The sequence below is a fragment of the Mchenga conophoros genome, linkage group LG7, assembly GCF_057382185.1.
Source record: "Mchenga conophoros isolate Kocher_MC1m ecotype Shallow Benthic linkage group LG7, M_conophoros_male_GT1.1, whole genome shotgun sequence".
Lineage (NCBI taxonomy): Eukaryota > Metazoa > Chordata > Actinopteri > Cichliformes > Cichlidae > Mchenga > Mchenga conophoros.
In genome coordinates this window covers 38,618,705-38,690,793 of record NC_140532.1, presented here as the reverse complement: position 1 = coordinate 38,690,793, position 72,089 = coordinate 38,618,705, and positions in this window count along the sequence as shown.

Below are 72,089 nucleotides of genomic sequence, written 5' to 3'. Positions count from 1 at the left end.
TTTCAAGATGAGAGCCAGGCGCCAGGACTGCCAAAATGAAATAAATAAATATATCATTAAATAATTAATTAAATGTGTCAATAATTAATTAAATGTGTCAAAACTATTTGTTTAATTAATTCCAATTTTAATTATTGCCACATTTAATTAATTATTTAATGGTGTATTTAATTAATTCATTATGGCAGTCCTGGCGTTCCATAGGAAGGCACTTTATATGAAATTATGACTATCCCAGATGACAGTGTGAGCTGTAGTGAGAGTAGGAAGCTGGTGTGAGAGAGCCTGGAGGACTTGAGATATACACTGGCAACAAGCTGAATGAAAGTGATTAGAACCAAGACAGATTACATTTACAGTGGGGCAAAAAAGTATTTAGTCAGCCACCGATTGTGCAAGTTACCCACCTAAAATGATGATAGAGGTCAGTAATTTGCACCAGAGGTACACTTCAACTGTGAGAGACAGAATGTGAAAAAAAAAAATCCATGAATCCACATGGTAGGATTTGTAAAGAATTTATTCGTAAATCAGGGTGGAAAATAAGTATTTGGTCAATAACAAAAATACAACTCAATACTTTGTAACATAACCTTTGTTGGCAATAACAGAGGTCAAATGTTTACTATAGGTCTTTACCAGGTTTGCACACACAGTAGCTGGTATTTTGGCCCATTCCTCCATGCAGATCTTCTCGAGAGCAGTGATGTTTTGGGGCTGTCACCGAGCAACACGGACTTTCAACTCCCGCCACAGATTTTCTATGGGGTCGAGGTCTGGAGACTGGCTAGGCCACTCCAGGACTTTCAAATGCTTCTTACGGAGCCACTCCTTTGTTGCCCGGGCGGTGTGTTTTGGATCATTGTCATGTTGGAAGACCCAGCCTCGTTTCATCTTCAAAGTTCTCACTGATGGAAGGAGGTTTTGGCTCAAAATCTCACGATACATGGCCCCATTCATTCTGTCCTTAACACGGATCAGTCGTCCTGTCCCCTTGGCAGAAAAACAGCCCCATAGCATGATGTTTCCACCCCCATGCTTCACAGTAGGTATGGTGTTCTTGGGATGCAACTCAGTATTCTTCTTCCTCCAAACACGACGAGTTGAGTTTATACCAAAAAGTTCTACTTTGGTTTCATCTGACCACATGACATTCTCCCAATCCTCTGCTGTATCATCCATGTGCTCTCTGGCAAACTTCAGACGGGCCTGGACATGCACTGGCTTCAGCAGCGGAACACGTCTGGCACTGCGGGATTTGATTCCCTGCCGTTGTAGTGTGTTACTGATGGTGACCTTTGTTACTTTGGTCCCAGCTCTCTGCAGGTCATTCACCAGGTCCCCCCGTGTGGTTCTGGGATCTTTGCTCACCGTTCTCATGATCATTTTGACCCCACGGGATGAGATCTTGCGTGGAGCCCCAGATCGAGGGAGATTATCAGTGGTCTTGTATGTCTTCCATTTTCTGATGATTGCTCCCACAGTTGATTTTTTCACACCAAGCTGCTTGCCTATTGTAGATTCACTCTTCCCAGTCTGGTGCAGGTCTACAATACTTTTCCTGGTGTCCTTCGAAAGCTCTTTGGTCTTGGCCATGGCAGAGTTTGGAGTCTGACTGTTTGAGGCTGTGGACAGGTGTCTTTTATACAGATGATGAGTTCAAACAGGTGCCATTTATACAGGTAACGAGTGGGGGACAGAAAAGCTTCTTACAGAAGACGTTACAGGTCTGTGAGAGCCAGAGATTTTCCTTGTTTGAGGTGACCAAATACTTATTTTCCACCCTAATTTACAAATAAATTCTTTACAAATCCTACCATGTGAATTCATGGATTTTTTTTCACATTCTGTCTCTCACAGTTGAAGTGTACCTCTGGTGCAAATTACTGACCTCTGTCATCATTTTAAGTCGGGGAACTTGCACAATCGGTGGCTGACTAAATACCTTTTTGCCCCACTGTGTGTGTGTGTGTGTGTGTGTGTGTGTGTGTGTGTGTGTGTGTGTGTGTGTGTGTGTGTGTGTGTGTGTATATATATATATATATATATATATATATATGTTCTTCCTCTACAGCCCCCCCTATTTTTGCACATGTCGAGGAGTGTGTCAGGCTACATTTCCTTGTGTGTTATACTTGTATAACTATGCATGTGACAAATAAAGAACCTTGAACCTTGAAGGTAAATGAGTGTAAACACCTGGGGTCAACCATCCAAAGCAATAGTGCACAAGAGAGGTGAAGAGGAGAGTGCAAGCAGGGTGGAGTAGGTGGAGATGAGTGTCAGGGATGATTTGTGACAGAAGGATGGCAGCAAGAGTGAGCATGAAGGTTTAAAAGATGCTAGTGAGACTTTCTATGATGCATGGTTTGCAGAAGGCGGATCTGACAAAACACAGGAGGCAGAGGTGGCAGAATGGAAGATGATAAAAGTTTTATTGGGAGTGACCAGAACGGATAAGAACAGTAGTGAGTATATCAGAAGGACAGCTCAGGTTGAGTAGTTTGGAGAAGCAAAGTTGAGATGGCATTTGGGCAAGTGAAGCAGCAGGATAGGCTCTGCGGTAGAGTATCACTTCCTGTTCCTGCTCAAACACAGTGGTGTTTCTGAGTAGCTTATTTGCTTAGCAATTTAATTAACAACTTTTAATTACATCCTTTTTTCATAGTATAATCTTCACGTGCTTCATCCGAAGCACACTTTCTGTGTACTCACTACCTAATTTATAGCCAAAGTATTCACTCACTGTCTCTGTACTGTTTCGCTAGCTTAGCTTAGCTCGTAGCCGACTCGTTAGCACCATGGCTACTTCACCTGTCCCTCCTGCACTTTCTTGCTCATTGTGTCAGATGTTTAGTTACTCCTCGGCCTCCTTTAGCAGTAACGATATCTGTAACAAATGTAGCATATTTGCAGCTCTGGAGGCCAGGATTACTGAATTGGAGTCTCGGCTTCGCACCCTTCATTCACCCGTAGCTAGCCAGGCCCCTGTAGCTGGTGCAGCCGAAGATAGCGTAGGCCCCGCTAGCTGTTCCCCGGCAGACCCCAAGCAGCTGGGGAAAGAGGGCGGCTGGGTGATGGTGAGGAGGAAGCATAGTCCTAAACAGAAGCCCCAGGTACACCACCAACCCGTTCATGTGTCTAACCGTTTTTCCCCACTCGGCGACATACCCGCCGGGGGTCAAACTCTGGTAATTGGTGATTCTGTTCTCAGACATGTGAAGCTAGAGACACCGGCAACCATAGTCAATTGTCTTCCAGGGGCCAGAGCAGGCGACATTGAAGGAAATTTAAAACTGCTGGCTTTGTATATTTTATTTATATTTGTCTCTGTATTTATATATGTATGTGTGTGTGTGTGTGTGTGTGTGTGTGTGTGTGTGTATATATATATATATATATATATATATATATATATATATATATACACACACAACAATTCTGTAACTGTAACTTCGGTCGTTGCTGTGCTTTTTGGAAGTCGAATTTCCCAGAGGAACCCACCCGAGGGATTAATAAAGTTCTATCTTATCTTATCTTAAGGGTAAACGTAAATTCAGTAAAATCATAATTCACGTCGGCAGTAATGACACCCGGTTACGCCAATCGGAGGTCACTAAAATCAATATTGAATCGGTGTGCAACTTTGCCAAAACAATGTCGGACTCTGTAGTTTTCTCTGGTCCCCTCCCCAATCAGACCAGGAGTGACATGTTTAGCCGCATGTTCTCCTTAAATTGCTGGCTGTCTGAGTGGTGTCCCAGAAACGATGTGGGCTTCATAGATAATTGGCAAACCTTCTGGAGGAAACCTGGTCTTGTTAGGAGAGACGGCATCCATCCCACTTTGGATGGAGCAGCTCTCATTTCTAGAAATATGGACAAATTTATTAAACTCCCCAAAATATGACTATCCAGAGTTGGGACCAGGAAGCAGAGTTGCAGTCTTACACGCCTCTCTGCAGCTTCTCTCCTCCTGCTACCCCCCCCAAAAACCCATCTCCATAGAGACTGTGTCAGCTTCCAAAAAGACAAAAAACAAATTAAAAACCAGCAACAAACAACTTAAACACAAACAATTACAAAGAAAGAACAATAAAGTATCCACATCTGAACCAAAGAGTAAAACAGTGAAATGTGGATTATTAAATATTAGGTCTCTCTCCTCCAAGTCTCTGTTAGTACATGACTTAATAATTGATCAACAAATTGATTTACTCTGCCTTACAGAAACCTGGTTGCAGCAAGATGATTATGTTAGTTTAAATGAATCAACACCCCCGAGTCATTCTAACTACCTGAAATCTCGAAGCACAGGCCGAGGAGGCGGTGTGGCAGCAATTTTTCACACCAGCCTATTAATTAATGAAAGACCAAGACAGACTTTTAATTCATTTGAAAGCCTGATGCTTAACATTGTCCACCCCAGCTGTGAAACTCAGAAACCAGTCTTACTTGTTATCATCTATCGTCCACCTGGGCCTTACACAGAGTTTCTCTCTGATTTCTCAGACTTTATATCGAATTTAGTTCTGAGCTCAGATAAAATAATTATTGTGGGTGATTTTAACATCCATGTAGATGCTAAAAATGACAGCCTCAACATGGCATTTAATCTGTTATTAGACTCAAAATGTGTCTCTCAAAATGTAAAAGAACCCACCCACCACTTTAATCACACTCTAGATCTTGTTTTAACATATGGCATAGAAACTGAACATTTAACAGTGTTTCCTGAAAACCCTCTCCTGTCTGATCATTTCCTGATAACATTTACTTTTACAATAATTGATTACACAGCGGTGGAGAGTAGACTTTATCAAAGTAGATGTCTTTCTGAAAGCGCTGTAACTAAGTTTAAGAATATAATCCACCCACTGTTATCATCTTCAATGCCCTGTACCAACATAGAGCAGAGCAGCTACCTGAACGCTACCCCAACAGAGGTCGATTATCTTGTTAATAATTTCACCTTCTCACTACGTACGACTCTGGATACTGTAGCTCCTGTGAAAACTAAGGTCTCTAATCAGAAGTACCTGACTCCGTGGTATAATTCTCAAACACGTACCCTAAAGCAGATGACTTGTAATCTGGAGAGGAAATAGCGTGTCACAAATTTAGAGGATCATCATTTAGCCTGGAGAAATAGTTTGCTGCTTTATAAGAAAGCCCTCCGCAAAGCCAGAACATCTTACTATTCATCACTGATTGAAGAAAATAAGAACAACCCCAGGTTTCTCTTCAGCACTGTAGCCAGGCTGACAAAAAGTCAGAGCTCTTTTGATCCAACCATCCCTTTAACGTTAACTAGTAATGACTTCATGAACTTCTTCACAAATAAAATTTTTATCATTAGAGAAAAAATTACCAATAATCATCCCACGGATGTAATATTATCTACAGCTACTCTTAGTACCATTGATGTTAAGTTAGACTCTTTTTCTCCAATTGATCTTTCTGAGTTAACTTCAATAATTACTTCCTCCAAGCCATCAACGTGTCTTTTAGACCCCATTCCTACAAAACTGCTCAAAGAAGTCCTGCCATTAATTAATTCTTCGATCTTAAATATGATCAACCTATCTCTAATGATCGGCTATGTACCACAGGCCTTCAAGCTAGCTGTAGTTAAACCTTTACTCAAAAAGCCATCTCTAGACCCAGCAGTCTTAGCTAATTATAGGCCAATCTCCAACCTTCCTTTCATATCAAAAATCCTTGAAAGAGTAGTTGTCAAACAGCTAACAGATCATCTGCAGAGGAATGGTTTATTTGAAGAGTTTCAGTCAGGTTTCAGAGTTCATCACAGCACAGAAACAGCTTTAGTGAAGGTTACAAATGATCTTCTTATGGCCTCTGACAGTGGACTCATCTCTGTGCTTGTCCTGCTAGACCCTAGTGCAGCGTTTGATACTGTCGACCATAATATCCTATTAGAGCGATTAGAACATGCTGTAGGTATTACAGGTACTGCACTGCAGTGGTTTGTATCATATCTATCTAATAGACTCCAATTTGTGCATGTAAATGGAGAGTCCTCTTCACACACTGAGGTTAATTATGGAGTTCCACAGGGTTCAGTGCTAGGACCAATTCTGTTTACATTATACATGCTTCCCTTAGGCAGCATCATTAGAAGACATAATATACATTTTCACTGCTATGCAGATGACACCCAGCTCTATCTATCTATTAAGCCAGATAACACACACCAATTAGTTAAACTGCAGGAATGTCTTAAAGACATAAAGACCTGGATGGCCGCTAACTTTCTGCTTCTTAATTCAGACAAAACTGAGGTTATTGTACTCAGCCCTGAAAATCTTAGAAATATGGTATCTAACCAGATTCTTACTCTGGATGGCATTACCTTGGCCTCCAGTAACACTGTGAGGAACCTTGGAGTCATTTTTGACCAGGATATGTCCTTCAACGCACATATTAAACAAATATGTAAGCCTGCGTTCTTCCATTTGCGCAACATCTCTAAAATTAGAAATATCCTGTCTCAGAGTGACGCTGAAAAACTAGTTCATGCATTTATTACTTCCAAGCTGGACTACTGTAATTCATTATTATCAGGATGTCCAAAAAACTCACTGAAAAGCCTTCAGCTAATCCAAAATGCTGCAGCAAGAGTACTGACAGGGACTAGAAAGAGAGAGCATATTTCTCCTGTTTTGGCTTCCCTTCATTGGCTTCCTGTTAAATCCAGAATTGAATTCAAAACCCTGCTCCTCACATACAAGGTCTTAAATAATCAGGCTCCATCTTATCTTAATGGCCTTGTAGTACCATATCACCCTATTAGAGCACTTCGCTCTTGCTCTGCAGGCCTACTTGTTGTTCCTAGAGTATTTAAAAGTAGAATGGGAGGGAGAGCCTTCAGTTTTCAGGCCCCTCTTCTGTGGAACCAGCTTCCAGTTTGGATTCGGGAGACAGACACTATCTCTACTTTCAAGATTAGGCTTAAAACTTTCCTTTTTGCTAAAGCATATAGTTAGGGCTGGACCAGGTGACCCTGAATCCTCCCTTAGTTATGCTGCAATAGACGTAGTCTGCCGGGGGATTCCCATGATGCATTGAGTTTTTCCTTTCCAGTCACCTTTCTCACTCACTATGTATTAATAGACCTCTCTGCATTGAATCATATCTGTTATTAACCTCTGTCTCTCTTCCACAGCACGTCTTCCTTCTCTCACCCCAACCGGTCGCAGCAGATGGCCGCCCCTCCCTGAGCCTGGTTCTGCCGGAGGTTTCTTCCTGTTAAAAGGGAGTTTTTCCTTCCCACTGTCGCCAAAGTGCTTGCTCATAGGGGGTCATATGATTGTTGGGTTTTTCTCTGTATCTATGAAGCACCTTAAGGCGACTTTTGTTGTGATTTGGCGCTATATAAATAAAATTGAATTGAATTGAATTGATAGCGGATAGGTTGGATCAGAAGAAAAGAAGAAAATCACAGAGATAGATGTAGTAAAGGATAACATGTAGAGAATTTATTTGACAGATGAAGAAGAAGAAAAGGTTTAAAGATTTAAAATCTTTAGCTGACTCAAGATAAATGCCTAATCAAGAGAGACTGAAGTCAAATAAAAAGTTGCTATAGCATTGTCATGCCAACTCCATTTTGACATAGGTTATTGATATTAGTACACAAATGTATATGGATATGTATGTACGGTAAAGCTTAAGCATACAGCAAAGGTCTTTTTTTTCACCCACACAGGTAATTCTGTTTTATTATGTATTGTTTCCCTTTTAAATCTTTAATAACATATCACTGATTTCTTGCTTTTGTTCTTTGCTGGAAGCACACTTGTTTTGTATAGCTGTCATTTTAGAAGAGCGCAGAGTGTGACATGCACTGTGCATTATCGGCTACATAAGTTCAAAGTGGTGGAAATACAGGTCATTCAGAATTGGCTGTTTATATCAGTTAGCCTAATTATCATAAGGTGTTTAAATGCTAAACGTGTTTCAGAATGAGATTTAACAAGCTGATGAGGACTTGACCTCAGTATTACAATTTATCAGGAATAGATTAGCGTGGTATCTCTCGCTCTCTCTCTCTGTGTGTGTGTGTGTGTGTGTGTGTGTGTGTGTGTGTGTGTGTGTGTGTGTGTGTGTGTGTGTGTGAGTGAATGCTTGAAAAGATGCAGTTTTAAAGCAGTAAATGCAATGAATGTGGTGGTGAGCCAAAAACAAAGCTCAGAACACCATGGTCCTTTCGCTTTTGTAATCTGTCTCTGGCTACCTTTTATGTGTGCACTGATATGGGCATATAGAGGTCTTATGTTTAAGGTTTGCCAAATATGTGGTTGACAAAAATAGACAAATGTTGTTTAAAATTCAGAGCACTAATATCAACATTTTCTTTTGTTATGGGTTTGCAAATACTGCATAGCACATGGGTCATTTATTTATTCTATAATTTTTATTATATGCGTATGCAGACAGCTGGAGTCTAATAATATTTATAATATTTATTTTATAATAATATTTTTTTTAGATGTTTTGTTGTTATGTCTGGAAGTCAGTACTATCTGAAATAGGCACCTAACCTTAATTCAAAATCCACTAAATGTCTTGTCAATTTTCTGTCCTCGCCTATTGCTACATACACACTGGAAGCAACATGGTGACCAAAGATCATATCTAGTTTATTCTGTAATTTAAAGTGATTACAGGCAAAATAACTGCTGGCAATAGAGCCCAGCTTCCAGCGCTGCAAGTGATTACCAATACGAGTGAATACCATATGTCCTGGTAGTAAATATATTAGAGGGTTACCTAGATAACTGGAGTGTGAAACAACTGCAAGCAACCAACTACCAGGTTCAAAGTGATATGTGACAAGGGAATCATTTCCAGTGTGTACATAGCTTCAGGTCAAAGGCAGCCAGCAAAGGAGCTCTTCAAAGCACATTAGAGATGTAATTATATGCTTTTTAAAAATAAGTTATGTTTAAAACAAGTGAAATTGTTTTAAACACAACACAAAGTGTTCACATAAATAAATGATAAATACCGTTCTCTATTGAGCTTGAGTATATACCTAGTACATAAATAAACAGTTTAAGTTTATAATCTTGACTTTTGTTATGTTTAGTTTTAATAATAATAATGTTGAAAAGTAACCCTCAAAGTTGTATGCCTTTGACTCCTTTTATGATGTCAGACTGCCAGTTGAATTTTTGTAGGCTTTAGATAAAGCTTATATTGCCACCTGACAGTGAGTGTTTTTTTGTGCTTTTTCAAAACAAGCATGGATAAAAATCCTTTAAAAATACCCTTTTCTTTATGGACTTAGCCTAAGTGAAGTGTACAGGTACCAGCTGGTGAATAGTTAAGCTACTCACGGCTTGTTGGTAATTGACTCCTGGCTGCTGACAGTTCACTAAACAAGATGTCCCAAGACCACTACATTTTGCTGTACTGCTACTTTCTTCTTTCTTTTGCTACTTTTCTTATACTCCATTCTTGACATAGGCATATACATAATATATATGTATATATGTATATTATTATATTATATATTCTGAGAAAAAAGTCAGAATTCTGACTTTAATCTCAGAATTCTGACGTTTTCATCAGAATGAATTTTTTTCAGAATTTTGACTTTAATCTCAGAATTCTGGAAAAGAAGAAAAAAAAGACGGCCCACTTTTTTTTTTCGGTGGCGCTAATCCTCTTCCGTACTAAAGTGATAAAAATACCAAGAATCGTTTCTATGCAATACATTATTATTTACATTGTTATTGTAAATAATAAAACATTATTTCCTGTTATTACATTCTTATTTTTGCAAAGTTGCAATTAGTTTGCATATTTAGTAAAAATCTAAAATTGCCAGTTTTCTTTAATACAACCTGCAGCTTTTAACAATTTAAAACATTAAATAAAAGCTGTAAAATGACTAACATTATCTTACAGCTTTTCTTTTTTTTTTTGCTGTCACTGCTGTCACTCAATGATATTTCCTGTGTTTACATAATAAAACCAGTAGGGGGTTATTTTTTTATACCAATATACATGAAATTAGCACACAACCAACTGGCCCAATGATGGAATGTCTCCAATGTGTCTTCTGCACTGGGACCTCCAATAGATGCCCAAAATACCTTGCCTTTAAGATGCCCAGAAGGCAGAGAGGTCAGATGTCCAAATCACATCAACTAATTCCTTTCAGGGTGAAGGAGTAACATTTCTACTCTCACCCCCAAATCCTCACACATCTCTAACACTGAGTCCAGACACAATTCGGAAGAAGTTTCTGCCACTTGCGTCCATGATTTTATTCTTTGAGTGAGTACACAGAGCTCCTGACAGAGCTCTTCGTCAGGGAGGGTAGAAACATTGATCAGCTGGTAAACTGACAGATTCACTTTGACGCTCAGCTCTCTTTTCACCACAAGAGGCTGGTGCAATGTCTACATCACTACCAAGACTGGGCCAGAACACAGCAGCTTGGCTGCACATATCACCCATATTCTTTCTTCTCTTCAGTGGCTTCCAAAGAAATTTGGAATTAATTTAATTTAATGGCTCACCCTCCCCAAACTTGGTTTTGCCCACTGGAGGTTTTTCCCCACAGTTGCGAACTGCGTGAGGATACAGGGTCATGTGATTGTTAGGGTTTCTTTCCACTATTCTTTCTAATATGCTCTTTACTTAACAATATGAAGTGCCTTGAAACAACTGCTGTGAATTGATGCAATACAGATTTTTTTTTTAAAGTTTGTATAAGAGTTTGTATATAGGAATGGATGAAAAACTTTGACTGTTTTCACCTTTGAATATGTACACTTGTCTTTAATGTGTATCTAAACTATGAAGTACTTTGTAACTGTGCTACATGAACAAAGTTACTGTGATTATTAATTTTCCTCTCCACTTGTGGACAAACACGAAGATACTTAAACCATCCACTTGGGGGAGCTACTTTTATTAACCCAGAATGGGCATTCCATCCTTTTCTGGCTGACAACCCCATGGCCTTAGTGCTAGTTCTCATCCCAACCACTTCACACTCAGCTGTCAACTGTATGCTCATTGGACACCATGGTTCTAATCTGGCAACATCTACAACTATATAAAAAACATCTATACGATATGACGAAAAACATACCTCTGCAGTCTGCACAGCAGGAGAGTAGAAAGTGCTTTTTCTTGCATGATTGTGTCATGGTCGTTTAATCTGGTCAAGTGGATTTTTACCAGAAGTAGATAATTCCACATATAAAGATAACACAATACATTGTTAGCCTATAACCTCCTGAGAACAGAGTTTGATATGTATATGAGTTAATTAAATATATGTTTTCCACTTCTGAGTCCAACTTGAGACTCTTAAAATGTTTACCTTGTAATGTCTCAAATTTCACAGACTAGACTTTCTAGCTCAGTTGCAATTAATTCACAAAACAAACTAAATATATCTTGCCTTTGGGTGCCTCTTGAAAATATCAGAATTAGAAATTTAATTGAGACATTTCATGTGTCTATGCTTTAGTGGATGAATAAAATCGTTCTGCTGCCTGTTGCAGTAAAAGCAATTTGGCACAATGCAAATTAAATTGGCCCTCGTCTCAAAAATGTTGCGAGGATGTTATGCTAAATTTACTTTTAGGTTCATACTAAAGCAAATAATGAATAATATTTCCCATTCCAGCCAGAGAGATAAATGGCAATTCCGGTGAATAGCTGACAGTAGACTCAAGATTGCTCATTTTTATGCTTTAAACTTTGTAGTCCCAGTTAATTGATAATCTACTACATGTAATTTATGTAAATTAGTTACATAAGATGAAACAGACAGCTTTTAAGGTGTGAAATATAGAAAACTAAGAACATTTTAAAGGGGTTTATTCAATTAAACATCATCTCCCTCCCTCTCAGGGTTCAGTGTTTTGTGAATCCAAGCTTGTATAAATGGAAATAAAAGATTTTAAATGCACTTTGACAAGTTTTCCCTGCTGAGGAAGAGGACATTTCACCAAAAGGGCGGTTTGTTAATAAGCAGTGTCTTGGTGCTCTGGATATGACTAGGATTCAAAATACACCTGTTGGGCTTTGGTGAGTACTTTAGATGAAAGCAGCATACACACATAGTCTCAAAAAGGATGAATACTGATGTCAAATAGAAATGTTAACACCCAGAAAAACACTGCCATCACACACACACACACACACACACGCACGCACGCACGCACGCACGCACACACACACACACACACACAGGTACCCATCAATCTGCTGCAAGGCAAAATCGACACATTTGCTGGGTCTATAATTACAATTATAAACACTAGACATTAAGTTTCCTTAGATTTCTTATGTTGTGATTGGATGCTATATAAACACAACTGAATTGCACCCTGAGTGGAAGGGTGTTCATCACCAAAATTGCCTAAAAGGTTTGTCATTTATTGAACTTGTGTTGTAGCAGTTCTTCCCTATTTGTTGTTTATTTTACTTTGAAGTGGGTATAGATCAGGGGTGTCAAACTCAAATACACAGTGGGCCAAAATTCAAAACTAGAACAAGGTCGCGGGCTAACATTAATATTTATTGAAAAATATCTTCCTCCAGATTTAAGAATGAATCTCTTCTTATGGACTCAAACAAGTTTTGCTGAAAAACTGAATGTGGAACAAGCAAAGCTTAATACTAAACAATATATATATTAGCTGTATAATACCAGTAGGCCAGCTCTAATAATAATATGGTATGGCTTCGCGGGCCAAATGTAATTAGGCTGCGGGCCAAACTTGGCCCGCGGGCCAGAGTTTGACACCTATGGTATAGATTAATTCTGTTGGATTGGTCAGTAGATCCTGGTTTTTTATGTGTTGACATGTTGTTTCAAGTATAAAGCTAAAGATTTTAAAACTTGTGAATGTTGGGGTTGTAGACTTTTATTGCCAACGTCACCACAATATAGTAATAAGATGAACAAGAAAAGTCTTGTTCTTAGTAAAGTCTTCATTCCCTCACCACCAACTGGTTGAGATATATGGCTGCCCCTCTCTGAGTCTGTTTCTTCCTGTTAAAAAGGAGTTTTTTCTTCCCACTGTTGCAAAGAGCTTACTCGAAAGTGGTTGTTTCATTGTTGTGGTTTTCTCTGAATCATTGTATGGTGTTTAATGTATTATCTAAAACCCCTTGAGACAACTGTTGTGATGCATTAAAATTTAACTGAACTGATTTAATGTCAAATGCAGCAGTGCTTTTTTTAACAGTGTAAATGGCATAGTTTTCTCACAGAACTTGCCATGAAAATGTATGCTAGTAACAAAGGAATCACCTTTATGAGAGTGAAAAGCCACTGTTGGGAATATCCCACTGGGAGTTGATAAGTCAAGAAAAAAAAGAAATAAAAGCATTAATATAAATACAACATCAGAATAATATTTTTAACTGTAAAATATTTATAAATAGCTTTCAAATTGTTCCCTTCAACACATCTGCCTTTTTCTGTCTTAATTTCCCTCTATGATAACGGCCTCTTCCCTTTTTATGAATCTGTTTGCTTATCTTAATCTTTTACAGCATAATTTTGAATCTTTGCTTTTATTTATCTATTTGATGCTTTCAGCTCTTTTTACTTCATTTTATATTTGCTTTTTTTCTCTTCCAGCACTATACTGCACATAAAAATGAAGTCAACAGATAATTTAAACCTTCAACTTCAAACAGCGTATCACTCCGTTCAACTTAATTAAAGCAAACCTCAGTTATAAAACTTTTTAATGACATTCTTTTTTTTCTTTCATTTTTACTGCTATTCCAGATAAAATTCACTTACAATATCGCAAAACATTCAGCTTTTGTGAGAATGGGTTTCCTGGAAAGAAATGTTTATAAGCTGTGGTAACAATACCTTAAAGAGTAAATGATGTCAAAGGGAAAAAAACAAGCACTCATATTGTCTTTATTAAAGTTTCTGTTGTAAAATGACGCCTCATCTCTCACAGCTGAAATCTACAGGGGCAGCCTTATCTCAGGAGGGAGGATAATAAATATATAATATGCATTATCTGAATTGCTATGATCATCATCAGATAACTGGTAATATGGAGTCTGCAACTTCACTGCCAGGTTTAACTACTTTATTTAACTACTTCGGGGAGTTGAGCATTGTTTTAGGATTATACAGCTTATGTCAGTTAAGCTCCCAAGTGAGAATAAAAATACCTGTAACGTTCTGTTTTCTGCCCCACAGATTCGCCTGTTTACTGCGTCTCTTTTCAGTTGTCTGTTATGAAATTATATTTGCTCATCATTTTAAAAGATTTTGATCCATTTTTAAATTCTGATGATCTCCTCAATTATTTGGGGACAAAAGGCTTTTACCACTAGAATGTTTTATCAAGATTTTATCATCTGGAAAATATATCTTCCTTGAGATCTGTGTAGTATAGTCACTCAAATCCTTGTCACATTTTGTATTCTGCTGTCAGAGAAAATCTAGACTGAAAACAACTGCACCATTAGGACTGTAAACAATACAATATCTGCATGCTTGATAGAAAACAGTGAGTCTTGTGGTTTGGCTGGTTTGTAAAAAGACAAACAAGCTGTTAAACATGAAATTATGTGAACAGCATAGGGATTTCTCAAGTAATTAAACACATCACAATATGTATTTTTTGGCTTTGCTTTTGTTTCTTGCATTAAATTTTACACGATGGCTTACATTGTTCAGAGCACACTGACCTTGATCCCACCAATGTGGCAAACCATTTTGTTTAGATGTTTTCCAACAGTATTTGTGAAATTCCTTGGTGAAAGCACAGTCTTTGTCTCAGTCCATAAATTCTACATGCCTTTCACAGACAGTGCTGTCAGTAAAATGTATTTTGTAAGATGTCACCTGCTTCTCACAAATTAACTTTGTTTTACCTCAGGTGGAGTAGTGGGTTGTTGATTAATTGAAGGACTGGTGGTTTGATACCAAAGCCAAAAAAAAAAAAAAAAAAAAAAAATACTGTTGACCATAGATCCAAAAACGACAGCTCTTTGAATAACCAATTGTAGGAAGATCCAAAACTAATGGATGCTTACTTACACCCTCATTGATACAATAATCCTAGGGGCACTTAGGGTTAGAATCAAAGATGCATGTAGAGGCCACCCACGGAGAAGAAGCCAAAATAACGAGAATAGATAGTGAGTTTACTGAGGTGCAGAAGGGCATCATGAGAGACAGGTCCAGGATGAAAAAAAATATTCGTAACTGAAGCTCAAGAAACTGCCAAACAAAGGCTCACAGCTCTGGCCACTAGGCTGAAGAATATACTAGAGAGGCAGAGGCCAAGAGAATGTGCTGTTTACCAAAAATACCACCCGGGGTGTTCTCTCAGCTACAAGGGAATAAAAGGCAGATCTACTCAGAGCTGAAATTGAACAATACGTGAAGAACATCTGGGAGAAAGAGGCTGGTGGGCATAAAAGCAGACTGCTGCTACATAAACATCACAAAGGAAGACATCCAACAACGAGTCTCCGGAATGAAGAGCTAGACAGCACCAGGGCCTGGCATGATTTATGCTAACAGGCTGACAAAGCTAACTGCACTCAGTGAGTTCCTGCCAGTACAAATAAGGGGGCTGCTAACGGCAGGTACTTACTGAACATTCTAACTCAGGGCAGAATAATCCTGATCATTAAGGATACCCACAATTTTACGACTAACTATGCACTGGTATATTACTTTCCTTTCCACAACATGGAAACTCCTCTAAGGCATAGCAACCAAGTTGAGTAGGCATATGATATATATAAGTGCAGCTTAGAAACTGGAAATAACACTAACTAGCACTATCTCCTGGCTGATAGAGCAGTACACTAGGACTCTGAAACAGCCTGGATTAACTACAAGTCTGTGACTCAATACTGCACAGATGGATACGGGAATGCTTGCCACTGTGTAAGGCTAATAGAGCGCTAATAACTTTCATCAGGAGCTCAGTGGGACTGTAGAAGACAACACTGGAGGCCAACTTGAAGGCAATCGCATAAGTCAGCCTCAAGTATGAAATACACCAAGGCAGTGTGCCGCCCCCGCACATCTTTCCATTATCTAAAGAAACAGCTGTCATAATTCACTCCAGTGAAAAAGTTATCCACAAATGGAGAAAACTTGAATATAGTGGTGGACCTTCCCAGAAGTGGCTGGCCTACCAAAATTACTCCAACACTGCACGAGTTTTTATGAATACTTTTTTGAGTTTTACCTTACCTCTAACTTTGGATTCTTTGGACTGGATATAAGAACATATCAAATTTTAATCTGCATATATATGAGTTTTAATTTGTATCACATTTGCTACACAAGCGATATTTTTGCAATTAAGTCATTAAAAATGTGTCATGCCATTTATATAATTTTTTGAGGGTAAAAAAAAGTCGCACTGATGATGTAGAAGACTCAAAAACCCACAAAAACACATGTATAGGATATGATACGCTGGGCTTTAAAGCGCTAATAACTGCATGCAACAAAATGACCTTAATGATTTTATAAGTATATTTGGGGCTTGATGCAACTTCACAGATTTGAACTGGTTGGTTTTCCAGTGTGGTAAATGCTGCAGTGGCCTGCCAGTAAGAGACCATTATCCCACTAGAAATCTGTGATGTGGGAGAAAATTATACCCAGCCACACTTCTCTTATTGCCAAACAACATTACAATAAATGGCATTTTTAATATGCAGAAAATTATATGCTGAGAAACTTTTATCCCACTGATATCTGTGGGACTCATATTTGTGGGTGGGCCACAACTGCCAATAAGCCACAGTCTGTCTGCATGTTTATCCACAACACTACTGTATTATGATGAGTTTCCCACATTGACTCCATCCAGTTTGTGTCTGGGACATCTGGTCTATTCTTTTGGCATATTTCCTCCTGTCTTCTTGTTCCCTTTCTTTTCTTTTTCCTTGTTATCCCTTGTACCTTTAGCCTCCTTGTGTAATTGTTTCTGTCAGCCACTTGTGTAGTCTTGCGGACAATTACGCTTCAGCCTGTCTGTCTATGAGATTAAATCAAATCTAATTTCAAAAGTAGAAGTTAAAACTTCTCAAGTTATTTGATGGCAGGGTTAAAAATGTATAGTCACTAAATTCAAATTCAAATTTTATTTGTCACATACACAGTCATACACAGTACGATATGCAGTGAAATGCTTACACAACTGTTCGTGACCTAAAGAAAAAAGAAAAGACTATGAATAAGATAGGAAATAAATATGAAAATTAAAAAGGGTAAATTTAACTAGGAAGGAATAAAATAAAATATAAAAATTAAAGTTAAAAATGAAATAACTGGACCCAGGACACGCTGGAGAGATTATATCTCTCGGCTGGCCTGGGAACGCCTTGGTATTCCCCCCGGATAAGCTGGAGGAGGTGGCTGGGGAGAGGGAGGTCTGGGCCTCTTTGCTTAGGCTGCTGCCCCCGCGACCCGGCCCCGGATAAAGCGGATGAAGATGGATGGATGGATGGATGGATGGATGAAATAACTGTACAACAACAAATTAGAATGAAGGGTAAATTTAACTGGGAAAGAATAAGATAAAATATATAAGTTAAAGTTAAAATAAAATAACTGTACAACAAAATACACAGTATAGAAATATATAAGAATGTATGAAGAAATATAAATGTATATATATATATACACAATAACAGCAGCTGTACAAGTATTAAATGGAAATGAAGAAATCCAGTGTCCAGTGTTGTGCAATCCACATTTGTAAGTGTCTTGTGCAGTGCAAATATGCTTAAAGTGCTAAAAGACTTAAATCTCCCCCCCCCCCCCCCCCAATAAAAAAAAAAAAAACTACTTAACTAGGTTGTTAACTTTTCTCTCAGTGAAAATAATATGTTACCATAAGCATTCGAACATTCGAATTTAATTTAATGGAAATAACTGACCATTGGGGGCAATGAATTAAGCAAGGACTTGCATTTAAAAATGCACCCTTGGAGGTGGGGTGCCCCCGGCCTCTCGGCCTAGGGCTCGGTCACTCAGGCGCAGCTGGGGGCCGGCGGAGCTCACGGGCGCGTCACTGCAACTCCCCCTGACTTCTGCTCCGCGGCTGCTGGGCGAGCCCTCATCTGGGACTCTCCTCAGCTCTTACTGGGACAGTGGCGCGGCTGCCCCTCTGTTGGTCTTCCATGGTTTCTTGTGTTCTGGGGGCCTCTGGATGTCTGGAGTTTTGATCTCCTCCATACCCGCTTCACACCCTGGAGGACGGGGCTGTGGCCCCCCCACACTCCCTAGCAGATCATTACATGGAGAAACCTTTGGAATGCAAGCATGCTGATCCACACAGGTATGCACACATGGGTATTCACAGACGCGGACTAAAGCTTTCTTGGCTGCTGCCTCAAAGCACACTGTGCGCTGTCTATCTTGCGTGCTGCACAATATCGTTTATTACTTAGTAAATACTGATATCTATGACTAGCTAGTTTATTGTGATGGTGCTTTGTTTTCTCTATTATTATGTTGCTCTTTGTTGTTTGCTGTCTCCTCTGTTTGTTTTTGTTTGTTTGTTTTTTTTTTTTTTCTCCATACAGGTGACCCAGGAGTTTTTTTTTTTTCTCTCTCTTCCCCCCCTTCTCACCGTCTCTTCTCCCCTTTGGGTTTTCTTTCTTTCTCTCCCCCTCTTTCTCTCATTCATTCCCCCTGTCCTATTTATTTAAAAAAAAAAAAAAAAAAAAAAAAAAAATGACAAAGGATGAACTGAAGCTCTGCCATCACGTAATGTCGCATACTGCTGTTTCTGATGTCATTTAGGAAAAAAAAAAAATGCACCCTTGAAATTCCAAGCAATTATTTAGTTCATCTGCACTAAACTCACTGATTAAAACAAACAAACAAACAAACAAACAAACAACCAACAACAACAAAAAATATCACAAAACACATCCAAAAGCAGTGCAGCAACCAAGGATAAGCATTAACTTTACTGTGACAAAAATACACATTAAGTCTTGACTATGATAAGTCACTTCACTGCTTAAGTCTGTAGTGGCCATCCATTTTGCTGCTCTACACTTAGACGTCAGAACAGATTGCTCATTTACACTCCTGTTGTTAAGGTGAAAGAGAGATGTTAAAGAGGACCTTTGAGCTTCAGTGAGCAGTAAATTTAAATCACACTGTGAGCATAGGATATGCAGTCTGTGCTGCACTCATTGATAGTTTAGGCACAGATTAAATGCTGGAAGCTTAACACTAACACATAATAACATAATGTATTAACATTATTAGTAAAAGTGTAGTAAAAGATATGATTAATTAATAATTACTGTGCGCAGTAGTCATGCAAATTCACATTTCTAATTATTAAAGGAGAAGTCTAAGCCTATGGATTAATCTGTGAGTGTGCTCCTCCAGCACTTTTTAATCTGACAACTGTCGATGCATTTCTAGCTTCTGACAAACAAAACAAAAATAAAACTTTAATATTTGAAGAGATCTACTGTTTGACTTGAGGGTTCTCTCAGATGTCTTTCTAAAAGAAGGTTGTACCACTTGGCAGCCAAATTGGCAAGTCCTCATCTTAATAAAGAACAAACAATAGTGAGCAATGAATAATTTTCATACAAAAAAAATAAATAGAAACTGCATGATTGCAATCACCATCTGATGAATAGAGAAGACTGAAAACAATGAGATGATTTTGTCCAAAGTTACTTTTTTCATTATAATTTGGCTTTATTACTGCTCAATCCAAAGACTCAATTCAGTGCCACCAAATGCAATGACTAAATGCCATCCAATTCAGATTACAGATCCAAATAGCCAAGAAATACAAGCATTTTACTACAAAACCATTGTGCACTTGTACTACATCATAATAGGTTTGTATTAGAGATGGACCGATCCGATATTACGTATCGGTATCGGTCCGATACTGACGTAAATTATTGGATCGGATATAGAAATAAAAAAATGTAATCCGATCCATTAAATATAAAAAAAGCACCTCACAAAACTTGCGACACAGCGTAACTCGGCTCATAACCGTAGCATTTCGGAGCAGTGTGCTCACGTGATCGAGCGGCTGTGTGTATTTGAAGCCTGCTACCAAACCAGCATTTCATCTCTGAGAAAGTTATCCCAGAGAGAAGTAAAGCAAGTGTGTAAGTTCATCTCTGAATGTTTGTAAAGCATTCCCACGTTAAGCTTAACAACCAATACCTGGAGCGACTGCCTCTTCTTGCTGCTACTTCAATCGTGAAACTGCTTAATGATCAGCTGATTGGCTTTTCTGTCGCGACTACGTCTCTCTTGTTTGTTTATTGCCCACTTCGCGCCAGAAAGAGGAAACCAGCGGCTGAACAACAGCAGCACATTTAAGCTTGATAAGCTGTTGTTAGAATTTATTTAATATTACTTTGTACACCAGGATCCTTTTCTACGCAGCTGACGGCTGGTAACTGTGCAGGGGCGGATCTAGCAAAGTTTAGCCAGGGGGCCGATAGGGCATGAACAGGGGAAAGGGGGCACAAAGACATACTTTTCTTTCTTATTCCCATTTAAAATGTCTAGCTTTTAATAATTAATTATCTGAATCTTACACCCAAAGTCCATTACTGTATATAGTAACTGTTAAGTCTAATATACCCTAGTAAGCTATATTACTTTTTCCTTTGGGAAGATAACATCTGTGCAGTCTGCAGTTCTGTTGAAGGAAGATGTTGAATCTATTTAATTATTCTTGAAAAATAATTTATTTCTGTGCATTTTTTTTCCACACTGCATCAAATTAAAGTTGATTACGTCGATTAAGCATCATGAGGTGGGGGGTGGTTCCCTATTTTTTTTTTTTTTTTTTTTGCTGGGAGTTTGCAACCCTATTAGTTAGCAGAAATCTTAAGCAACCTAAGTACTCTTTAAAATACCAGAATAGGAAGGATGGAGTAGGTTTAAGTTTATTAGATTGATCAGTATTGCTGAACTATGAAATATTTTGGGTGCAGTGTATTTTTTACATATAGGTATAACAGAATAGCTTTAGTGTAGTTGTTGTTTTAAACTTGAGTATGAACTTATACAAAATGCAGCAAGATATTAAAAAAACAGTTTTATTGATTAAAAAACACTATATCGGATTCATATCGGTTTCGGCAGATATCCAAATTTACGATATCGGTATCGGACATAAAAAAGTGTTCTCTTTCAAACATTCATTTCGGTGTCTCACTATGGGGAACGCTCTCTCAGCGTTGTCCTCAGAAGCCTCTATATCATTACTCCAGCCAGTATTGGCTGGCAGTCGTGACGCTTGCGTCAGGGAGGGGCCACCCTCCTCCCTATAAAAGGGTGTGACGCAGCGTCACCCGTCATTCAATTTCCTCTTCTCGCTTCTTAGAAACCTCATCTCTCCTGACTGTGAACGTGAGTGCTAGCTTAACTGTCCACACGAGCAAGCTAACACCTTGGTCACCGGGCGCTAGCACGGCTCGCGTTTCGAGTCGCCTGCTCTTCACCACAGAGCCAGGTCGGAGAGTGTGTTAGCTGCCACCACGCATCTAGCACAATAGTTAGCTGACCAAGCTAACTGTCTTTGCTACACACGGTCACCAAGCCAAGTAGCACAAGCGCTAGCCACCACACTAGCCAGGTCACACTAGCTCACCATAGCTACCCGACCGAGAGAAAAAAATAAAAAAATTTAAAAAAAGATCAGCGTTAGCCGTCCAGCCATTCCAAGCTAGCTACACCAAGCTTCCTTAATATGGCAGACTGCAAACCGCTGCCCAGAATTTGCCCCTGCGGTTGCAAAATCTCAGGTTCAGATACACATGACGTGTGTGTGATGTGCCTCGGGCTGCAACACGCCCAAGCGGCTATTTCCACACCGGGTATATGCGAACACTGCGCTCGCTTCACCCTAAAAAGCCTTCGCCGAAGGCTAGCCCGCCAGGCTAGCCTGTCGAAGGAGGACCCAATGCTGTCTCCAATCGGCCCACCGATGGAGCACACTGAGTCCGCCACACCAGGCACCAGCTGGGGTGACGACATGGATATCGTCCTCCCGCTGGTGGATGATGCCGAGGTAAGCTGCGAAGCTATGCTTGATTCCCTCGAGGCTAATGACGAGCTACTCAGCGAATCCTCTGAGGGAGCGTCGGAACATCTCGTCTCGGACAAGGATGACGACGTTTTCTTTGCCCCCTCTGGTCGGAATTCTGCGACACAAGGGGCCGATTGTGATAACCCCGGCACACAGTCCCGCGGCATGGAGCTATTTGACGTTGCAAAACGGGCAGCTGAAAAGCTGGCAATCCCATGGCCCGCGGTGACAACGGAGACCTCCACCTCACGATATGAGGGTAAAAGGCTCCCCAAAGCAAAGCGCACTACTAAGCAGGTACTGCCGCTTTTCCCCGAATGCGTGGACGAGGTCACACGCTGCTGGGCAAAGCCATTTTCGTCACCCAACCCCGTGCAGGGAGCGGCGGCGTTTGACTGCGCTGGAATGAAAGAGAAGGGCATCTACCAAATTCCCACAGTGGAGAATCTGGTGGCTTCTCATCTCCACCCAAACCAGAAACTTTCCATGTCATCTGGTCCGTCCCTGCCCTCCAAGGCCGAACGCCTGCAGTCCTCCCTGGCTGACAAGGCGTATAAATCGGTTGCCACCACCGCGAGGGCATTGAACGCCTCATCGCTCCTGCTAGCCTACTCGGCGGAGCTCCAGGACCAGGCTGCTGCGAACCCGGATGCTAGCGAGTTGTGGGAAGAGCTGGGCGTAGTTACGGACCAGTGTCTCCACCTCACTAGAGCAGCAGTACAAGCGGCGGGCAGAGCCCTCAGCATCATCGTCCTACAGGAGAGGGCAAGATGGCTGAACTTGTCGGGGCTTTCGGACAGAGAAAAACGTGACATTCTGGACGAAAGCATCGACCCGGCTGGGCTTTTCGGGACCGCCGTTGCCACCATGCAAAGACGGTGCGAGGAGAAGAAGAAAGAGGGAGAGGCCCTGCAGCTGTGTCTCCCTAGGAAGACCCAGGCTGCGCCTCCACCCGGTCACCGCACGTTTGCTCAGGTCACCAGCCGTCCAGCCGGCGTGCCGACGTTTAAAATCCCTCGCCGCCCAGCCCCGCAGGTCGCGGCCCAGGGTCCTCTAGGATCGCAGAACCCTAAGACCCACTGGCCCAAGAAACACGTCCCGCCTGCTGCCGCTCAGGGTGCCCCACCACCAGCCAAGCAGTCGGACCGCAAGAAGAAGCGGACTGCCTAACATCCCCCACGGGGAGATCGGAGCCGGACCAGCCCGGGCTCCAAGTTCACTCCAGGGCTCAGTTCCGGAGCCCGTTCGGAGAAGTGTGTTCTGCCTCCACCTTTCAGCGCCTGGGACTCGAGTTGGATCCCACAGAGCGGATTTCAAAAAAGAGACGACGAAACGCTGTTCAGCTGAATCAAGCATGTCTGTCTCACAAAACACACTGTTTATTAAAAACTCACCTGTTGCATCCAGGCATGTTGCCAAGGGCACGGGAAAAATGTGTGAAAAACACAGAAAGTATGTTGAAAAACATAATGCCCCCACGCACCCAGACACCCCTCCTTGAATCACTACCTTATCGTGGTGGAGGGGTTTGTGTGTCACAGGGATCCCAGGGGCTATGTTGTCTGGGGGCTTTTGCCCCCTGGTAGGGTCTCCCATGGCAAATTGGCCCTGGGTGAGGGACCAGACAAAGAGCGATTCATAAGACCCTTATGAAAAGGACATCGAGGGAACAGTTTACCCTGCCCGGGATAGGGTTACCGGGGCCCCGCCCTGGAGCCAGGCCCGGGGAGGGTGCCCGAGGGCGAGCGTCTGGTGGCTGGGCCTTAGTCCATGGGGCCCGGCCGGGCACAGCCCGAAGAGGAGACATGGGCCCATCCTCCCGCAGGCCCACCACCCGCAGGAGGCGCCATAGGGGTCGGGTGCATTGTGTGCCGGGTGGCGGCCAGGAGGGGAGGCCCTGGCGGACTGACCCCCGGCTGCCAAGACTGGCAATAGGGACATGGAATGTCACCTCTCTGGTGGGGAAGGAGCCTGAGTTAGTGCGTGAGGTTGAGAGGTACCGGCTAGATATAGTCGGGCTCACCTCTACACATGGCTTGGGCTCTGGAACCAGTCTCCTGGAGAGGGGCTGGACTCTGTCTCAGCCTGGAGTTGCCCCTGGTGAGAGGCGGCGGGCTGGGGTGGGTATCCTAATATCCCCTCGGCTTGCTGCCGGTACGTTGGGGTTTTTCCCGGTGGACGAGAGGGTTTGTTCCCTGCGCCTTAGGGTCGGGGAACGGGTCCTGACTGTCATCTGCGCTTATGCGCCGAGTGGCAGTTCAGAGTACCCAGCCTTCTTAGAGTCCCTGGGGGGGGGGGGGGGGGGGGGGGGGTGCTGGAGGGTGCGAACATAAGAGTGTCCATAAGTGCACGTGGCACCAGGATGCTCTAGGCCGTAGGTCGATGATCGATTTTGTAATCGTATCAGCAGACCTGCGACCATATGTTCTGGACACTCGGGTAAAGAGAGGGGCTGAGCTGTCAACTGATCACCACCTGGTGGTGAGTTGGATCAGGTGGCGGGGAAGACGCTGGACAGACCTGGTGCACCTAAACGCGTAGTGAGGGTGTGCTGGGAACGTCTAGCAGAGGCCCCAGTCCGCGAGATCTTCAACGCACACCTCCGGCAGAGCTTCAACAGCATTCCGAGGGAGACTGGGGACATTGAGTCCGAATGGACCATGTTCAGTGTCTCCATTGCCGAAGCTGCTGCATTGAGCTGCGGCCGCAAGGTGGTGGGTGCCTGCCGTGGTGGTAATCCCCGAACCAAATGGTGGACACCAGAGGTGAAGGGAGCCACCAGGCTGAAGAAGGAGTCCTATCGGGCTTGGTTAGCCTGTGGGACTCCGGAGGCAGCCGACAGGTATCGACAGGCCGAGCGGAATGCGGCTCGGGCAGTGGCTGAAGCAAAAACTCGGGTGTGGGAGGAGTTCGGAGAGGCCATGGAAAAAGACTTTCGGGCTGCCTCGAAGAGATTCTGGCAAACCGTCAGACGTCTCAGGAGGGGAAAGCGGTGCTCTACCTGCACTGTGTATAGTGCTGGCGGAGCGCTGCTGACGTTGACTGAGAAAATTGTCAGGCGGTGGAAGGAATACTTCGAGGACCTCCTTAATCCCACTGACACGTCTTCCGAGGAGGAAGCAGAGTCTGGGGATGAGAGGAATGACCCGCCAATTTCCGGGGGCGAGGTCACTGAGGCAGTTAAACAACTCCTTGGTGGCAGAGCCCCTGGTGTTGATGAGGTCCGCCCCGAGTTCCTGAAGGCTCTGGACGTTGTAGGGCTGTCCTGGTTGACACGCCTCTGCAATGTTGCGTGGAGATCAGGGGCAGTACCTGTGGACTGGCAGACCGGGGTGGTGGTCCCCATCTTCAAGAAAGGGGACCGGAGGGTGTGTTCCAACTACAGGGGGATCACACTCCTCAGCCTCCCTGGGAAAGTCTATGCCAGGGTGCTGGAAAGGAGAGTTCGTCCGTTAGTCGAACCTCGGATACAGGAGGAACAATGCAGTTTTCGTCCTGGTCGCGGAACACTGGACCAGCTCTTTATCCTCTCCAGGATACTTGAGGGTGCATGGGAGTTTGCCCAACCAGTCTACATGTGTTTTGTGGACTTGGAGAAGGCATTCGACCGTGTCCCTCGGGGTGTCCTGTGGGAGGTGTTGCGGGAATATGGGGTGTCTGGCCCATTGCTACGGGCCATTCGATCCCTATACAACCATTGCAAGAGCTTGGTTCGCATTGCCGGCAATAAGTCGGACTCGTTCCCGGTGGGTGATGGGCTCCGCCAGGGCTGCCCTTTGTCTCCGGTTCTGTTCATAATTTTTATGGACAGGATTTCTAGGCGCAGCCAAGTGGTGGAGGGCTTTCGCTTTGGTGGCCTCAGAATCTCATCTCTGATTTTTGCAGATGATGTGGTTCTGTTGGCTTCATCGGGTGAGGGCCTCCAGCTCGCACTGGAGCGGTTCGCAGCCGAGTGTGAAGCAGCGGGAATGAAGATCAGCACCTCCAAATCTGAGGCCATGGTTCTCAGCCGGAAAAGGGTGGAGTGCCCACTCCGGGTCGGGGATGAGTTCCTGCCCCAAGTGGAGGAGTTCAAGTATCTCGGGGTCTTGTTCGCGAGTGATGGGAGAAGGGAGCCGGAGATCGACAGACGGATTGGGGCTGCAGCTGCAGTAATGCGGACGCTGCACCGGTCCGTCGTGGTGAAGAGGGAGCTTAGTGTAAAAGCGAAGCTCTCAATTTACCGGTCGATCTACGTCCCTACCCTCACCTATGGCCACGAGCTATGGGTAGTGACCGAAAGAACGAGATCGCAGATACAAGCGGCAGAAATGAGCTTCCTCCGAAGGGTGGCTGGCCTCTCCCTTAGAGATAGGGTGAGAAGTTCGGCCATCCGGGAGGGGCTCAGAGTAGAGCAGCTGCTGCTCCACATCGAAAGGAGCCAGCTGAGGTGGTTCGGGCATCTGACAAGGATGCCCCCTGGGCGCCTCCTGGGTGAGGTGTTCCAGGCATGTCCCACCGGGAGGAGGCCCCGGGGCAGACCCAGGACACGCTGGAGAGATTATATCTCTCGGCTGGCCTGGGAACGCCTTGGTATTCCCCCAGATAAGCTGGAGGAGGTGGCTGGGGAGAGGGAGGTCTGGGCCTCTTTGCTTAGGCTGCTGCCCCCGCGACCCGGCCCCGGACAAAGCGGATGAAAATGGATGGATGGATGGCACCCAGACACCACCGGGGTTGATTCCCTCAGTGGTGTCCGGCCCCATAATCGCTGGTCAAGCGCGGGCCGCCCGCTCATGCGCAGTCGGGTCTGGTCCGAAGGACCAGTTTCCGCCACAAGAGGGAGCCAGAGCTCCGTCTACTGTGGAGTGCCTGTCTCTGGGGCCGCTGTCAGCAAGAATAGAGAGATGGCGAGCTCTCGCTGCGCCAGAATGGGTTGTGAGGACATTAGAGCGAGGCTATCGTTTGCAATTCGCAACCACCCCTCCCAGATTTCACAAAGTGATTTTCTCTCTTGCAAAAGGCGAATCAGCCAGGATCCTGCAAGAAGAAATAACTACCTTGCTGTCAAAGGGAGCAATACGAGAAATACCCCAGGAGCAGAGCCAATGCGGCTTTTACTCAAGGTATTTTCTCGTGCCCAAGAAGGGAGGGGGACTACGTCCGATACTGGACCTACGGGCTCTGAATCAGCATCTGAGGTCATACAAATTCAGGATGTTGACGACCACCACTCTGCTGCATGTAGTGCGCCCAGGCGATTGGTTTACATCAATAGACCTGAAGGACGCATATTTTCACATCCCTATTTACCCGCCTCACAGAAAATTCCTGCGCTTTGCGTTTCAGGGCAGAATGTACGAGTACCAGGTCCTGCCGTTTGGTCTCTCACTGAGCCCTCGGGTATTTGTGAAATGCACAGAGGCGGCCATAGCCCCACTGAAGAGGCGGGGCATCCGCATAGCAACATACATAGACGATTGGCTGCTGCTATCAGAGTCAGAAATAATGGGAAGAGAGCACACCAGGTTGACAGTGGATCATCTGATGGCTCTGGGTTTCACCATAAACTACCAAAAGAGTGTCCTGCAGCCAGCTCAGGCCATCTCTTTCATAGGAATAGCTCTAAATTCCGCCTCGTACAGAGCGTGTCTCTCTGTGGACAGAGTAAAAAAAATGCTATCACATGCCAGCATTTTTCAGTTGGGAAGATATCTCCCATTCAGAAAATGCCTGCAGATGCTGGGATTAATGGCGTCTTCACTGGCAGTCATTCCACTAGGCAGACTGCATATGAGGGAATTTCAGCGATGGGTTGCATCACTGAGACTGAGTCGAAAGCGCCATACCCACCGCTATATCAGAGTGACAGCAGACTGCGCTGCAGCACTCCACTGTTGGAGAAATCCCACATTTCTCACTCAGGGGGTGTCACTGGGAGCTGTCACAGCCAGAAAGGTGGTGACCACGGACGCGAGTCTCACGGGTTGGGGTGCCACTCACGAGGGCAGAGCAGTGAGCGGCAGCTGGGACTCACAACAGAGGGGTGCTCATATAAATTGGCTAGAATTGCTAGCAGCTTTTCTAGCACTGAGACACTTCCTTCCCCTGTTGAGAAACCACCATGTTCTGATCAGAACAGACAACACCACTGTTGTGGCGTACATCAACAGACAGGGCGCGTTACTTTCCCGTCCTTTGCACATGCTGGCTCGCAGACTGATCATGTGGAGCAGCATCAATCTGTTGTCACTGAGAGCTACTCACATTCCAGGAGCTCTGAACTTGGGAGCAGACTTAATGTCCAGGGGAAACCCGCAGTACGGGAACTGGACCCTGCACCCACATGTGGTGACCCAGATCTGGACCCGCTTTGGCCAGCCACAGGTCGATCTGTTTGCCTCGAGGGAGAACGCTCAGTGTCCACTGTATTTCTCCCTGAGGGACCAGGAGGCTCCGCTAGGGGTAGACGCATTAGCTCACAACTGGCCACATGCTCTGCTTTATGCGTTCCCTCCACTGGCCTTAATTTCTCCCACTCTAACCAGAGTGAGAGAGAGAGGGCTAACAATGATATTGATCGCCCCAAGGTGGATGAGGTCCCATTGGTTGGCAGAGATTATGCCCCTCTTGTGGAGCGAACCTTGGCCTCTCCCTCTCCGACGAGACCTAGTCTCCCAAGCCAGGGGGGAGATTTTTCACCCTCACCCCGAGCGCCTCGCCCTGTGGGCTTGGCCCGTGAGAGGTTGAATCTGAGTACGGCAGGACTCCCCCAGGGTGTTATAGCCACTATTCAGAGTGCTAGAGCCCCCTCCACAAGATCATTGTATGAGAACAAGTGGAGGGTATTTGAGGAATGGTGTGGAAAGTCTCACACTCTCTCCTTTCAGTGCTCTGTGACAACAATTCTCTCCTTTCTCCAAGAACTGTTAGATAAAGGAAAGGCCTTTTCCACAATTAAAGTATATCTAGCAGCCATTTCAGCCTGCCATGTGGGCTTCGTGGATGGCCCGGTGAGCCATCACCCGCTAGTCTGCCGTTTCATGAAAGGAGCACGACGGCTCCACCCAGTGTCTAAACCTCTCGTTCCCACGTGGGATTTATCCCTGGTGCTGGGGGCAGTTTCACGGCCACCATTTGAACCACTAAACCAGGTGGAAATGAAAATCCTGTCTTTGAAGACTGCATTGCTCCTGGCTCTCGCATCTGCGAAGCGTGTCAGTGATATTCATGCGCTGTCAATACACAAAGAGTGCACCCGATTCACGCGGGATAACTCTAGAGTCACACTCAGGCCAAATCCGGCCTTTGTGCCCAAAAATCCTTATCTTCAATGCACCCCATTGGAGCTGGAAGCTTTTTGCCCTCCTCCTTTCTCCTCCCCTGAACAGGAGCGCCTACATGCTCTCTGTCCAGTTAGGGCTTTATGTACCTATATAGAGAGAACTAAGGCTTTCAGGAGGTCGGATCAGCTGTTTGTTTCCTGGGCTAAACCACATCTTGGCAAGCCCGTTAGCAAACAACGCATTTCCCACTGGATTGTCGAGGCGATCCAATTGGCTTATTCCAGCACGGGTCTGCCCCCCCCCCGGAGGGACTTCATGCTCATTCTGCCAGAGGGATGGCAACCTCTTGGGCCCTTTTTAGGGGTGTCTCTATAGAAGAGATATGTGCAGCTGCGAGCTGGGCTTCGCCTTTGACCTTTGCAAGGTTTTACAGGTTGGATGTCACTGCACCGTCTCTAGCCCACACTGTGTTAAGTGTGGGTCCCCACGAGACCTCCTAAATTGACAGTCAGTCGTTCAGATGGGCTTATCTGGCAATACGGGAGTCTGCATATCCCCATAGTGAGACACCGAAACGAATGTTTGAAAGAGAACTTGAGGTTATTCTATTCCGTAACCCCTGTTCTCTGATAACATGAGTGAGGTGTCTCACCAGATCACCCTCCTTGCACGAAGCGAGGAAGAGGTGAGCTTATCTTGAATGACGGGTGACGCTGCGTCACACCCTTTTATAGGGAGGAGGGTGGCCCCTCCCTGACGCAAGCGTCACGACTGCCAGCCAATACTGGCTGGAGTAATGATATAGAGGCTTCTGAGGACAACGCTGAGAGAGCGTTCCCCATAGTGAGACACCTCACTCATGTTATCAGAGAACAGGGGTTACGGAATAGAGTAACCTCAAGGTATCGTGCCATCTCTAGTTTGTATATATAGAGACCTATTCAGCATTGTAAGAGTGAACATATGAACACTAGTTTTTGCAAGTTATAGAAATTTGGGCAGGTTCTTTGCTGTCACCCAGAAGTTCTTTTTCACCATCTTTTTCAGTGTGGTCTTGCAGTGATCTTTGCATCATCCCCTACTGCTGAAAGCTGAGACCTTTTCGAGATACTTTTTTGGCGCTTGTTAATCTTCTGAGATCATGTAAAATGTATGGTTCACATGTGTATTTTATTTTAATTTACAAACTTGAAAATTTGGGATCAGATTTTCATTTTACATATTAGTAATGATAAACAAGTTTATAGGAAAACTAAATCCATCAACTACCCACTAAATGCTGGACATCAGATAGACACGCAGGTCTTCATTTGACTGTCTCAGCTGCAGATGATAACTGGAGACAAATACAAAGATGTAAACAAAGCAGCAGAAAAATGAATTGGTGGCCTATAGAAAACATCTCCTCCGCCCTCTTGAAACATGGGACTAGAGAGCCTCTAGAAGCAGTATAAAAACATTGTTTAAGTCTTTGTTTAACGTTGAAAATGCATTCTCAGAGACCACATGTGGACTATAAATACTCTCTACACAAAGGTCCTATGGACGTCAGCACTAGATGCTCAGTAGGCTTCAAAAAAAAAAAAAAAAGAAGAAGATGCTGCCTGGTGTTACAAACAGCCCCTTCACTGGACAAAACTGGACGGTCAAATATTTCATATAAAAGACATCACTCCGACGTCACTTTGCACAGTGGGTATGAGCTTTTTTTGAGCTTACATAGAATGAATGTTAAAAATACAATGGTGGAAATGGTTCTTTGCTCTTGTATTTTATATGTTATGATAAGGCAAAAAAAACCATCAGAAAAAGAAAATATTGTGTGTGTCGGAGAGGTGATTATTACTGTTGCTATCATAAAGAGAAAATCAAGACAACGCCAACATGCTTAATGGACTCTGTGTTGTGCCTGACTCTGTCTTTGATGGTTACTGCTGGTGATGCCGTATGCAACACACACACACACACACACACACACACACACACACACACACACACACACACACACACACACACACACACACAGCCAATTTTCCTCAACTTCATGTGGGATGATGACGGATGCAATAGAATTATGTTAATGAGCATCACTGTTGTCCAATGACACACTTCACTAACTAAAAGGCTTAGAGACAGGTGGCAACAGACAACAACTGTGGGTGGAAAGTATTAAGGGTGAGGAGATAGATGCAGGAATTACAACACACAGAAAATGTTTTGGGTTTCCACTTTGGTGCACAATGCCAGAATAGGGACATTTTCTTAAGGCCAAGCCTTTTATTCAGAACAATAGCCAACAGTTTTCTTGTAATGGAGAAACCTAAATGAATACATTTAATAAAAAATAAACAAATTCTTACTATACTGTAGTTGTAGTTTACTAGAAACCTGCACCAGGTTTTAATGCTTGTAGTAAATGGCAGTAACCAACTCAATGTGTTGACGATGGTATCTTTCCTGTCCTCACAGCAGTCCTAGCAACATCATAGGTAACTACTTTGTCATCAACACTGTATTAATACTTCATAGAAAGACCTTGTGGCGTTAATTGGCTGAAAATTTTCTGTAATTCACAAAGAAAACTCCCCTAGAATCAATGCTTTCTGGGCATTCACAATACATTTTCACTTTTTGGAGGCAGTATTGCTCATCAGTTGCATTAGAAAAGGCTGTAATAGATATGAAGTGTACGGAAGAATACAATTAATGGAAATAGAATCGCTGAGACCAAAAAAAAAAAAATCAGAATCAAGTAAACTGCAAAGAGTTGTGAATCAGACAGGTGCAGTCATAGAAACAACTAATTTTCCATGTATACAGACACATCACTCAGGGACAACAGGACCTCAGGACCAGTGAGTTCAATCAGACAGTGGCATATACATCAGGGAAAATAACATAAATCACTTTAATGAGAAAGAAGAGTAGGGAGGTCAAGCCCTTGTGAAACTGACAAGAAGCCAAGATAAACTCCTGCCTGAATGGGATTCTCAGGAAGTTCAAATGTCCTTTTTATTGACTTATTTATTTTCCATGTCATTTGACAAAATAACATTTAAAAAATGCAGTGTTGTGCAACATTCTCAGTTCTCACCACTACATTGCAAGTAGAGATGTTGCAGAAAAAGACAGCCATTACCTAGCCAATGGCTACCCTTTTTTAACAGCAAAAATAGAAAAAAATTTCCACAACTAAAAAAGGTACTAGGCAGAACGTTGGGAGGGTGATTATGTGTGCAAAACATGCAATTTGGAATCAATGTCAGGAGTCTGCTTCAGATTTCCTTTTAACAGTCAGTGTTTCTTTCAGCTATGAGATCAATCTATTCCCAAACCACAGTCACGTAGTGTTAGCTGTTTAAACATAAAACAGACCATAGCTATAGGGACGGCAGATCAAAAGTAAGTGAATCTGGAAAAAAATGTAATAAGATTACTACAATAATAAAGGAACCAAGGCAAATTGTAAATTGTTGCATGATGGCATTTTAAGGGTGTTTTTCCTTCAGTAAACAAAATACACAAATTTTGAATATTAGGTTTACACTTTTCACAGTCATGATATTTTAGACTACATGCAGGATAACAGTGTTGGTGTGTATGTCAGTACAACAGCTGTTTGGATCCAAACTGAAACATCCAAAGTGTTAGTTGGGTAGTCATGACAGTTTTATTGTGTTCCTGAAATGATTTGTCTGGCTTTGGACTGATTTCAGTGTTGTACCTTTTAGTATCAGATGACATTTTGGGCTTTTAAAGAACTGTCTTCAAGAAACTAAAATGGTGAACATAGTATCCCTGCCCATATTTACTGTAGTACTGTGGCTGTAACAGAATTGCCAATAGCTCTAAGCAAAATTAGGTTTTGAGTGAATCATGAACAAAAGAGATGTTACCCTTATGAACTCTTTTTATTTGAATGCCCTATCTACAGTGTTGGGGAGTAACGGAATACTTGTACCGCCGTTACGTATTTAAAATACAAACTATGAGTAACTTTGAGTACTTTGTTGAAATAAATGGATTACACGGCGGTACTTTCCTGTTTCATATTGTCACGGGTCAGGACTGTTTCGGATTTTGTTTGACAGCTACGTTCTGTAGTTCCAGGCGGCAGCGTTGCGGTTGCCATGGTTACAGGGTGACGCTCTCGCTCTGCGTGTTTCCTGGGTGAGAGAGAGCGCCTTTTTGTTGTTGTTGTTGTGCTAAGCTAATAGGCAGAATGTAGAATGTGGCCTCATGGGCAGTGTAGTCCGTGATGCAGGGAGAATGGACTGCCATACTCGTTATGTGTCTGTGAACGCGAGGTGGGAGAAAAAGCAGAGTCAAAAAGTACGAGTTGTCATCGAGCAAAAACGGGAGCTGGAAGCATGTAAATATAATAATAACCACTGCAGCCAAGAAGAGAGCCTGACGAGCCCAGTTGTAAGTAAGCTATTAAAACTCGACTGTACACCGTGTTCGTGTTTTCCTCCAAAACAATAAGTTCCGTTGCAGCAGCCTTTCAACGCCTCTCTCCGTCTCTTGCAAGCAGAGTTGACCCACACAACAAAGAAAAGCTATTTTCGGCTACGAGCCCGACACGGAACCCGTATTAGGCAAAGGTCCCTTTGGTCATGAAACACTGTGTGGCAGGCAGGAGATGAGGACTCAAAGTGCAGGACTCAGACTCAGGGGATGAACTCAAAGTCACAGCTTTATTGGCTGGCAGGAAAAACATAAAAACTAAACTGGGAAACAACAAACTAAAACTCACAGTGAGACACAGGGAGATCCACAGCTTGAGGGACGACGCGACACTGACTCAGAGAAACACAGGGTTTAAATACACTGGGAAGTAACGAAGGGAATGAGACACAGAAGGAGAGCACAGCTGGAGGAAATCAGAACTGACGAGACAAGGAACCGTAAACTGAACACATTCACATAAGACACGGACCTTCAAAGAAAGAAAGAAACACAGAGACATCACCAGTAAGGCAGAGGACTCGATGAACCAAAAGACACAGAGGGAAACTCAAACATGCAGACACAGACTTGCACAGAACAGAGGGGACACAGAGAGACATGAAGGGCAAGGGATCAAAACTAGAAACCATAGAATAAATCACACACAAGTACAATAATACAAAAATCACAAAGAACTAAAAACGCTGGGTCAGGGGACCCTGACACCTTTACTACGGTTCGGAGCCGCGGACCTTCAGTAATAGTACTAAATCTGCTAAAACCAGGCAAAGACCCTTTATTTCCCTCAAGCTATCGTCCAATTTCTCTTTTAAATGTAGACCTTAAAATAATCTGCAAAGCTCTCTCAAAGAGATTAGAGAAAATGACCCCCCTCTTAATTCATCCTGACCAAACTGGTTTCATAAAAGGTCGGCACTCCTCAACAAACACTCGTAGATTACTTAATTTAATAGACTACTCATACGATAAAAACATCGAAACCATAATATTATCTCTAGATGCAGAAAAAGCATTTGACAGAGTTAACTGGAAATTTTTATTCGCAACTTTACACAAATTTGGTTTTGGAAACTCTTTCATAAACTGGATAAGAATATTATACAATTCCCCAACAGCTCGTATCAGAACAAATGACCAGACATCCTCCAGCTTCTATCTCCTGAGGGGCACCAGACAGGGATGCCCACTCTCCCCTTCACTTTTTGCAATTTTTATCGAACCTCTAGCAGCAGCATTTAGACAGGCTACAACAATTAAGGGCATAAAATGTAAGAACATAGAACATAAAATCAGTCTCTATGCGGATGATGTGTTGCTTTTTCTGCAAAACACACAAACCAACCTCTCTGAGGTAATTACTTTAATAAACTGGTTTTCAAGAGTTTCAGATTATTCAATTAACTGGCCAAAATCTACAGTTCTCCCCATTAACTGCTCCTTCCATAATTCTTCCTCTGCCCCACTGCAATCCGGAAATATTAAATATTTAGGTATTAATGTCTCTCCTAAGCTTTCAGACTTAACTAAATTAAACCACATCCCACTTCTAAAGAAAGTAGAAGGCGATCTGACTAGATGGAAATCTTTACCCATATCACTCATGGGAAGGGTCGCCACTATAAAAATGATGATCTTGCCAAAAATAAATTACTTATTTTTGATGATCCCTAACAAACCATCACAAGATTGGTTCAGATCTCTGGATTCATATATTTCCAAATTCCTTTGGAAAGATAAACCCCCGCGTATAAGCTTAAAAACGCTACAAAGAACCAAGGATAGAGGAGGATTAGATCTGCCTAATTTTCACCAATACTTCTTAGCCAACAGGCTTCAGTTCATCTCAGAATGGTTAAAACATACCTTCTTAGTTGAGCCCTGGCTAGATGTTGAACAGGCACTATGCAAGGATCTAGAGATTTCAGACCTACCATTTATTAGCTCAAACATCAAAAGACATGAATGCTTTAAAAGTATCAACATCAGCTTTTCTCTGACAGCATGGTGGGAGTTTCTAAAAATAACGGAGTCTTCATTAATCCCATGCAAACGTACACCTATCTGGAATAACCCTGACATATTACAAAACAATAATATGATTAATTTCCCAGAATGGAGTTGTAAAGGAATTAAATACTTAGAACATATATTAGAGGGAACAGAATTTATTCCATTTGACAGACTAGTTACACAATATGGGATCAACAAGACAAGGTTTTTAGAATATCAACAAATTAAATCCATAGTAAAAAAGAAATTTAACCTCAGTCAAGTTGAATTACAAACACCACTAAGTGCGGCACATTTTCTTACTCTTAAATCCCCCAAATTATTATCTAAAATATACAGAACACTTTCTAAATTAGATGACTCAATATCCCTTCCTATTGCAAAGTGGGAAGCAGATTTATCAGTCAGCTTAGACCAAAACTTCTGGTCTCAGATTTGCTTAAAAACCTTTAAATTAATTAAAAATCCCAGTCTGCAATTAATACAATACAAAATACTACATAGAGTGCACTATACAGGTCATCGGATGTTCAAGATGGGCTTTACATCTTCCAACAACTGCTCACACTGTCAAGGCAATACACCAGACAATTACATCCACGCTCTTTGGTTCTGTCCACCAGTGCAAAAGTTTTGGCGCGAGATATGTGAAGACTTATCGAAGTGTCTGAAATGTAACATTCCAACCTCCCCCTTAGTGTGTTTACTGGGCAGCTTAGATAATGTCACTTCAGAAAAGAATATAGCCCATATGATGGTCACATCTTGCAGGAGCTTTCCTCTCTTCAGGAACTCTCTCTGCAGGAGGGGGAGATACAGGAGAGGTGGAGGAAGATCTCAGCCTGGGCGTTTACTGTCTTATGTAGTCTGGAAGATGAGTGGATGGTGGGGTGGGTGCAGTTTTCTCTGTGGTGGGGTTGGGTGGACTGTCCCGGGCTCTGTGGGGCCGGGAGGCGCTGCTGCACTGGGCCCCGGTCTGGATGGGCCTGGGCCCCCTTTCCCTGGCGGGTCGTGGAGTGTGGGAGTGCCTACTGGGGTCAGCGGGGGAGCTGGCCCCAGGGAGGGGTTACCTGCCCCTCCCTTCCTTCCCTCCCCATCTCCAGCTGCCTCTCTCTTCCCGCTCCACCACAACCACCCACACATGCAGGGCCTTGGAGTAGGGCTATGTCACCAGGGTGCAGAGGAGGCTACCCCCCCCCCCCCCCTGTCCCCTTCTGGCTGCCTCTGCCTCAATTTTATCCCACAACCTAGACATTCACATTATTCACACTCTCATTACACATACATATAGGATCTTGGGGGTGGGCACAATCACGGAGTCCAAATTACCATCAGGGTGTACACCTCACCCCTGGCGTCGTTGCCCACCTCTCAATTTTAAATACACTTAGACATTGAGGGCTATCAGGAGAGACTATGCGCTTACCTGCTGCTCCTTGGCAGGTAGCTCCATGCCCTCCTGGGTTTTAATTGCACCTTAGAACACACATGCATCAACACTACAATGAGCGGGTGGAGGGAGGTTTGGAGTCTTCTCCCATCCCCATTCTCAGCGGCCTGCTGGAGCGGGAGGGCTAGGTGGAGTTGGCCGTCCGACTGCAGTCTGGAGTGTGGGGCCTCCCTGCTGCTACGGAGTCGGGGTGGTCTGCCTCTCCCCACCGCAGGGAAAAGGGTAACACCACCTGGGTCTGGGTGCAGTTCCCCCCTCCAGGAGCAAGGGTACCTAGACCCGGTTTGTAGAGTACGCTTGGGGAGTGTGATTGTGTGTACAGCGTCTCTTTATGTCTGTCTCCACGTTGGTTGAGTGTGGAGTGAGTGCATATGAGAGCATGAGGGGGGAATGGATGTTTGTGTCTGTGTGTGCCTGTATGTCTGTGTCTATATGTCAGGTTGGGTATCAGACGCCACCTCTCTGGGGACACCTCAGGCCCTCCAAGGTTTGGAGGCCTATCTCCACCTACCACCACTTCCCCTGCCGGTGGCGGACTCCCTCAGGTGTCGGTGCGTTGGTGGTTCTTTGTGTCTGGGGGTGGGCGTCCAGGTACACACCGGCTCACTCCTTGGCGGCCGCTTATCGGGGCCTGGAGCCTGGGGCTCGCTCGGGCCCCTTCGGGGGTGGGGTGCCCCCGGCCTCTCGGCCTGGGGCTCGGTCACTCAGGCACAGCTGGCGGCCGGCGGAGCTCACGGGCGCGTCACTGCAACTCCCCCTGGCTTCTGCTCCGCGGCTGCTGAGTGAACCCTCATCTGGGACTCTCCTCAGCTCTTACTGGAACAGTGGCGCGGCTGCCCCTCTGTTGGTCTTCCTTGGTCTCTTGTGTTCTGGGGGCCTCTGGATGTCTGGAGTTTTGATCTCCTCCATACCTGCTTCACACCCTGGAGGACGGGGCTGTGGCCCCCCCACACTCCCTAGCAGATCGTTACATGGAGAAACCTTTGGAATACAAGCGCGCTGATCCACACAGGTATGCACACGGGTGTTCACTGCTCGTAGACCCAAATTACACCTTTCTTGGCCGCTACTTCGAAGCACATCTGTCCTGCGTGCTGCACAACAACATTGAATATTTAGTATTTACTGCTGTTTACACTTAGCTAGATTAATGCGATGGTGTTGTGTTTAGTATGTTGCTTTGTCTTTTTTTGCTTGTTTTCTATTCTTCTCTCAACAGGTGATCCAGGAGATTTTTTTTTCTCCCCCCCTACCCTCTCCCCTTCTGTTTTTCCTTTCCTTTCTTTCTTTCTCCCTTTCCTATCTCTCACTCATGTCTGTCCCGTCTGTAACATCTGAAAATAAAATATAATAAATAATAAAAACAAAGATCGACCAAATGGACCAATACGGCAATGCCACGATGATCCATTTGGCAAAGTAAATCCATTGGGTATCCTTGTTGGTCTTCAGACAACAATTCTGATGGCTAAAGAAGCAAATGGGACAGGCGGAAAAAAAAAAAAAAAAAAAAAAAAAAAAAGTAATAGTACTAAATCACACAGCAATAAAACATTCATGCAGTTGTAAAATGCATGATAATATGTTAAGTAATCCAAAGTATTCAGAATACGTTACTCTCATTGAGTAACGTAACGGAATACATTACAGAATACATTTTAGGGCATGTATTCTGTAATCTGTAATGGAATACATTTTAAAAGTAACCTCCCCTTTGATGCCTATCTATCACACAGTGCAATTAAGATGTAGCATCAAAGAGAGAAGTAGACAGAAGAAAAATGTGTCAGATAGTAACCTAGCTTACCTTCCATTCATGCGCTTAATAATGATGTAAATGCAAAAACTAATCACCACTAAAATCATGGCTGGGAAAAGTATTGAAAATTTGCCACAATTGAAAAGCTTATTAACCTCAACTATATAAAAAAAAACTGGCTAACATGCATATAGACCTATTCAAAACACCGATTTAAGTCATACTAATAAATGCATGTCCATGCTTGTACACTTCAACTACTGGCCTCCCTAGAAATTAAACTGAAAAATGGAAAGAACGCTATGGTAGAAAAGCACACGGGTTAAAAGAGAAGCTGTGAGTCCTGATTTGGAGTTTTCTCCCCGAACTGTGATGGATGTTACACTATGGACAAAATGAATGAAGGAGACACAGAGCACTGTTCTATTCCACTTTTCTTCCCTTTCCTAACTGCTACTTTTTGAAACTTTTTGAACATCTTTGAAGTTTCCCCAGTGCTCTAAAACAGCTAAAATAACTATTTTGTAGCACAGTTAACAAATTAATCAGACTGCCTTACAGTTGATATTGGAAGAGACAGAGGGTTTTGATGGTGATGCAGAGGAAAAAGTTTCAGAATGCGGGGATCACATATCTGAAAATTCAGAATGTGACACTGAGTTTGAAGAGGACAATGAGCATCAGCCAGCTCTGAAGTGTAAAAGAGCCTCAGGATCAGCCCATCAGCAAGCTTCAAAGCGCAAGTGAACTTCAGGACCAGCCCACCAGCAGCCAGCCACAAGACCAGCAGGTGAGCAGCAAGCCACAGGATCAGCCAGTGAGGGCCAGACTATCAGCAGCTTGCAAATAATACCGTATGGATGGCAAAAGATGGCAAAATTGAATGGTCTTCCTGCTCAAGAAATGAACCCCCCCCCCCCCCCCATGGCTGCCAATGTGATTCAGATGATACCAGGACCTACACATTTGGCAGTCAGTCATGTACAAAACATCAAGTCTTCTTTTGACCTTTTCATGACATGCCATACCCTATGAAGAAAATCATCCTGGAATGCACCAATTTAGAAGAAAGCAGAGTTCTTGGAAAGACGTGGAATGTTTTGGATGAAACCGATTTGGATGCTTACTTTGGGGTTCTTATTCTGGCTGGTGTTTTCAGGTCCAAAGGGGAGGCCACAGAATCCCCCTGGGATGAAGAAACTGGCAGAGAACTTTTCCGGTCAACGATGTCTCTGAGAACTTTCAAAATAATCTCCAGGACCATCCGATTTGATGTCCGTGATGATAGACCAGCTCAATGGCAGAGAGACAAGCTAGCTGCCATCAGGACAGTGTGGGACAAGTGGATCACCGGTGACCCGAGATGGACAGAAAAACACAGTATACATGCACCCAGTGCAAGAAGTACATTTGCAATACACACAGTGAAACTCATGTATGTTATAGTCTGGCATGAAAATAGCCATGTTCAATGGGACTAATGTGTTGTTCAGACAGATGTTGTGTAAACTAACCAGAGTAGCTTAAATTTCTAATGACGTTCAAATAAATAATACACTATAGTTTTGGAAAAACTTGCTTCATTTGTACATTTGTTCATTACATGCTTTAACATTGTTTATACCAAATTCTGAGCTTACCCATCTGGATGTTTCAACAAAAATGAAAACTCCTCACATCATCCAGTGTTTTTCCAATCTGTTGGCTAGTTTTGGTGAGTCCATGCATATTGATGCTCTAGTGGTTGTAACAAGGTAACAAGGGGTTATTTAAGATACTACTGCCTACCTATCAGCTTGAAGTAGTGTGACCATTCTCTTCTGACCTTTGATATCAAAAATATATTTTCTTCCAAAGAACTGCTGCTCACTGGCTGTTTTTCTTTCTTTCTATGTAAACTCCTAGAAGTGGTTGTGGAGCAAAATTCCATTAGATCAGCAGTTTCTGAAATACCAGCCCATTTGGCAACAACAACTATGCTATCTCTACACTTAAATTACTTTCCCTTCTGGTGCTCTGTTTGTATTTCAGCAGGTCACCTTGACCATGTCTACATCTAATTGTATTGAGTTACCACCATGTGACTAGTTGATTAGATATTTACGTTAACGTGAACACGAGTACCTAATGAAGTGACCAGTGACTGTAGCTCTAACATTATACCTTGTTAGAGCTACAGTCACTGGTCACTAAAAGAAATCTTCAGCTGCAGGGTTTCAGAAAGACTATCCTTCAAGCTGATAACTCACATCAAGCCCCTGTGTTGGTAAGTATCTGCCCTGCTGTGCTGCTGATGGGTACACACAGTTTGTACCAGGGAGTGACTCATATTTTTGGATGTCAAGAGTGCTGTCAAGAGATAGCTATGGTTTGTAACAAAGAATACCCAAGGGAAAAGATGACTCCTCCAAGTTGGGTAAGTCTTAATTTTTTCTTCCTTTGTAAAATGTTTTTCCTTCACATTTTTTTTATTCTTTAGGTTTTGTTCATTCAGATTCCATCAAACTGGTCTCATCATTTCCTTGGACACTATGAGTTATAAAAAATCTTGTATTACTGTACAAATAAATAAATAAATAAATAAATAAATAAATATTTATTGTTAAATAAATAACAATAAAAGACAGATTTGTAAACATGTGTCTGATATTTAGTACCTAATACAACATTTTTCTCTCTCATTTCTTCCCCTTTGTCTTCTCATTTCTGTGTCCCTGAGCTAAGTGTATGAATTCTGTATTTCAAGCACTAAATTTGATTGAGTGCATCCCAAATGATCCCTATATTATGGCCATTATATGTTATTGATCTGGGTTAATAAAAGCACATTCACACACATTAATCACTTTCTGTCTGGAATAAAATCAGTTGTTTTTGTAAGTTTTAATTCAAAGCTCAAATAGCATATGACTAGAAGAAAGGCAAGCCCCCAAACCTTCTACAATTCAGAGGACAGAGACGGGTCAATAAGAAGAACCATAATTTAGACACGAAACACATGAAGGAAATAAAACTTCAATTATCATTATTTATGTAAGCAAGAGCATTTGTAGAAAAAGAAGATAATAAATGAATAACAATAACACTGTATTAGAGTTGAAAGATGAGTAGTGATTTGATTCCAGACGGAAAGTGATTAGTGCTAAAACATCAAACTTTTTTTCCTTCCTCCTTGGAGCTAAATGACCCAAACACATGAGATATCAATGGAAATCCCAGGGTGCCCTCTATTTAGTACATAAGGACTTAGGCTAGCTAAAATAAGTCAAAAGGTATAGCCCAAAAACAAATTCATTACAGAGGACATAAATGGACAAGCTAGTTCTCAGGAGGATATAAGAATCCTTTTTATACATTTAGGAATATTTTTATTGATCCAAACACAGATTTCATTTATTCACTGATTGGAACAGAAGTGAGGAAGTAAACAAAATAATGCAGAAAATTCTGTGCTAATGTTTAATCAGGTGGCATAAGACCTCCTTTTTGTTGTCACTACTCATATGGTAAACAGCTGGGATTGGTGTGTTTCTAAATTGTTTACTAAATTGCACTGCAGGTTCAAGTACATGGTGCGTAAAAGCCACCGTGATCTGCCAACAGGGGCCTCAATAGGACTTGAGGCTACAATAATGTAAAACAATGAGGTAACTGGCCTTTTTTTTGATAATTACTGTTTGCCTGATTTGATGATAAGAATAAGGAGAATGTGAAATGGTCTAGGGAACTAATTAACACACTGAAATAAAGTTTAGTGCTCAGAATTTTTTCTCAGGAGACTGAAAAGATTTGGCATGAACCCCCGCATCCTCAGGACCTTCTATCACTGTGCCATTGAGAGCATCCTCACTGGATGCATCACCACCTGGTATGGCAACAGCACCGCCTACAACTGCAAAGCTCTCCAGCGAGTAGTGCGGTGCTCTGAACGGATAATTGGAGGTGAGCTTCCCTCCCTCCAAGACATCTACAGAAAGCGCTGCCTGAGGAAAGCGGGGAGGATCATCAAGGACTCCAGTCACCCCAGCCATAAACTGTTCAGACTACTTCCCTCAGGAAGGAGGTTCTGCAGCATCCGGTCCTGAACCAGCAGACTGAGAGACAGCTTCTTCCACCAGGCCATCAGACTGCTGAACACGTCATAGACGCCTCAGCTTCACTACTGGAACTTTAACATTATGCACTCCATACTGTACAGTAATGCCACTGTTTTGCACATGTCTCACTCTGTATATTTTTATATATTTTATTTTATTGTTTACTCTATTTAATTTGTAAAATATGTGTACACACACACACACACACACACACACACACACACACACACACACACACACACACGTAGAAAAATATTTAGTATACACATCCAGAAATGCATATACTATTATACAGTGGGGCAAAAAAGTATTTAGTCAGCCACCGATTGTGCAAGTTCCCCCACTTAAAATGATGACAGAGGTCAGTAATTTGCACCAGAGGTACACTTCAACTGTGAGAGACAGAATGTGAAAAAAAAAAAAAATCCATGAATCCACATGGTAGGATTTGTAAAGAATTTATTCGTAAATTAGGGTGGAAAATAAGTATTTGGTCAATAACAAAAATACAACTCAATACTTTGTAACATAACCTTTGTTGGCAATAACAGAGGTCAAATGTTTACTATAGGTCTTTACCAGGTTTGCACACACAGTAGCTGGTATTTTGGCCCATTCCTCCATGCAGATCTTCTCGAGAGCAGTGATGTTTTGGGGCTGTCGCCGAGCAACACGGACTTTCAACTCCCGCCACAGATTTTCTATGGGGTTGAGGTCTGGAGACTGGCTAGGCCACTCCAGGACTTTCAAATGCTTCTTACGGAGCCACTCCTTTGTTGCCCGGGCAGTGTGTTTTGGATCATTGTCATGTTGGAAGACCCAGCCTCGTTTCATCTTCAAAGTTCTCACTGATGGAAGGAGGTTTTGGCTCAAAATCTCACGATACATGGCCCCATTCATTCTGTCCTTAACACGGATCAGTCGTCCTGTCCCCTTGGCAGAAAAACAGCCCCATAGCATGATGTTTCCACCCCCATGCTTCACAGTAGGTATGGTGTTCTTGGGATGCAACTCAGTATTCTTCTTCCTCCAAACACGACGAGTTGAGTTTATACCAAAAAGTTCTACTTTGGTTTCATCTGACCACATGACATTCTCCCAATCCTCTGCTGTATCATCCATGTGCTCTCTGGCAAACTTCAGACGGGCCTGGACATGCACTGGCTTCAGCAGCGGAACACGTCTGGCACTGCGGGATTTGATTCCCTGCCATTGTAGTGTGTTACTGATGGTGACCTTTGTTACTTTGGTCCCAGCTCTCTGCAGGTCATTCACCAGGTCCCCCCGTGTGGTTCTGGGATCTTTGCTCACCGTTCTCATGATCATTTTGACCCCACGGGATGAGATCTTGCGTGGAGCTCCTGATCGAGGGAGATTATCAGTGGTCTTGTATGTCTTCCATTTTCTGATGATTGCTCCCACAGTTGATTTTTTCACACCAAGCTGCTTGCCTATTGTAGATTCACTCTTCCCAGTCTGGTGCAGGTCTACAATACTTTTCCTGGTGTCCTTCGAAAGCTCTTTGGTCTTGACCATGGCGGAGTTTGGAGTCTGACTGTTTGAGGCTGTGGACAGGTGTCTTTTATACAGATGATGAGTTCAAACAGGTGCCATTCATACAGGTAACGAGTGGGGGACAGAAAAGCTTCTTACAGAAGACGTTACAGGTCTGTGAGAGCCAGAGATTTTCCTTGTTTGAGGTGACCAAATACTTATTTTCCACCCTGATTTACGAATAAATTCTTTACAAATCCTACCATGTGAATTCATGGATTTTTTTTCACATTCTGTCTCTCACAGTTGAAGTGTACCTCTGGTGCAAATTACTGACCTCTGTCATCATTTTAAGTGGGGGAACTTGCACAATCGGTGGCTGACTAAATACTTTTTTGCCCCACTGTATATTGTACATATATTTATTAGTTTCAGATGTAGCCTTTCTTGTATTTTGCTTGTTTACGTTATTGTATTTTGCACAACTCTGTTGCTTGTGAAGCTCGCACACAAGAATTTCACTCACATGTACTGTACCAATGTACCTGCACATGTGATGTGACAATAAAAGTGATTTGATTTGATTTGAATGGTGACATCAATTATTCATCATAGAAACCAGAAGTATGTCGTGTCACCTTTACAGTGCAGTCATCAGCTGGATCTCTTCCAGCTCAATGCATTCTAACACAGGGTGTCAAATAGGGCTGTTCTGCCACTGGTATCTTGAAACACACACAGGGTGCCCTTCTGCATCGGTGGCTTGGCTCTATAGCATTATTAGAAGCCAAGAAAGACTGCCTCTTTTCAGGGCAGAACCTGACAGAAGCTATCATTTGTTGTCAATTTCAGTACATAATAATTTTTTTCTCAACAACATAGGTGATTTGGTGATTCACTGTGCTACATAAAAGTTTGTGTAGTAATTATAGTCCAGAAAATTAAAGCAAAACAACCTCAAGAGAAACTAGAAACTAGAAATGGACAGTTATATCTGTTCTGAACTAATGGCTCCTTAAGTCTCCTAAGTAAAATATGGCTCTGTCACATTTTAGGATTATTGTCTTTCTTTGTCCTTTTTATCTTCCTTCTAGTCTCTGGGATTATGGATCTTTAAAGATTGTTCTATTGTTGATCTTAATTTGAGTTCTTGAATATGCCCATGTGGGATTTGACAGGTCTACTTCTTTTCTGGTCACTGCTGTGTCCACAGCTTTATGGTGGGAAGTCGAAAGGGTCTTTCTGGCAGAGCCCAAGAGAATTTTCCCTGTGTTCCCAGCCTCCCTGTAGAGATTTAAGTCTACAACATATTATCTACACAACTTGTGTAATTTATTGAATTGACCAAAGAGGTTGAGATCATCTTTGCTACATAACTCATTAATAACAGTTAGCCAGAATCTACTGTTGTTTGTGTTACTTAGAAAATAGCTGCCAAGAACTATAGGTCACTTAAGGGCAGCGTGAACTTTTGAGTGCACTGAGAGAACCCCTGCTTGTAGATCTTCTTTCAAGGTTGTTTTAGGGGACAAAATACTACCTACTGTACAGGAGGATATGTACCTTTAAAAGCTTGATGCTTATTAGTTAAACTCTGAGGACCTGTGGTTTAAATAAACTAATCTAGGAAAAGAAAAACAAAGCACAGCTGAGCAAAGTAAAAAAGGATGAAAATAAAATTAAATAAAAGCCAGAGACTGACTGATCACAGGATTTAGTCTTTGTAAGCTTAATACACACTCCCACAGTAGAACAGAGAGATTTTGAGTCATCAAGAAAAAGTCTATTCTACCTACCTAGATGGCCTTGGCATACAGCACACTTCATAGTAGAGCTGGGAATTCCAACGTAAACCAGAATGCATCTTTAAGACCCCAACAGCACAAGCTGCTCAAATCAGAAAATGAAAAAAAAGCTGTTTCACTAATCAGTAACGGACCAACGATGCAAATATAGTGATAGATAGATGTATAATAGTATAATAGTATGTATGATAGTACATCTGTACTGATATACACACAAAACCTTGGGATTAAATTAAAAAAGAAAGAAATATAAAGGAAGAATTCTGCCTTATGCATTCAGAATAGTCAACTGCCTTAACTACGCGGTTTAATTCAACACAGCACAAAATTCTATGCACCAGTGGAGTCGCTCTCATCACAAATAAAACAACATTTGGGGAAACCAAAAGCCTGGAACAGCAAGCTGGAGGCTGAAGGAAGCAAATATGTTTCTTCACAGCAATGCGTCTGCACATCTGGAGGAGAGTCACTTTTGAATTTGTGTGTGCATACATATGTGTGTCCTTGTTTGTAGATTAGGCTCAATACTGTTTCTGTGAGATGAAAGAACAGTTTATTGCTGGAAATGGTCAGAACATTCCAAAACATGAGATGAGGCAGCTTTTATTTGTATTTGTTTGGCTAAATAGAGATAGATAGAGAAAGAGCTGGTGGTGAGGATACGATAGGAGTTTGTTTGTGTTTTCTCCCCTTTTTAAGGTTAACAAGGCAGTTGCAGACACACATGGATGTGAAACTTTAGAAGTGCCCACAATAAGCTGACATTTAATTTTTTTAATGAAGCACTTCTGTGCATCAGTTGTTTGTAAGTGTAGATACAATTATCAGAATGTTCAATAATTCTGTATATCTTTTATGAAATTTTATTTGGTTGCTAGTAAACAGACCAAAAAAAGTCCAATGTAACTAACAAACATTTATTAAGACTAAACTAGCATGAAAGATATGTTTTAAAAGGATGCCAAAGAGTAGTTAGGAATCCTATCTCTAAAACTAAATTCATTCTACATATTTGACTGACAAAACAAACAAACAAATAAAAAACAATGTATTTACAAATGCTTCACAGTGTTTCCCTCTTCCATAAACCAGACTTTGCCTTTTTCGTTTATGCTTTGGTGAAAACATGTTAAAGTTGCAAAACAGGCTGCCTGATGTACACCGAGTATCAGAAAGCTTATATGGAAAACTGTACGCATAATGGCATATTTAAACTACTGCATTTGCACATTATCGTATTTTAATGGCCATAAAAGTAGGCAGACTGTCAAATAAATAATGACTTACTGAATGTTCAACCACTCTAAATGTGACTTTCAGGCTTATTTACTATGCTGGATGTTTTCAGTTTAGTGGGGAATTTGCAAAAACAGATGATGTAAACAATCACAGATGTGGTTAAGTGAATTTAAATGCACTGCCGCCTGATGTTAGGTCATTTCAAACACATCAGCAATGGAGCAGAACATGCAAATTCTCCACTGCTGAGCATAGAAATGTCTGAAATGTTTGTTTTTACACATGAGACAGAGATGTTTTCCTTGACATATTGTGTACTTAAATTAATAATAGTAAGACATTACAATAATAGTGTTGTTAGGAAGATGTGGAGATAATGAGGTGCTTATCTGGGCCATAGCAGATGTAAGAGAGGAGCACTTACCTGCAGAAGCCAGAAGAAAGCAACAACAACAAATAAAAAACAACAACAACAACAACAACAACAAAACAACAGTGTGTAAATTAATAGAAAACAGTATGGTGAATAGATTTTTTTTTAAAAATACAAGACTATTGAAATCGTAAATATAAGTTAGCTAGTGTGTGTAACACCTTCCAGCAAATTGATGCATTCTTATAAACTTAGAATACATAGGAGCGGGTGCCAGTTTGTGGAAGCCACCCTCTTGAAAACACTGCCCAAGATGGACATTGCTGTTCTGTGTAATCACATTTCATCTATGGGGCTAGAGGCCAGTCATATATGGATGCGAAGAGAACTCATAGACAGTCTAGTCAACAGTGCAATAGACTCAATACTTGAAATGTGCAATTCACTTGTATTTTTTATTCCTATTTATTCTATTTATCCCCTTTGTGTGTGTGTGTGTGTGTGTGTGTGTGTGTGTGTGTGTGTGTGTGTGTGTGTGTGTGTGTGTGTGTGTGTGTGTGTGTATATATATATATATACACACACACACACACACACACACACACACACATATATATATATATATATATATATATATATATATATATATATATATATATATATATATATATATATATATATATATATGTGTGTATGTATGTATGTATGTATGTATGTGTGTGTGTGTGTGTGTGTGTGTGTGTGTGTGTGTGTGTGTGTGTGTGTGTGTGTGTGTGTGTGTGTGTATATATATATATAACAATTCTGTAACTGTAACTTCGGTCGTTGCTGTGCTTTTTGGAAGTCGAATTTCCCAGAGGAACCCACCCGAGGGATTAATAAAGTTCTATCTTATCTTATCTTATCTTGTCTAGTTCAGCAAATTTTAAGTTTCTTTCTTCACCAAAGAAAGGAACATGTAAAGCTAAGAGATAGCGTGACCAGCATCTGGATAAAACATCATCTTCCTCCTCCTCAACGCTAGCCTTATTTCCTCAACTGAAGTCAAATGGTAAATGGCCTGCATTTGTATAGCGCTTTTCTAGTACATAGGACCCCAAAGCGCTTTACACTACATTCAGTCATTCACCCATTCACACACTGGCGATGGCAAGCTACATCGTAGCCACAGCTGCCCTGGGGCGCACTGACAGAGGCGAGGCTGCCGGACACAGGCGCCACCGGGCCCTCTGACCACCACCAGTCAAGTCAAGGCACCAACATATGAAAACATGGATTAAAGGTTGTGGATTTTTTTTTTTATAGATATTGTAAAAAGTAGATCAGTAGATGACTAACACTTAAGTTCACTAATAACAGCTAATAGCAGCTAACATGGCAATGCATCCTGACAGCAAAATTCAGGATATCCTCAATAACTCACCACTGTCATCAAACAAAAATTAGCTTAACTGAGTCACTGACTTGTACGAGTTTTCACAAAGTTTTAAAGCATCTTTTCTAAAACAAACAGCTATGGATGGTTCACATCAGCATATTGCATGCTGAGGTAAACAGCAGACTGACAGCATATTCAGATAGCAAAAATCTGCAGATAAGTTTGGCCCTGTTTTTGAATTGAGCTAGGACCACAGCTAGGATTATGCACTTGAATAGAGATGAGTAAAAAACAAAATTCAGCTAATTGCAATCTGCCATCTACTGACATTTACTAATGAAATATTGCACACTATAAGTCTAAGGATCTTAACAGTTTGGTATCACATATTTTTCTGCTAACTGATTGGCTGGTTCTGCTATTCTTGTGACACCAGAGTCTGGTATCCAGAGTAATATACTATCTAGAAAGTTCAATATAGCCAGGCTTTCTCTCGGTTTTTAGGTCTTATCAAGCCAGTTAACTCACAGTCAGATATAATATCACAGTGGTAATTATCAAATTCTCATTTTGTTAATCAGGTGTGGGTTCACACTAAATGGGGCATTTCAGGTATTATATGACTTGATGACCTCCTCAGGGACATTCAGAGAGAAACAGATGACGACTACAAAGAATATTATTTCAGTGCAGCTGTTTTGTTGTTAGTTGATAGTTTTATTAAGAGTCTTTTTAAATTATTATGTAGAGAGGACTTATGCCAGAGGCATGATTTAGGAAAATCAGTAAAGGTTTTCAATAAAAAAAGATGACTTTTTGACCAGAGTTTCAATGAATATGTCCATCAGTGCCTCATCAGGCATGTTTTAATAACCTTTTTACCAAACTAAAAAAAAAAAAATACTAAAACTAAGAATATTTTTTTCTATATTTTTTATACAATGTAATTAGTTTTCCAAGTTCACAAACTTGTTTGTTAATTTATTTCAAAAGTCAAGTGTTTGTTTTTATTTTATTTAACTATTTTTTTTTTATATCTTGTTTTAGTTTAGTTTAACTTACTATAATAACCTTCTTCTACATCAGATTATATCCCATTTCAGTTCAGCTGTGGAACTACTGTGGCAAATGTAATACATTAACAGAGAAACATTTCATAGAAAACATTTCTAGTTGTATTAAGTGAATGAACATGATCTCAGAGTACCTAAAATCAACACGGATCCTGCCTTGTTGCACTTGGCACATTTCCCTAGAAATCTGACCATGTAATAAGTGTCAAGGGACATGCAGTGGTTTGGTAGTTCCTGGGAAGGCAGCAGAGGAAGGCAAAAGAGGACCGATGAGAAATGTTAATAGATTAATGAAGTACACAGCTTAACAATCTTATATTTTTCAGACTTTCATTAGACTTTAATATGACTTTGCAGCGATACATTAAAGCACAGTTACCATAAATGGGTTGCATGCACTGCTTCTTGTGTGATAAACAGTTACAGGGCCTCCGTGTGATAGTAAACACCCAATTTTTGCATATAAACATTTGTTTATGTTACCATTATTATAAGGCCATTTTGTAGTCGTCTACTTTCTGCATTCTGTGTGAGTGCATGTGTTTGTGTGCTTCATTTCAATTACAGCACTGGGAGCCGTTCCTTTAGCCATCTGATTTCTCTGTGCTAAGTCAGATAGTGCTTGTGGTTAGACTCTTTCTCAGTGATGAGAGCAGTGGGATTAGAACTCATAATAGAGTAATAAAGTCTAATGGCTCTCTAGTTTAAGGTAATGTCATTTTTATGGGTCTCTGGAAGACAAAGAAAGATTGTCTGAAAGAGATATTTTCATTTTGTGGCCAACTTGATCAATCTTATCAAGTAAGTTAGGAAATTGGGGAAAAAAAGTAATGCTACTTGAATGTCTAATGTGGTACAGTTTGCAAAACTGTTAACTCATTCACTGCCAGCCATTGGCAGTGAATGAGTTAAACCCATTGACTCATTCACTGCCATTGACGGCTATAGACGTCAATGGCAGTGAATGAGTTAATAAGCTAAATCATGAAGTCAATTGAGGTTCTCAGTTCTAAGAGAAGACACTGACTAAATATGTTAACCATGTCAGGAAAGGCCAACGTCACCGGCATGAGTACTGACTAAATATGTTGAAGTTTCACTCTCATGGCTATTTTTTAAGTAGTCATATAAAAAATGTACTTTTTGTGCTCATGGACACAAACTGTTACACTTTTTTCATGCATCCCAAATTTGTAAGTAATGCATTTCACTAGGAAGTATTTTGTGTTAGAAGCTATTAGTTTTGTAGGGAAAACAAGGAGGTGTCACCAGAGCAAGAAAAAAGTTTTAAAATATGATAATTGTTGCATTGGATCCCAAACTTTGATACTACTACTCAATCCAGTTGATTTGAATAACTAGCTCTAATAAAACATCATGAACAATTAGTAATTAATAATCTATTTAACCCTCTCACACATAGTGGTCACTACAGTGGACAGCTATTCAAAGGCTATTTTCTTGTACTTGTGTCAGTGTTGATGGTATACTTGCACATTAACCACTACACTTTACACTGATGTGGCACTCCACACCCTGCCACCCACTGGTCGTTTAATGTTACTATAGATGTATGACATGTTTCATTACTCCACGAGGCTCCTGACTACGGTAATGCTCCGACAATCCATTAAGTGGTGCGGCTTCATAGCTTACCAAAGTCGTACTGCAACCTTTAACAGATTTTTGAGCGTCGTGTACCACATAAAATCGGTTTGAGGTCATTAAGCACAACCAGAATTCATACATAAGGTGCACTGGGTTATAAGGCGCACTGTCGATTTCTGAGAAAATTAAAGGATTTTAAGTGCGCCTTATAGTGCAGAAAAAACAGTAGTGCTGTGCCATACTGCAAATTCTGGTATCAGTTCGATAACAAGTAAATACATGGCCAGTATTGCTGATACCAGTATTGCTACCAATACTTTAACTTAAAAACTGTAACTTTTATACGGGAGAGCAATGCATCATAACTTATGAGTTGAATCAGCCAGTTTGCAAATTCTAAACACATTTTAATGACCACTAAATCAATGTGATTTTTATTTCCCACAATCAATAGTTAAACTAACAAAACACACCTTTCAACTTTTCATGTTCTTCGAAACTGATTTTTTTGGAGACCTAGAATGTAAATGTTCCTGTCTTTAAGGACATTGGGTCAACTTCTGTATTTTAAATGTTATATAGGGTATAAGCAAAATAGACATGCCTGTCAACACAACAAGGTTCATTTTTTAAGTGCATGTTTGTTTGTTTGTTTTTTATTTGACACAATTCAGTGGGCTACATACTAAACTTAGAGGATAGAAACAAAGCTTCAGCCATGTTACACTAGTATTCATCCAATACCAATACTAAAATTATTATCAATACTATCAATATTTGGATTGATCTGCGCATCTCTAACTTTAACCCCCCGAGTATAAACAGTATAATGAGCCCATTTTGAAAATACAAGCAATAGAAACTACTTGTTTAAAAAGCAGGGAGCAGGGGTGATTTTAGCCCATTTTTGGGGGTGCTTCAGCAGCACCCCCAAAGATTTCTTACTTCTTTTGACAATATTTGCTGTTTGTGTGACACACTACTAAAAATATAAAAAGCATACATTACTTACAGTACAGTACTTTACTTGTTTGAGACATAACATTTTAACAACAAAAGTATAGATAACCTCCCCCCTTCCCAAAATGGTTTGTTCCAGCTCGCCTCTCCCCTGCTCTGGCTCTAGCGCTCTTGCTGCCAGAGCGATGGTGGCTGAGACGCAGATTTTTCTATTCCAATCCATTCTTCTTTTGCAGCATTTAAATAACCTTGATCAGATTTGCACTTCATTTGTTACAGACTTTTCAAAAAAGTGTTTTGCTTTTCTTTCACAAATGTGGGGATTAAATTGTGTTAAAATGTACAAAACAGTGATGTCATGTTTTGTGATGAGGACCCAGGCACAGAGAGACTTGATGAATTTAAGAATCTTATGATTTAATAAAGAAATTTGCAGACTTGCACAGAGATGGTAAAATTATGATGACTGATAACGGAGACGGAGACAACAGACGATGAGGACAGGGAGGAACAGGGCTTTAAATGCACCAAAGTGACAGTCAGAGAGAACTCGGGACAACATTTAAGGATGCAGGGACTGACAGAGACAGGTTTATCTTGCCTGGCTGGGCAGCTCTCTTGGTGCTCAGCACCCCCAAAGCTCTGATCCTAGAATTGCCCCTGGCAGGGAGTAAAAGTAAAAAGAATAAATACTCAAATGTTTAACACTTCTCAAACAGAACCAACATCAATGGTCATTTATCTACCAACTGGTTGTTTGTACTGGTTGGTTTTTCCCCTCTCATGTTCAATTCAAGTTTCTCTGTCTGATGGTCATGTTTTTCTTTTTTTAAACACCTTTGGCGCACAGTAAAATATTTCCCATAAGTGTGTGAGCTTTAGAGAGAAAAAAGAATAAGAAAACAAAAAAAACAAAAATGAAACATCTTAGACAGTTTAAGAGAACGCTGGTAAAATTTAGATAAGGTTTCAGTTGTTAGGCATGATGCATATATCATTTCATTTCTACATTCATGGGCTTTTCATGGTGTTATGAAACATAAAAGTTGAATCTCCAGGAATGAGATGATACAGATCCAGATATAATAAATGTGAATATTTAATATCCATCTCTCATCTTCTAGATAGAACAATGATATATCTGAATTTCTAGGTAAATGTGTGAGTGGGATATATTTATCATTGCAGTTTTTGTGAAGTGGATTTAGTGGAAGACTACAAAGACTTTTTTCTACATAATAAATGTTGGTCATGAAGATAATGCCAGCCTGTTGTCAAAGCCACAGGGCCAGGGACCAACAGCCCACTAAGCACCTTTGTACCATTTTCCATTTCACCCCTCAATAAGCAATAGTCACAGTAATGCCCCAAATTCAAAACAACCCCAACCTGCCCTGGAGGGTTCAGTGGGATTTGTATTTAAGCCTTAAAAGCCAGGGGTGTAGCCATTCATCGACTCAGATTGATGCACAGGGCTTAATGTGCATATATGTTTGTGTGTTTGTGTTTTTTACAACTACAACAGGAAAGCTAGCATCGGGGTCAGCTTTAAATATAATGAAAAGTAACATGATAATCTTCACTTATCTCTGTATTTGAAATATAACCCTCTCTCTTGCTGCCAGGCGGACACTACTATCTCTTGGTCAGAAAAAATAGTTCCATCAGTCATCACTTTTTTTTTTTCTTTTTTTTTTTGCTTGTCCCGTTTGGCTCTTTTGCCATCAGAATTGTTGTCTAAAGGCAAAGAAAGATGCCCAACGGATTTACTTTACCAAATTGAACATCCCAGCCTTGCCGTAATGGTCCATTTGATTCGCCTTTTATTGTTTATTTTATTTTCACTTACTGAATACGGGACAGACTGGACTGGGGGAAAGAAGGGGAGAAAGAAAGAGGGAAAGAGAAACAGCTGAGAAGAGGGACGGGGGAGAAGGGCAAAAGACAAAAACCAACAGAATGAGCAGGAAAAAAAAGAAAAAAAATGCATATATCGATCACCTGGATCACCTGCTGAGAAAGAAAAAAGAAAACAAGCAGAAGAGAACAAGAGTAACAGAATAAACAACATCACAATGATATATGGGAATATGACAGTAAATACTAAATATTAAACATTATTGTGCAGCACATAAGATCAACAGAACACAGTGTGCTTTGAGGTAGGAGCCAAAAAGGGTGTAGTTTGTGGGTGTGATCACCCGTGTGTACACCTGTGAGCATGGACGTGCTTGTTTTTTGTTTTTTAAAAGGTTCCTTCATGTAATGATCTGCTAGAGGGTGTGGGGTGGCCACAGCCCCGTCCTCCAGGGCATGAAGCAGGTATGGAGGAGATCAAAACTCCAGACATCCAGAGGCCCCCAGAACACAAGAGACCAAGGAAGACCAACAGAGGGGCAGCCGCGCCACTGTCCCAGAAAGAGCTGAGGAGAGTCCCAGATGAGGGCTCATTCAGCAGCCACGGAGCAGAAGCCAGGGGGAGTTGCAGTGACGCGCCCGTGAGCTCCGCCGGCAGCCAGCCGTGCCTGAGTGACCGAGCCCCAGGCCGAGAGGCCGGGGGCACCCCACCTCCGAAGTGGCCCGAGCGAGCCCCAGGCTCCAGGCCCCGATAAGCGGCCGCCAAGGAGTGAGCCGGTGTGTACCTGGACCCCCATCCCCGGACACAAAGAACCACCAACGCACCGATGTCTGAGGGAGTCCGCCACTGGCAGGGGAAGTGGTGGTAGGGGGAGATAGGCCTCCAAACCTTGGAGGGCCTAAGATGTCCCCAGAGAGGTGGCGCCTGACACCCAACCTGACATATAGACACAGACATACAGGCACACACAGACACAAACATCCATTCCCCCCTCATGCTCTCATATGCACTCACTCCACACTCAACCAACGTGGAGACAGACATAAAGAGACGCTGTACACACAATCACACTCCCCAAGCGTACTCTACAAACCGGGTCTAGGTACCCTTGCTCCTGGAGGGGGGAACTGCACCCAGACCCAGGTGGTGTTACCCTTTTCCCTGCGGTGGGGAGAGGCAGACCACCCCGACTTCGCAGCAGCAGGGAGGCCCCACACTCCAGACCGCAGTCGGACGGCCAACTCCTCCTCCTAGCCCCCCCGCTCCAGCAGGTCGCAGAGAATGGGGGTGAGAGAAGACTTCAAACCTCCCTCCACCCGCTCATTGTAGTGTTGATGCATGTGTGTTCTAAGGTGCATTTAAAACCCAGGAGGGCATGGAGCTACCTGCCAGAGAGCAGCAGGTAAGCGCATGGTCCCTCCTGCTAGCCCTCAATGTCTACGTGTATTTAACATTGAGAGGTGGGCAGCGACGCCAGGGGTGGGGTGTACACCCTGATGGTACTTTGGACTCCGTGTATCGTGCCCACCCCCAAGATCCTATATGTATGTGTAATGAGAGTGTGAGTAATGTGAATGTCTAAGTTGTGGGATAAAATTGAGGCAGAGGCAGCCAGAAGGGGACGGGGGGGGGGGGGGGGGGGGGGGACGGGGGGGGGGGGGTAGCCTCCTCTGCACCCTGGTGACATATCCCTACTCCAAGGTCCTGCATGTGTGGGTGGTTGTGGTGGAGCGGGAAGAGGGAGGCAGCTAGAGATGGGGAGGGAAGGAAGGGAGGGGCAAGTGACCCCTCCCTGGGGCCAGCTCCCCCGCTGACCCCAGTAGGCACCCCTATACTCCGCGACCCGCCAGGGAAAGGGGGCCCAGGCCCATCCAGACCGGGGCCCAGCGCAGCAGCGCCCCCCGGCCCCACAGAGCCCGGGACAGTCCACCCAACCCCACCACAGAGAAAACTGCACCCACCCCACCATCCACTCTTCTTCCAGACTACATAAGACAATAAACACCCAGGCTGAGATCTTCCTCCACCTCTCCTGTATCTCCCCCTCCTGCAGAGAGAGCCCCTGAGGAGAGGAAAGCTCCTGCAAGATGTGACAATCTTCCCCACCAGTTGAAGAGCCCCCCAGGTGGCTCGATGCAGCCCAGAGACTGAGCGCCCCCAGAACCTCACGCCCATCCCGGACCCACCCAGGGGCAGCCAGGCTCCCAGGTCAGTAACCCACGTCCGTCAGCACAGACCCTCCCCTAGCCCCGCTGCACGCAGCCGCGAGGAAACAGTCACCTGAGAGCCAACAGAGCCCCTAACCGGACATGACCGCTACCCCGGGTTGAGCCCCCCAAGAAAGATGCCTCCGGGGAACCCCCCGACGCCCTAAGCCTGACCCTACCCCCACACCAATCACAACAGTGAAGGTGGGATCAAACTATGACCCCCCACCCCCACTAGGCGATGGAGCTGATCAAAGGAGCCCAGAGCAATTGATCTGATGTGGTGGCAGAGGCTGTATCAAGACTAATGTAATCTAATAGATAATTTCTATATTGGTTAGAATTAAGATTATTTTTATTTTTCCAGTTCATGAGGACTGTTTTCTTGGCTATGCATAGGGCAGTGAAAACCATATGGGCGATATTCTTTTCTGAAGTGACATTATCTAAGCTGCCCAACAAACACACTAAGTGGGAAGTTGGAATGTTACATTTCAGACACTTCGATAAGTCTTCACATATCTCGCGCCAAAACTTCTGAACTGGTGGACAGAACCAAAGAGCGTGGATATAATGGTCCGGTGAATTGGTTTGGCAGTGTGAGCAGTTGTTGGTAGACGTAAAGCCCATCTTGAACATCCGATGACCTGTATAGTGCACTCTATGTAATATTTTGTATTGAATTAATTGAAGACTGGGATTTCTAATTAGATGAAAGGTTTTTAAGCAAATCTGAGACCAGAAGTTTTGGTCTAAGTTAACTGATAAATCCGCTTCCCATTTTGCAATAGGAAGTGATATTGATTCATCTGTTTTAGAAAGCATTCTGTATATTTTGGATAGTAATTTGGGGGTTTTAAGAGTAAGAAATTGAACCACACTTGGTGGTGTTTGTAGTTCAACTTGACCCGGTTTAAATTTCTTTTTTACTATGGATTTAATTTGTTGATATTCTAAAAATCTTTTCTTGTTGATCCCATATTGTGTAACTAGTCCGTCAAATGAAATAAATTCTGTTCCTTCTAGTATATGTTCTAAATATTTGATTCCTTTACCACTCCAATCTGAAAAGTTTATCATATTATTGTTTTGTAATATGTCAGGGTTGTTCCAGATAGGTGTACGTTTGCATGGGAATAATGAAGACGCCGTCAATTTTAGAAACTCCCACCATGCTGTCAGAGAAGAGCTGATGTTGATGCTTTTAAAGCATTCATGTCGTTGGATGTTTGAGCTGATAAATGGTAGGTCTGAGATCTCTAGATTATTGCAAAGTGCTTGTTCTACATCTAGCCAAGGTTCATCTAAGAGGGTATGTTTTAGCCATCCTGAGATGAACTGAAGCCTGTTGGCTAAGAAGTAGTGCTGAAAGTTAGGCAGTTCAAGTCCTCCTTTATCCTTGGTCTTTTGTAGTGTTTTTAAGCTTATACGTGGGGGTTTATTTTTCCAAAGGAATTTGGACATACATGAATCTAGAGATCTGAACCAATCTTGTGGCGGTTTAGTTGGGATCATTGAGAATAAATAATTTATTTTTGGTAAGACCATCATTTTTATAGTGGCAACCCTTCCCATGAGTGATATGGGTAGACATTTCCATCTAGCCAGATCATCTTCTACCTTCTTTAAAAGTGGGATATGGTTTAATTTAGTTAGATCTGCAAGCTTGGGAGAAACATTAATACCTAAATATTTTATATTTCCCGATTGCAGTGGTGTAGAAGAGGAATTATGGAGGGAGCAATTAATCGGTAGAACTGTAGATTTTGACCAGTTAATTGAGTAATCTGATATTCTTGCAAAAGAGTTTATCAATTCAATCACCCCAGAGATATTGGTTTGTGAATTTTGGAGAAAGAGTAACACATCATCCGCATAAAGGCTGATTTTATGTTCCACGTTCTTGCATTTTATGCCCTTAATTACTGAATTCTGTCTAATTGCTGCTGCTAGTGGTTCAATAAAAATTGCAAACAGTGAAGGGGAGAGTGGGCATCCCTGCCTGGTGCCCCTCAAGAGACAGAAGATGGAGGATGTCTGGTCATTTGTTCTAACACAAGCTGTTGGGGAATTATATAATATTTTTAACCAGTTTATCCGATTTTTCTGACCCTATGCGACCCATATCCGATCATGGTATGACAGTGTGAACAGCACAAATCCGATATTTTCAAATCCGATCTGGGTCACTTTCGCATGTGGTCCTGAATCTGATACATATCCAATGTTTTAGAAAGCGACAGACAGACGCCAATTATCAGCTTCAGAGAGGCGCCAGAGAAGACATCGTGAATGCTTCCTGGCCATCCCATGTAGATGTCAGTGAAACTGTTGGGAAGACAACATTGGAGAAACATGAACATTTTATTTGTACTGTATAATCTGCAGATTCTGACAGAAATCTGCAACTATCCTTTGAAGCACGGCTCCTCTCTAAAACAGCAATAAGGATAATTATTAGGTCATTTACATTATTATGTAAATAACAAAAAATTGGGAAACGTAAAGTCCGAAGTCTTTATATTAAGGGCCATCAGTCAAACAATATTGTTTGCTCTTGGTCTAAACAGTGTGTGACGTCTTCTTTTGTGCATGCTGGCCGCTTTGATGGTCCACACTAGAGCGTGTTTGCTGTCACATTTTATTTGTAGTGTGAACAAGCAGACAAAAAAAATCGGATTTGATCAAAAAATCGGAACTGAGCATTAAGACCTGCAGCGTGAACATAGCCTTAGACAAACTCTGAGGCCGTCACAGAGCAGCTGTATTTGTACTGACATTAGATTACACACAGGTGCACTCTATTTAGTCATTAGCACTCATCAGGCAATGTCTATGGGCAACTGACTGCACTCAGACCAAAGGGGGCTGAATAATTACGCACACCCCACTTTGCAGTTATTTATTTGTAAAAAATGTTTGGAATCATGTATGATTTTCGTTCCACTTCTCACGTGTACACCACTTTGGATTGGTCTTTCACGTGGAATTCCAATAAAATTGATTCATGTTTGTGGCTGTAATGTGACAAAATGTGGGAAAGTTCAAGGGGGGCGAATACTTTTGCAAGCCACTGTATATACACACAATAATAGCCCCTCTCGCTCAGTTGTTGGCATTTGCTGTTGCTCAGATCTCTGCTCTGTGTGCTGACAGACATCTGTGGACCTGCTCTCAGTGCTCAACTCTCTGTACACCGTTATAAGTGTGCCACAAAACCTACCAATTACAGAATTGGATGCAAAAATTCTGATTGGCTGTTACGGCCTTTAATCAGCTCACTAGCTACTGCATTCCAGAAACACGGTCCAGAATGTAGCTGAATCCAGTGGAGTGGTTTGGTTTAAACTAGATTAAAACTAACAATGGTCTTAAAAAATTTATATATTCTAAAATAAAATAATTAAACATACTAACCGAAAATGGATTTAGCTACCATTTTAGTCCATACAGTATGGCATGTAAAAAATGCACACACAGAAACAGCAGTTCTCGTGAGATCAGTGGTATCTAATGATTTTCATAACTTGTCATGTCCTCTCAGTTATTACACATAACTTTAAACAAATCCAGGGCCTGGAATGACAGAAAATAACTTAACCCATTCTCAACTTCAATAACATTTGGACCTAGGTTGAGTCATGAGACGTGCTCAGATTACTGTTAAGTTTTGCAATTTAACTGCAATGCCCAGGCAGCAATCATATCTGTCTAACCTGACACATAGATATATAAACTGTGGGCAAGCTTTCTTGTAATGTCTTTAAGTTTTCTGCAAAAATAGGTCAAAGTGGGCCAAAAACAAACAAGAGAGACGTACTGGCAACAGAAAAGCCGATCAGCTGATCATTAAGCAGTTTCATGATTGAAGTAGCAGCAAGAAGAGGCAGTCGCTTGTTAAGCTTAACGCAGGAATGCTTTACAAACATTCAGAGATGGACTTACACACTTGCTTTACTTCTCTCGGGGATAACTTTGTCGGAGATGAAATGCCGGGTTGCTAGCGAAGCTCCAAATGCTATCCAGACCACCAACAGGTCCCGCATGCCACAGCCGCTCTATCACGTGATGCATACTGCTCCGACGTGCTAACGTTCTGAGGTGAGTTACGGCGTGTTGCAAGTTTTGTGAGGTGCTTTAGTGATATTTAATGGATCGGATTACATTTTTTATTTTCCTCCGATATCCGATCCAGTAATTTAGGTCAGTATCGGACCGATACCGATACGTAATATCGGATCGGTCCATCTCTATTATTGTAAGGTCTACCTTACAATATAAAGCACCTTGAGGTGACTGTTGTTGTGATTTGGTGCTGTATAAATAAAATTGAATTAACCTGAATTAATAGCCTGCTAGTAACAAAATGCCCAAAGATACAATTGGAAATTGTTTCTTTCCTATGTTGTCTGTTATGTTAGGTCGCATTTTTATATTTAAATGATTCAAAGGTCAGTGTTAAGTGGCTTTACAAACAGACAAAATAATTCACTTGAAAATGGCCAGGTATACGGATTGGGAAATGGATAAAAAAGAAGCTGATGTCCAAATCAAATCTTCAGAAAGCCTGGAACTATTAGTTAAGACCACTTAAAAAATGAAGAAGCTCCTTGAAAGTGAAATATAAATAAATGAGTGTTAGTTCAAGACTTCTGCACAGTACTGAATAAATGTGTGTGTTTGTGGGTGGTTTGCTGTACCGTGTGTCGGTATGTATAAGTATGTCTGTGGTGTAATGGCAAAGAAATATAAGTACCAGTGAAATGGAAGGCAAAGTTATCTTATTTGCTGATTAATAAATGAAGAGTATTGGCTGCACATTAAACATTTAATCTATCCGCACACATATACAGCCACAGCACATAGATTCCTCCGGTATATGCATGAACACCACATTTAAAATTTAGTCTCAACCGAGGGTTTCACCATCATAGACTCCTAAATGCTCCTTCAGGTCCAAAATTAAGTTGTAGTCATTAGAAAATACTTACATACAAACAACAGAAGTAAATGTAATCAACTCTATTTGTATAAAATTATGACTTAAGCTCACCCAGATAATTTATGGGCATCTATGGTTTGATTTCTTTGCTTTTGCGGATTGGATGGGTTCTTATATGCATCTGGTGAAAATTCCATGTCAATGGCACTGTGGCGGGGCGTGGCTTGCGGTGCTGTGCAGGGAAGGCGGACGCACCTGCACGGCATCCGCAATCACCCCCGCCCACTTAAATATTGCACTGGGTCCTGTGGTTTGGGGGTTGGTAATGTTGAGCTGGCTGCAGGAGAGAGCTGCAGCTCTGTGTGTGTTTGTGTTTAAATAAAGAATGCTGCAAAGCATGAACGTGTACGCGGGTCTGCTGTGGGTTTGTTACAGGCACCTATAGAAATATATTTACTTTAAAAAAGTGGTAAGATGTTCAATACTTATTTTGCCCACTACATGGGGGTAAAAGCAGACCTCCAAACTTCATGTGGCATTTTAGTGTATTTCACCAAGAGAACTGCCTCTTACTGGATATTTTCTCTTTTTTGGGCCATTCTCTGTGAACCCTAGAGATGGTTGTGCAGAAAGAAATCCCAGTAGATCAGCAGCTTCTGAAATACTCAGACTAGTCTGTCTGACACAAACAACCAAGCCATGTTCAAAATGAATTAAACCACCTCCTTCCCCATTCTCACGCGTGGTTTGTCTCAGTGGCTTGAGTTGCTGCCAAGTGATTGGCTGATTAGATATTTCTTTAACGACAAAGTTCCCAGTATAAACATAAATTGGCCTATTCTTTAATAAATAAAATCTCAAGATTCACAAAACACCTTTATTCTGAGTCTGAGAACAATTCTCAGTAGGATGGGTGACACTAGTGGAGCAGTTCTAATTAATAAATATCACACCCCGAAGGACAAGCCTGTGTTTCCTCACTCTCTGCCCTGAAGAAAGACACCATTAAATTAAACTAGCCCACAATCCATGTGTCTCATCCAGTAACACAGTGGAAGATAACTACTGAATGTTGTTTTTCTGTTTTCCTTGTTTTGCACCCATCAAGAGCTTCACATGATCCATACCTTGCCTAAAAACATTTTGCCCATCTTTTTAAAACCAACAGCATGCTGCTAGTTGTTTTTAAGTTGCAATAAATCATCAAAGGGTAGTTTTTAAAAACGTTGTTATCTTACAGCCGTTATCAATGGCTGACCACTTGGTGCCGCCCTGACTACAACACCTGCCAACGGCTGCAATTTTAGTTCTTATTCCCTTTCTCCCTTTTGTGCTCCTTGTGACATTTCTCTCGTTAATCTCGTTCATTCCAAAGCAATTCTCATTTGTATTTTGAGACGCTTTGCAACAGTTATTTGTATTGATGAAGTATACCTGACATGCACTTTAAACAGGCCTAGAGGGCTTCTTATGTAGTATGTGCATGACTGTGCAGCCCCTGGAGTACCTAATGCTGTGCTGTACTCCCTTAGGCCAGGGGGATTTACGAGTTATATTTCTTTCTCTCCCTTAATTTTCCTCTCCCTCTTTCTCACTCATTTTTATTGATACTGAAACACTTAGCAGCAGGGTTGTTCACTGGCCAGTGCAGCAGGAATAAAGGGGAAAGTGAAAAAGGGGGGCGCGGGTTGATTATAAGGTATGGAGACACAAAAGGATTAAGACTGAGACTACATTCTGTTAGAAGCTTAGTTTCTTTCAAACACTTTGACACACACTCGCTCCCACCTATACACACAGGTGAAACACTCTGTTCCCAGGTTAAAGGGGGCAAATGAAGAGTGAGACGGATTTAATTCTTCCATCACATTACTTCGTCTCCTTCTATGTCTGCACTTTTCAAATCTAGCCCCTCTCTTAGCCCTTAGTTTTCTCTTTTTCGTAATTTTAAATTCCTCATGCCCTTTGTTTCCTCACTTGTCTAACACGCCCTGCATCTCTCTCCTCTGGTGATTCACTGCCTTGTCTCAGTTCAATTTTCCCATCCCTTGTTCTCCACCCCCCGTCTATTTTCCCTCCCCCTCATAACCAAACCCTCTCACTTTTATCACGCTAACCATGTTGACTTTTGGGTTCCCAACGTTTACATCTATCTCTGTAAAAATGCCATTAGACAGGTAAGAAAGTACACTGATGAGTGAGATAAAAGCCAAGAAAAAAAAAGGTGAAAAAACAAGTTACATGTGTGAAGCATGACAGCTCTAAATAAGACCTGAAAATCATGTAAGACTGTAAAAAAAAAAAAAAAAAAAAAATAATAATATATATATATATATATATATATATATATATATATATATATATATATATATATATATATATGTGTGTGTATATATATATATATATATGTGTGTGTATATATATATATATATATATATATATATATATATATATATATATATATATATATATATATATATATATGTGTGTATGTATATATATATATGTGTGTATGTATATATATATATGTGTGTATATGTATATATATATATGTGTGTGTATATATATATGTGTGTGTGTGTATATATATGTTACAGTTTTTCTCCATTAGTTTGGCTCATTTCTTGAAACAGAAATTACATTCTCAAAACTCTAAGATCATTTGGCAAAACACTCTTACAGTTTAGCACAACACTATAGCTCACCTGCAAAAGCTCATATCTCTTCCAAAACTGTTCACTCATGTGTCAAAACTACATTTCTTTCTAATCTGAATAGTCAGTGCCCCCAAAATGCATCGTCCCTTTGGCATTGTGTGAGTACTGCCATACAAAATGTTTAGATGTTTTGTCACTATGGCAGAGGACCAACAATATACAACAGAAAAGAGTAGCCTCCAAGGTTTGACATCACAGATTGCACTCACACTACCAAGGAAGTTATAACCATTTTTTATTCACACGCAAAGAAAGTTTCATACATATGTAAAAAGAAAATGTACATTACAGTAGTAAATTGTATGAACACAAAATCAAAAAACAAGGACTTATTCAGTGGTCGCTGTACTCATTCTCCCGCTCTTGTCCACTGTCTTCACCCTCCTGATTATTTACACGCTGTTGTCCGTCTGGCCACAGATTCTCGTCCACATCACAGCGGATACTTTCTCTAGCGATGCAACGAGGGAAGACACTGCGTGCATGCCGCAACCATCCCCTGCGTCTATAGCATGGAGCAGAAACGGCTGCTCCTGAGCATGATGCTCATACACTCTCCAGCTCCAAGCAGAGAAAAACTCCTCTATCGGATTGAGGAAAGGAGAGTAAGGTGGTAGGAACCCCATGACCATCCTTGGATGCGTTGCAAACCAGCCCCTAATGAGTGGGCTATGGTGGAAATTGACATTGTCCCACACAATTACATGAATGGGTAGGTGAGGCCCTATGAGACCTCTCTCAATTTCAATATAAAATCGGTATAAAGGCGATCCAAGAAGATGAGGAGCTTGTGTGTGTTGTATGGGCCAAGACTGGGGATGTGAGTGGCCACACCATTCTCAGAAATGGCAGCACACATAGTTATATTGCCCCCTCGCTGACCTGGGACATCCACTGTGGCCCGGTGGCCAATAATATTACGGCCACGTCTTCGGCCCTTGGCCAGGTTGAAGCCAGCTTCATCCACGAACACCAGGATGTGAGGGGTCTCATGTCCTTCCAATGCCATTATTCTCTAAAATAGAGTAAAGAACATAAAATCAGTCATACAGAAGAGTCATATACTACAGTTAGACAATTACATGTTCTCCCCCACAGGTTCAATATACTACAGGCCACTGCTCCAGTGGTTCTAAACTAGTGATAGGCCTATGAGGAAGTACTGCAGGGGTATTTGATAGAAAGGGGAGTGGGAAATACTGATGACTTACTGAGATGTTACAGTAAAACCTACAGTATTAGATTTGATTGGGAGACAACAAAATAAGAATTATAATGAGAATCGTATCATACAGTAAACTGCAGGTTTCTGTTGAAATTCTTAAAGTCAGATGAAGAAAATACTGATTCTGAAATCAGGTAAAGGAGGTATTGAAACCAAATAAGTGAACTACTGCTTACTGTGATTACAGGTAAGGTTATAATGAGAGACAACCAGTAACTGACTTACATTTACATACTGGTAGCGCAGATCCTTCACTCGGTCAGAGTTCCTCTCAAATGGTACCCTGTAGATTTGTTTCATTGTCATCTGATGCTTCTTGAAAACACAGTCTATTGTGGAGATGCTTAATGTGTTTATATTCTGGAATATGATTGTCCTGAAGGCATCACGGATCTGTCTCATTGTGATGGCATTATTTGCCATCACCATGTTACAAATCTCTTTCCTGTTGTTCATTGAGCAGTTTTCCTCTGCCACCCACGTGAGGTTGTCGTCCAATCCTACACAAAGAACAGAATACAGTAAGTTATCAGTGTAATTGTATTATTGTTTTACTCACAGTAACTTCACCACAATCCTAATGCAACATTGCACAGTGACTGGAATACTACTCTAAACTGTATAAATTATGTAATTCCATAGTTTACAGTAATTTGTTCAATATATTTGTCATATTTAGTATCAAAACATTCCACTAGTCCTCTCCACCTGCTAGTATAGACCTACTACTGTAGGCAGATCCACACAAAATCTCTACAGTAAGTTATACATTTTTTGCCTCACGCACAGTGCCCTGTCCTATACAACATATAATTCCATCATAGATTACATAGAGTACATACCTGTTTTCCCTGCAAAAGGTTTGGATGATGGAGGAGACTGTAGAGCGAGGCACATTAGGCTGCACTCGACGACCTGCCTCTGCCATTGTGAGGCCATGGTTTATGACATGGTCTATAATTGTGGCCCGAATTTCATTCAGGACAGCACAGTGTCTTCGCGCTCCTCGGCCTCTTCCCCCTGTTCCTCCACCACGCATTCTCAGTCCTCCTCCTCCTCCTTGAGGAAGAACTTCCCCTTGTCCGTTTGCTTGGCCTTGTCTATCCATGTTCAAAGATCGGACTGGCTCTGGTCAAGCTCTATATATCTGTGTTTGGCAGCACACAATCATGGAACACACCTGTGTGTGACACTACCCCTTCGTTAGTCTAGTTTCACCTGACTGTCAATGACTGTCATCAATTTATCAAATATTCAAAGAAGTTCATATATGGTATTCATGGTATTATGTTCTTGACCAATTTTGACAATTGAACAGACAGTTGTGCATGCGAGTACTTATACAATGAAATCATGCTGACATGTTTTGGAGGGAATGATCATTAGACTGAGAATCAACTAATCAGTTTAGATCTACAAGATCTATTCATTTGGAAAATGTGCTAAATGTGGGCTAACTGTATAACTGTAGGCTACTTGTACTTAATCATTTGCAAAGATGCACTGAGACAATTGAGACATGTACTAAGGCATTTTCCATTTGATAAAATGAATGAGAAATGCCATTCTGTTGTGAACATTTGCCAAGAGGTTTGGAGGTTTGTCCATGTTATTTTGAGAATGTAATTTCTGTTTCAAGAAATGAGCCAAACCAATGGAGAAAAACTGTAACAGCTTAAGTGTCAGTTTATCACTGACATGTCCACTTCACAGGTCAGGAGATATGAACCAAAAGAATACCTGTGCAAAACTTGAAACAGCTTGGGGCTCCCATGGACTTTTAGAGCACTCTCTGAAAACTTTCCAGAGCTCCAGAATCCTGCAGACTTTGCTTGAGGGAATAACTCACAATTTGTAACACTGCAAAGTTTAGAGGGGATGACATGCCTCTTAGCAGTCAGAGTTGAATTGTTCTAAAGTAGACAAATAAAAGATTATTTTATCCATTTGTTCGGACAAACGAAAAAAAAAATGTTTTACTTAATACCAAGTGTGTATATTTGCATCTGTTATAAATGCAAATATATACACTATGCACACAGTGTATTTAAAAATAGCAAGTGGGAGATAAATGCCTCAGTAACACTAATTTCTACCCCCACTCAGTTTAGTGCCAAGACTGATAAAATTAAACTGTCTTTAAAGCTGGTCAAAAAAGGAAAAAAAATCAAATCCTGTTTACAAGTAGCATACTGTTAATTTGGGGGGAAATCTTCGCTGCTTTGTTTTTTAGTAAAGCCCCTGACATAAAGTACAACAAGCACTAATTGATAAGTCAATTTCTGTGATACTGGAATATTTTTTCTAATGTTACACTAAAGTTGTAGCTTCTATGCTTGCATTCTGACAGAATCTTCCTGGATAGGATCTGAATAATAAAGACCAAATCCTTTTATACACTGTATTTTTGTCTACACGGTCATTAACTTGTTTTCATCATAATTATGAAATGAAAAACATTAACATTATGTGTTACACCCCACTGTTTATCTAAATTAGATGAGGTTGAGTCGTAGACGAGAGCTAAGCACAGTAACAAAAAACTGCTAAGCTTGCAGTAACAAATGTGTAAAACTATCAAATGTAACTCATTATTGTTAAAAGAAATTACATTGCAGCCTCAATATAAAACCAATGCATCAAATCCATGTGCACACATAAACACCTAATGGTCTTGATTCATTCCCCTTCACCAGCAGGCGACTGTGTTTATGTATTGATTAATATGGCTCCTACAGTAATAAACTCTAGGGAATAACTCAGCATGATGCCCTTTGGTCAAACTCAAGCTGTGCATATTTCTTTTATTTTCATCTGGGTTTTTGTATTTAAACTGATTAATAGATGTGCTGCTGTAAAATACCCTAGGCACACACTTATCATCAATGAAAGTGCTGCCACATTTGTGTGTTCATGTGAGTGATGAGTGTGTGTATTGTATCTGTGTAGTTAAGCTAAACACTTTAAGGGTCAAAGTGAATGTGTACTCATTAACCCCACACAATACTGAGTCTATTGATATGGCAACAGTATCACAAAGGGTTTTAGCAGGTCATCAATACTATTATGAGGTTAGAACATAAAAAACAAAAGCCCGGCCTAATGGGGGAAGTACTAAAGGGAAATGAAAAAACAAACAAAAAAACCACAAAAACACAAAGCAAAATATCATGATAGAGAATATATAAAGTAGTATTTATTTGAGGGTATTTATGAAGCAGTAATTCAGCTATATCCATTAAACCAAAACAAAAAATACTAAAGTGAAGCTGAGCATTTGTTGTTTGGTTTTTTTGTTGATGTTGTTGTATTTCACACACACTGTTCTGACTCGGTGCCCACAGTGGAATTTCATTCAAGACAAATAGTCACATTTGCTTTATATATAGTCTCTACAAAATTCTACAAAATGCCTTGTTTAGATGAGTTAGATGAGTGAAACAAGCTGATCAGCTGTTTTCTGATACAACATTCATCCTCTTTATTGCATGAGGGTGTAACCATAGATAACCTTGTATCTGTCCATTACCAGCCATTTCATTTTGCACAAATCCCCTGTTCCAAGTTTGTGTGTTTTTCAATCTGACTAGATGTAGCTTCCTTGACCATCTTCGCTTTACTCCTTATGCTTGTCACTACAATTGGGTTTATGTGCTGAAAGAGAAATCATATCTCTCCGATTCTGAGGTACAATTTCACTAACTCAGAGATAACTCAGCTGTTGCAGTTTGTCTTGAAACAACAACTGTAATCTCCACATTTTGAATTTTTTCTCAAAATAGAATCACAACTTTAATCTTGAAATTTCAGCTTTATTCTCAAAATGATCAATAACATTTTTTTTTTCTTAATGTGGCCCTAAGACTTCTTTGTATGGAATAGATACATAAAATGAAGAAAACGAAGTAAATCCTTGTGACTAATAGCTAAAAAAGCAAACACTACTGTGACTTGGAAACTACTGCTGTTCTTGGATTCAAAGCACTTTAAAATGGCAAATGAATGTTAAACTTAGTTTTGCTACATCTTGACAGTTCCCACAGAAATATTTCTGTTTCAACCTTTAACAGGTGGAACAAAAAAGATGTTGCTTTCCCATAGCCCCTTAAATATAGCCATTATTCATTCATGGCTAATGGAGGCAGATTATTTATTGAGAAAATGCAGGCAGTGTCTAAAAGAGAGTGGGAGGGGAAGATGGTGGAGCTGGAACAGACAGGAATATAGAGGACACTCAAAATAGTGTAGTCAGCAGTGTGTTTACAGCCAGCCACTTCAACTGATAATTATAAGATATCCAGGTGAAAGCAGGCTGAAAATGGTTGCTTCACTCAGACAAAAAGAGTGGCATATCACTCAGTCATGAGGCATGGTGTAATTACACTTAAGAATATTTTATTTATCAGTTTTCTTGCTTTTACTTCCTGTCTCTTTTTTTAACATGAGAATATCTTTCATTTCCCAAAGTAGTGATATCTTTAAAATGTCAGCTCATCTTAGCCATTATAATGTCCTCCATTCAGGTGTCAGAAACTTAATTGCGTTCTAAATGAAGGTGCTGAGGCAGTATGACTTGCATAAAAAGGATCATTTATTGAGGTTAATGACTATTTTGATTGCAGTCCAAAAGACCTGTCATCTGCTTAGCCAGTGCAATGATCTACTAATCTTGCCTTAAAAAAATAGTATAAGGTATCTGAATAAGTAAATACATTTCATTTTTTATTTTCACTGCAGAAAGGAGTAGGTTCTTGCTGTATAGCCAGAAAAAGTGATAAAAAAAAGGAAGTGAACAGATGGAAGGACAAAGGATATGACCTGAGATTTATCTGTTTTTTCTAACAGCCTCTAAAGTTGTTTTCTTTAAACTGTGATGGTAATCTTCCATTAATCACAAGCACAAACCTTAACTCTGCGTAGCTCTAAGTGTAAACACTCAAGGACAGACTGACACATCAAAGTCAGTTTGACAGAGCGAATAAATAAATAAATAAGTTTATTTCCTGACTCACCAGATAGTCGTGTTTTGCAAAGCTGCACTTCTTCTCTCTTGTAATTTCTGACAATCAGGTTGGTGTGCCTGCATCGGTTTGGTGGCTTCAGTGGCCTCTGAACATGGTCAACCTGGTGTTTTGAATTTCGACAGTGTTCCAGTTATCTGTCTGCTTCTGTCAACATTTTGGAATAAGGTGCTGTGTGTTGTTCTGAACTTTACCTTCAGTGTCCTTCATAGGGACCTTAATATGTGTTATCAATAATAATTAAGCATCATGTATCGGTTTTAAACCAGGATCTTGGGTAGAGTTTCATAACACATGAGGTAAAGATGTCAGGAAGCAATTTCTTTTTCGCTTGCTCATCCTTGCTCTATAACCTCTCTTGAATTCCTTAAATATTTAATTTGCTGTGTTCAGTTACTGTTATCCTTACCTCTGAACTTGCAGGAAAATCAACAGGATTTCTGCCTGCAAAAGATGTCTGTATCTCAGCTCTCTAAATTAAATTCATGCAGTGCTTCACTTGAGATTGCTCCTTGACATTATGAACTTTTTATTTTAAGTAGACCAAACCATTCATCCATCCACTTTCTTTCCCTTATTCAACTCAGGGTAGCAGTGGGGCTTGAGCCTATCACAGCTGTCATAGGGCAAGAAGAAGGGGTGCACCCTGGACAGGCTGCCAGTTTGTTATTGGGTAAGACAGAGACAGATAACTATCCTATATATATAAACACGAAAGCATAAAAAACCTTATTCATCTGTTAAATAATGTTTATGCTTTAAGTCAATTTTATAGAAACAGTCTTCTGATTTAAAAGAAATAGTATTCATTGCGTTGTTCCTGTCCAGGCTATTGTCTCCTGTCAAATAAAATTGAGTGTAATTATCACCGATTATCACAGCTCAGCATGTACTGAATGTCATGTTATATTGGAAAAATTAGCGACTTTCTATGGTAAATAACTGCTCATGTTTTCACCAGTACATTTATATCCTACTTTCTGCGGTGTGAGCAGTACATATTATTATGTATGGGTATTTAAAATTCCTTGAATAGGCA